We start from the raw sequence: 72,089 nt of genomic DNA, 5'->3' as shown, positions 1-72,089 counted from the left end.
TAGGAAAAGAGAGGTGCGCCTATTCAATGCTATTCTTGAAGTGAAAGTTATAATTATGATATTTTCTATTATTTCCTGTAAAGAATATAGAACAAAAATACAACACTAAAATTATATATATATATAGAAAAAATGATCAACAAATGAAATATAATAAATACTTATTGGATTCCTCGGTATTGATATACAGAAAAAGAAAAGTCCATGTATATTCAGTGTACTGAAAAGTCCCACAATTCTTAAGAAATTATATAGTGTAGATAGCCCCAGGAATCAGCAGCTCTCTCCAAAGTATACGTAGAAATGAAGCTTGGTCCTGGGAATGACAAAAGAGGGAAGAGGCGCTCTGGTGCAGATAAACCCAATAATGAGTGAGATTTCCAATAAAAGAGAAATACTAATACTCACAAAGGTGATTGCACTTCCAGTGCAATAATCCACAAGCCGAAACTTCTGAGCCGTTCGGCTGACTCTTTCTCTCCCGGTATGCTCCCGGCAACAATCAGGCCCCGGTATGCTCCCGGCGACAATCTGGCCCCTAAGAGAAATAAAGCATAGAACACCTTTGGTGCAGATAACCCTGACCAATATGGAACTACTATCAGAGGGTAGATGTGAATACTCACAAACGTGTGTGCACAATCAGTGCAATATCGAGCGGACCGAAACTTTATAAAGCCGTTCGGCTGACTTCCGAAAGAAATGTGGCTATTGCTCTCACAAGTCCAGAGGAAAAGAACAGTTCAAAGCAAGGTAGAACAATATAAAAACTTTTATTAAAATACTTAAAACTTCGCTACGCGTTTCTCGGCTGCTCGCCGTTTCATCAGGCTCATAAATTTAGTGAACTACCTTGCTGTCTTAAAAAGGCTGAATTAACCAATGGGGATAGTTTGTGTATTACACACCCACCGTAACTCCCCCACCAATGGAGATGGTTTAAATGTTGCACACCCACCATAACATGTGCATTGATTGATTAGGTGCTACACCTCTTGCAAAAACTTTATAACTAACAAAGTTGTATCTCAGCTGTCGATAACATACTATTACAGATATCAATATATACATATTCGTGACAACATCGAACAACATATTGCGGGTAAACATAAAGACTCAACTTATATCTGATGCACAACGTGTGCGCAATGATCTAAATTTTATACATAATATGTACAAATAAATGTCCTATAAATTCTAGGTTTCAGGGGATTAACCCTTCCTTATATAAGTATATGATCTGTGTACATAATACCCTCGCTGTGTTATTGATATGACACTTACATACATGATGCCGTATATCATGCATCATACATGTATAGTTACTGCTTGTTAACATAATACATAAAGATAGTGATTAAATATTATGACATTCGTTGTAAATGCAATGAATCCCAATGTGTTTCTAAGTATTTTGGATATTGTCCAATTTGGTTTAAGAGATAATAACATTCTATTATTTGAATCTAAACATTCTATATAATCCCAAATTACGGTTTCGAACCCTTAGTGTTTTTAAATAAATTTATAGTGGCATTAGTAACCTTGTAATAATATAGTTCCTATAATACCTATACCATATGTGTTTCCTCTACGTGATGATATATCGAGGAGGATATATCCCAGATGTAGTGCTAATGTGAATCATGGTTATAGGGATATTAGTGTATGTGCCCTTAATGTTATAGGGATATTGGTGTATGTGCCCTTAATGTGGTGAATCTATAGGTAGCATTTATCTAAGGGGAATACTGATTAATTCGAATATAAAGATGCTACTGGTGATAATTATAACTAGAAATGGGTAGTGTTGAGAAACTGTAAATTGTAATGCAACAATTAATTAGTGTAGCTGTGCTTGTAAATGTCTAAAATTTTAGAGTGAAGAGTGAAATGTCTGTGTGGTCTAACGTTGTGTTAAATAGAAAAAATTGGTAGAACAAGGTTTGTATAAACACCTATTATAGAGTGTGAAAAAGTGTGTGTACGAGGATTGTGAAATCTAAAGCGGAATCTTTTATATACCTTTGTTTTATTACTGTTGTAGATAGATCCCATTATGATTGGGATAATTCCTATTTCTATAACTTGAGTATTGGAATTCAAATTCCTTGGTCTTAACCCAAATCGTGTGTAGTGATGTTTTTATATTTATATTTATATTAACTCTTCTGAGCCATATTGGCTTTGGAAAAGACTACATATATTTGGTATATATATATGTGATTCAGAATATATATGTGTATTTGAGGATACCAGTTCCAAGCATTCTAAACAAACATCTGGGATAGAAGACAGAGTATAATATGATATATGATAATACTACCTGCAGGATGAGGCAGAGAGAGACACACTCGTGGATTATGGATAAATGGATCTTAAAATGCTGCTAGATCCACATTTAGATTAAGACCCAGAGGATGCATGGTCTTCAGTTTATGAATCCAGTATGTCTCTCTCTGCCTCAGCCTCAGGAATCTGCTGTATAAGTTGGAGGGTTCAATCTCCTCTATCGGCACTATCGTGTAACAGTTGGGGTTTCCTCCATGTTTTTTATGGCAGTGTTTAATAACACTATGGGATTTCTTATTTCTAATGATACTACAATAGTGTTCGGACCAACGATGACTCAGACGTCTGATTGTGCGACCAATATATTGAACCCCACATTCACAGGATATTAAATATATAACATAATTGGAAGCACAGGTCATCCTACTTTTAATTCTATAGGTTTTAGTATCTACATGAGAACGAAAATAGAGTGTGCCATGACCGATGTGGTCACACATTTTACATCTAGGGATCCTACATTTGTAAGCACCCCTATTCATAATTGAACAACTATTGTTTTGGCTCTTGTTCCATTTGTGCGTGGTTTTGCAAACCTTATTGGTTTGATGTCTAACAACCTTACTAGGTGCTAAAATATTTTTCAGAGTAGGTGCCCTTTTATATACTATAGATGGATTATCTCCAATCAAATCATTAAGAACGGGGTCTCTCTTTAAAATTCTCCAGTGCTTCTGGAATATGTTTTTAATTTCCTTATGATTACTATTAAATTGTGTAATGAATCTAATTTCCATTGGTTTGTCAGCTCCTAATCTTGTTTGTTTATTGTCTTTTAACTGGACAAAATAATTTTCCCTTATTTCATTTCTTGCTCTTTGATAACTGGACTCAATAAGTTCCATCGGATAGTGTTTTTCCTTAAATCTCTCTTTAAGAATGAGACTTTGTTTGTCGTAATCTGTTAGTAAACTACAATTTCTCCTTATTCTTTTAAATTGCCCATATGGGACATTCCTTTTCCAAGGATGGTAGTGATTACTGGAATAATCTAAGTAACTGTTACTGTCCACAGTTTTGAAGTGGGTAGAACTATCGATTCCACCGTTGCCATTAAAACACAAACTCAAGTCCAAAAAGACTACACTCTCTGAATGAATGCAGCTTGTAAATCTAAGTCCCCTATCATTGTTATTTAGATGGTTAATAAATTCTACTGCTTTGTCTTTAGAGCCATTCCACAAAAATATAAGGTCGTCTATGAACCTACCATAGAACACCAGGTTCGCCCCGAATTCAGATTGGTAAATATATTGATTCTCAAAACTACCCATATACAAATTTGCAAAACTAGGGGCGAACCTGGTGCCCATGGCGGTTCCTTTGGTCTGTAAAAAATATTTATCTTGGAACAGAAAATAATTGTGTTGTAAAACAAATAAAATTAATTGTAAAATAAATTGTTTTTGCAATGGTGGAATGTATAGATCATCTTCCAAATAATTGGAGATTGCTATTACACCTTGATTATGAGGGATGTTAGAATAGAGCGCTTCTACATCACAGGTTATCCATAATAGATCATCTGTGATGGAAATATGTGTAAGTTTCTCTAGAAGGTCAGATGAATCTCTAATGTATGATTCGAGGTTAGTGACATATTTCTGGAGGAAGAAGTCTATGTATGCTGAAACGTTTTCTGTGAGGCTGCCTATGCCCGCTATTATAGGTCTTCCCGGGGGGTTCGCCGTATCCTTATGGATTTTCGGCAAATGGTAATAGAATGCACAGGCAGGCTCCTTTGGGATCAAGAATTCCCTTTCTCTTTTGGATACAATACCCTCCTGATGGGCGAAATTAATTAGGCCAGTAAGGGTCTGTAAATACCTAGGTGTAGGGTCTTCTTTAAGGAGTGAATAGTAGGTCTTATCCTCCAAAATACGGTTGGCTTCTTTTATATAATCACAACGATTCTGTAGGACTATACCGCCCCCTTTGTCGGCCTGGCGGATTATTAGTTCAGTATTATTTTTTAATGTATCTAAGGCTTTTAATTCATTTGGAAATAAATTTCGATTAGAAATATTTTTGGGAAGCTGTTCTAACTCTTCTAGGACCAGTTCCTTAAAAATTTCAATGTAAGAGTCGTTAGAAATCTGTGGATTAAAGTTTGACTTGTTTCTAAAACCTGTCTGTATAAAACCCTCATTTAGTTGTTCCAGAAGAGTGTCAGGTTCATACGTTGGAAAACCAGAAGTAATTCTGGCTTCCATAGTATCTGTCAGGATAGGTAAAGCATTAGATTCTTTCAAACTCTTCTCAGCAAAATACTTTTGCATTGTGAGTTTCTGTATGTATCTATTTAAGTCCACAAACAGATTAAAAGGGTTATGCAAGTTTGAAGGACTGTAAGATAATCCCTTTCCCAATACTCGTATCTCATCGTCAGTCAAGTTATGAGTTGATAAATTGTATATACCCTTACTTAATTTTTGTAGTCTTGTTTTTTTGTGGGTGGTCCCACTCCCTCTGCACCCCCGTCTGTGTAAGGTCGCTTTCCTTTTTGGAATTGAGTCTGTGTAGTAATTGGCTCTAAATAGCTTGCAATTTTTCTCTGCGACCAAGATTGTGGTCTCTGTCTTTGTTCTAAAAAAACAGTATTCTCTACTTCAGTTTGATGGGTCCTCTCATTAAAAGTCTCATTATTCGCTGGTATAATTTGTCTTCCCATATCAGCCCTTAAAGGGGCCATGGGCTCACTTAATATTTCAAATCTATTAGATATTGGAATATTAGGGCATGTGGGGTGGTCATATGACTCTCTTCTATTAAACTCTCGTCTGTTATCAGTGTCGCTCCTGAAATTTGAGTTGTGCCAGACAGGTCTATTATAACTATCGTTATTTGTTCTCGTAGAATGCATAGAATGTTGTGGAGAGTAATAGGAAGATGTGTTTCCTTGATGGTGCAGATTTGTAGAGTTAGCATAAGAGTTGGAATATTGATGTGTCCGGTTATGTTGTACTGTATGTTTGATCCTATTGTGATTGTTATTATTTCTATAATGGTTTCCTCTGTCTACAACAGTCCATTCACTGTTACCAAAGTTGTTACCACTATTAGGCAGAATATTCGGCTGAATGTTCGACTGTTGCATATCAGACAGATTCACTAGGGGTTGGGTACTTACTCCAATTTCTCCCACCAATGGAGATGGTTTAAATGTTGCACACCCACCATAACATGTGCATTGATTGATTAGGTGCTACACCTCTTGCAAAAACTTTATAACTAACAAAGTTGTATCTCAGCTGTAGATAACATACTATTACAGATATCAATATATACATATTCGTGACAACATCGAACAACATATTGCGGGTAAACAATACATTCATCCTTTTCCAAACTTGAGGAACTTATAAATACTGAGTGCAGACATTGGTGGGATGCCGAGATGCTGAGGAAATATATAGAAAAGAAACAAATCCCTAGGGGGTTGAGAATTTTTAAAAATTGTTCCTTCAAAGATGACACTGAATTATTATCCAAATGGGAAGAGGCCCTAGGGGATTGCTCCATACGTCTAATGAAAATCTTAATATCACATAGAGAATCCTTAGTCGCCAAAGTTACATTAGAAATTGAGAAATTACAACTACACTTAGAACAATTCAAAACATCCACTGAATATGAAGAACTTAATAAATTAACATTACAGAAAATAGATAACTATCAAAAAGAACTTCTAGAGAATAAAAATAGGAAACTATTACGAGATGAGGGCGATTATAATAGAGGCGAAATTCACACTTACAATCATGGAAGATCTAGAAATAGAAACAGACAACATAACAGATATAATACTCAATCTTTTAATAGAATTAATCAAGAAATTGGAGTAAGTACCCAACCCCTAGTGAATCTGTCTGATATGCAACAGTCGAACATTCAGCCGAATATTCTGCCTAATAGTGGTAACAACTTTGGTAACAGTGAATGGACTGTTGTAGACAGAGGAAACCATTATAGAAATAATAACAATCACAATAGGATCAAACATACAGTACAACATAACCGGACACATCAATATTCCAACTCTTATGCTAACTCTACAAATCTGCACCATCAAGGAAACACATCTTCCTATTACTCTCCACAACATTCTATGCATTCTACGAGAACAAATAACGATAGTTATAATAGACCTGTCTGGCACAACTCAAATTTCAGGAGCGACACTGATAACAGACGAGAGTTTAATAGAAGAGAGTCATATGACCACCCCACATGCCCTAATATTCCAATATCTAATAGATTTGAAATATTAAGTGAGCCCATGGCCCCTTTAAGGGCTGATATGGGAAGACAAATTATACCAGCGAATAATGAGACTTTTAATGAGAGGACCCATCAAACTGAAGTAGAGAATACTGTTTTTTTAGAACAAAGACAGAGACCACAATCTTGGTCGCAGAGAAAAATTGCAAGCTATTTAGAGCCAATTACTACACAGACTCAATTCCAAAAAGGAAAGCGACCTTACACAGACGGGGGTGCAGAGGGCGTGGGACCACCCACAAAAAAACAAGACTACAAAAATTAAGTAAGGGTATATACAATTTATCAACTCATAACTTGACTGACGATGAGATACGAGTATTGGGAAAGGGATTATCTTACAGTCCTTCAAACTTGCATAACCCTTTTAATCTGTTTGTGGACTTAAATAGATACATACAGAAACTCACAATGCAAAAGTATTTTGCTGAGAAGAGTTTGAAAGAATCTAATGCTTTACCTATCCTGACAGATACTATGGAAGCCAGAATTACTTCTGGTTTTCCAACGTATGAACCTGACACTCTTCTGGAACAACTAAATGAGGGTTTTATACAGACAGGTTTTAGAAACAAGTCAAACTTTAATCCACAGATTTCTAACGACTCTTACATTGAAATTTTTAAGGAACTGGTCCTAGAAGAGTTAGAACAGCTTCCCAAAAATATTTCTAATCGAAATTTATTTCCAAATGAATTAAAAGCCTTAGATACATTAAAAAATAATACTGAACTAATAATCCGCCAGGCCGACAAAGGGGGCGGTATAGTCCTACAGAATCGTTGTGATTATATAAAAGAAGCCAACCGTATTTTGGAGGATAAGACCTACTATTCACTCCTTAAAGAAGACCCTACACCTAGGTATTTACAGACCCTTACTGGCCTAATTAATTTCGCCCATCAGGAGGGTATTGTATCCAAAAGAGAAAGGGAATTCTTGATCCCAAAGGAGCCTGCCTGTGCATTCTATTACCATTTGCCGAAAATCCATAAGGATACGGCGAACCCCCCGGGAAGACCTATAATAGCGGGCATAGGCAGCCTCACAGAAAACGTTTCAGCATACATAGACTTCTTCCTCCAGAAATATGTCACTAACCTCGAATCATACATTAGAGATTCATCTGACCTTCTAGAGAAACTTACACATATTTCCATCACAGATGATCTATTATGGATAACCTGTGATGTAGAAGCGCTCTATTCTAACATCCCTCATAATCAAGGTGTAATAGCAATCTCCAATTATTTGGAAGATGATCTATACATTCCACCATTGCAAAAACAATTTATTTTACAATTAATTTTATTTGTTTTACAACACAATTATTTTCTGTTCCAAGATAAATATTTTTTACAGACCAAAGGAACCGCCATGGGCACCAGGTTCGCCCCTAGTTTTGCAAATTTGTATATGGGTAGTTTTGAGAATCAATATATTTACCAATCTGAATTCGGGGCGAACCTGGTGTTCTATGGTAGGTTCATAGACGACCTTATATTTTTGTGGAATGGCTCTAAAGACAAAGCAGTAGAATTTATTAACCATCTAAATAACAATGATAGGGGACTTAGATTTACAAGCTGCATTCATTCAGAGAGTGTAGTCTTTTTGGACTTGAGTTTGTGTTTTAATGGCAACGGTGGAATCGATAGTTCTACCCACTTCAAAACTGTGGACAGTAACAGTTACTTAGATTATTCCAGTAATCACTACCATCCTTGGAAAAGGAATGTCCCATATGGGCAATTTAAAAGAATAAGGAGAAATTGTAGTTTACTAACAGATTACGACAAACAAAGTCTCATTCTTAAAGAGAGATTTAAGGAAAAACACTATCCGATGGAACTTATTGAGTCCAGTTATCAAAGAGCAAGAAATGAAATAAGGGAAAATTATTTTGTCCAGTTAAAAGACAATAAACAAACAAGATTAGGAGCTGACAAACCAATGGAAATTAGATTCATTACACAATTTAATAGTAATCATAAGGAAATTAAAAACATATTCCAGAAGCACTGGAGAATTTTAAAGAGAGACCCCGTTCTTAATGATTTGATTGGAGATAATCCATCTATAGTATATAAAAGGGCACCTACTCTGAAAAATATTTTAGCACCTAGTAAGGTTGTTAGACATCAAACCAATAAGGTTTGCAAAACCACGCACAAATGGAACAAGAGCCAAAACAATAGTTGTTCAATTATGAATAGGGGTGCTTACAAATGTAGGATCCCTAGATGTAAAATGTGTGACCACATCGGTCATGGCACACTCTATTTTCGTTCTCATGTAGATACTAAAACCTATAGAATTAAAAGTAGGATGACCTGTGCTTCCAATTATGTTATATATTTAATATCCTGTGAATGTGGGGTTCAATATATTGGTCGCACAATCAGACGTCTGAGTCATCGTTGGTCCGAACACTATTGTAGTATCATTAGAAATAAGAAATCCCATAGTGTTATTAAACACTGCCATAAAAAACATGGAGGAAACCCCAACTGTTACACGATAGTGCCGATAGAGGAGATTGAACCCTCCAACTTATACAGCAGATTCCTGAGGCTGAGGCAGAGAGAGACATACTGGATTCATAAACTGAAGACCATGCATCCTCTGGGACTTAATCTAAATGTGGATCTAGCAGCATTTTAAGATCCATTTATCCATAATCCACGAGTGTGTCTCTCTCTGCCTCATCCTGCAGGTAGTATTATCATATATCATATTATACTCTGTCTTCTATCCCAGATGTTTGTTTAGAATGCTTGGAACTGGTATCCTCAAATACACATATATATTCTGAATCACATATATATATACCAAATATATGTAGTCTTTTCCAAAGCCAATACGGCTCAGAAGAGTTAATATAAATATAAATATAAAAACATCACTACACACGATTTGGGTTAAGACCAAGGAATTTGAATTCCAATACTCAAGTTATAGAAATAGGAATTATCCCAATCATAATGGGATCTATCTACAACAGTAATAAAACAAAGGTATATAAAAGATTCCGCTTTAGATTTCACAATCCTCGTACACACACTTTTTCACACTCTATAATAGGTGTTTATACAAACCTTGTTCTACCAATTTTTTCTATTTAACACAACGTTAGACCACACAGACATTTCACTCTTCACTCTAAAATTTTAGACATTTACAAGCACAGCTACACTAATTAATTGTTGCATTACAATTTACAGTTTCTCAACACTACCCATTTCTAGTTATAATTATCACCAGTAGCATCTTTATATTCGAATTAATCAGTATTCCCCTTAGATAAATGCTACCTATAGATTCACCACATTAAGGGCACATACACCAATATCCCTATAACATTAAGGGCACATACACTAATATCCCTATAACCATGATTCACATTAGCACTACATCTGGGATATATCCTCCTCGATATATCATCACGTAGAGGAAACACATATGGTATAGGTATTATAGGAACTATATTATTACAAGGTTACTAATGCCACTATAAATTTATTTAAAAACACTAAGGGTTCGAAACCGTAATTTGGGATTATATAGAATGTTTAGATTCAAATAATAGAATGTTATTATCTCTTAAACCAAATTGGACAATATCCAAAATACTTAGAAACACATTGGGATTCATTGCATTTACAACGAATGTCATAATATTTAATCACTATCTTTATGTATTATGTTAACAAGCAGTAACTATACATGTATGATGCATGATATACGGCATCATGTATGTAAGTGTCATATCAATAACACAGCGAGGGTATTATGTACACAGATCATATACTTATATAAGGAAGGGTTAATCCCCTGAAACCTAGAATTTATAGGACATTTATTTGTACATATTATGTATAAAATTTAGATCATTGCGCACACGTTGTGCATCAGATATAAGTTGAATCTTTATGTTTACCCGCAATATGTTGTTCGATGTTGTCACGAATATGTATATATTGATATCTGTAATAGTATGTTATCGACAGCTGAGATACAACTTTGTTAGTTATAAAGTTTTTGCAAGAGGTGTAGCACCTAATCAATCAATGCACATGTTATGGTGGGTGTGCAACATTTAAACCATCTCCATTGGTGGGGGAGTTACGGTGGGTGTGTAATACACAAACTATCCCCATTGGTTAATTCAGCCTTTTTAAGACAGCAAGGTAGTTCACTAAATTTATGAGCCTGATGAAACGGCGAGCAGCCGAGAAACGCGTAGCGAAGTTTTAAGTATTTTAATAAAAGTTTTTATATTGTTCTACCTTGCTTTGAACTGTTCTTTTCCTCTGGACTTGTGAGAGCAATAGCCACATTTCTTTCGGAAGTCAGCCGAACGGCTTTATAAAGTTTCGGTCCGCTCGATATTGCACTGATTGTGCACACACGTTTGTGAGTATTCACATCTACCCTCTGATAGTAGTTCCATATTGGTCAGGGTTATCTGCACCAAAGGTGTTCTATGCTTTATTTCTCTTAGGGGCCAGATTGTCGCCGGGAGCATACCGGGGCCTGATTGTTGCCGGGAGCATACCGGGAGAGAAAGAGTCAGCCGAACGGCTCAGAAGTTTCGGCTTGTGGATTATTGCACTGGAAGTGCAATCACCTTTGTGAGTATTAGTATTTCTCTTTTATTGGAAATCTCACTCATTATTGGGTTTATCTGCACCAGAGCGCCTCTTCCCTCTTTTGTCATTCCCAGGACCAAGCTTCATTTCAGGCAAAATAAGCACAAGTATTATTTAAATGCATTTAATAGGGGAGTCTGGGTATGTATAACATTTACACTTTGCTTAAATAGTAAATACAAATTGTAAGCTGTAATAGCTCTTACCGTTGTTAAATGTTATTATTTCTTTCTGTTGGATTCCTCTTGTCTGGCAAATCCTGCCACTGCAGAGAGTCCTGTGTGAAGAGATCTGTTAGGTGAGGTCAGCTGATGATTGGCTTTAACAGGTGTCACAGAATGTGCAAGAGGTTGTTACTGGTTGCAAAGGATGATTGGCAGCAAACAGTTGTCCAATGAGATTGTGTAAAACCCGGGATGAAGAGAGCTGAGTGTTTGTAATGAAAAAAGTTTGATATAAATTGAATTCCTGGTTTGGTTCTTAGATTATATGTTCATGCAGATAAATAGAGTTAAATTGTCTCCAGGTAGAGAACAAAAGTATTAGGAAATGAAGCTCTATGGAGAAATGTATAGAGAGCTATTTGACATAAATGGCTTGCTTGATCAAGCAAAGTAATGAAATGAGAGCAGGTTTAAATAAGATGATGATGTCACTTAGGAGGTGGATCTGTATTAGTTAAGGTGGAATAATATAGTTTGGATACAGCATATGTTACAGATACCCCCGCAAAGAAGCCTGGATATTATCTATGGAAAGCCTTTACCAAACATGGTGCATGGATATTCCCAGCAGGTACCTAGGAATCCTCCTCAGATCCATACCCCTTACAGTGGATCAGATATTGCAGTTTCCTATAATGTAATCTTGAGTCCAGTATTTTCTCCCCTTCATATTCTGGTTCATCGTTGACATATATAGGAGCAGGGGGTGCGAACTGTCTATCAAGAAAGGAGTTAGGTTTGAAAGGTTTGAGGATGTATCTTATAGTTTGCAGGCAACTCCAAGTGTACTGCACTCTCATTTATAAGCTGACTGATCTGGAAGGGTGTAACAAGCAATTTACAAATGTTTTTGCAGGAATGGGTAGGTTTAGGAAATTAGTTGCCAACCAACACTTATATCCAACTTTATATTAGGGTGCTGTACAATGCCTTTGATCGTAGTACAGTTTTTGTCTATCTTAGGCTGCTTGGATGTTTCTTTTAATGACTTGTTAACTATTGAGTATCTTATCTGTGTAGTCATTGAGATGAGGGATAACTGAGTTAATAGGATTCAGTGTACAAATGGGGTGATAAGCATAGTTAGAAGAAAGGGGTCTGTTTTGTGGATGAACCTACTGTATTATTATAAGCAAATTCTCCAATAGGTAAGAGAGAGTATCAGTCATCTTGGAGATGCGTAGAATAACATTGGAGAAACTGCTCTAACCATTGATTTATACGTTCTACTTGACCATTGGTCTGGGGATGATGTGGACTAGTTAGTTTCCTTGTGATTTTAAGTTTTTCACAACTCTTTCTAGAATTTTTATGTAAATTGGGTATCTCTATCAGTTAATATAGTATCTAAAATTCCATGTAATTTTACTATTTTATGTATAAATATTGTTGCTGTTTGTGACGCTGTAGGTAAATATTTAAAGGGATAGTAAACACTAAAAATGTTATTGTTTAAAAAGATAGATAATCCTTTTATTTAGGCCACCAAAATTTTTTAGAAAAGTAAGCTACTGGATGTAGAGGGTCAGTAAGTTTAGGCAATTGTGAAAGAATCTCACCAGTTCCAACATCTAAGGCATCAATCTCCAGAACGTATTGTATGGTGGGATCAGGAGTCAGTGGTTAGATATTTGAGGTATTTTGTCCTGAAATGTTAGAAATTTAATATCTGCTTTAAGGAAAAACATATCCCTGGTGTTAGGAACATAGTGGAGGATGGATTGTCATGCTTTAAGTTGGAGGTATTCAGGTGAATAGCACCAGAGGCAAGACAGGAAGGTGAATGCTTTGGCAGATTGGGAGCGGCTACATTAAATCAGAAAGTTGGTGTGGAAATTGGTCGCTCCTTGCACTTGGGTGGCATACAATATGTATTGAGATCAATGGCAGGAATTTAAAGTCGATAAGGGAAAGGGTTGAAGGGAGAAAGTTTTGGAAATGGTTATGGAGTCTGAAAGAAAAAGGGATAATGAAGGTATGAGTGATGTGTGATGTTCGTCTGAATGAGGATGGACTGTTAGTTTTTAGAGCAGCTTTTTCTTTCACTTTTCACAGAGCATTGAGGATAGGGTAGTTGGAGGATAGGAAGAATGGTTTAGAATGATGTGAGAGTAGGTGAAAAAACAGTTTTGATAATGGTCAGGAGATTGAAGACAGATACAGATGGGAAAATAAAGTAGATATTAATGGGGCAACAAAGGGGTTGGTGTGCCCAGTGGCAAGTGCTAAAGAGTACTTCATGGCAAATAAGAAAGAGGGGAGACTCTTCTTGAGGCATCAGGATGGAACAAGTGAGCTGCGTTTTCAGTCTAAAAGGGTGTTAGAAAAGACAGTGAACAGGTTGGGCTGGAATAGCTATTTTACTTGCACCTATTTAGGATAGAGGCCGCTACTAGTGTGGCTGGTAAAGGATGTTCAGTGGATAAGATTAAGAACTTGGAAGATGGAATTCACATGCATATAAGTCAAACATAAGATCGAAAGGGGGGATTGAAAAGTATAAAGAAAGAAAATGTTGTTCAATCTTTCTGCATCACATTTTAACATGTTAACATTTTGTGTTTATTTATTTTTTGCAGGCAGAACATTAAGAGTATGGATTGTGGGGCACTCGTACTAGTATTAGGCACATGCAGGAGCTGCAGTATCATTACTCTGGGCTCATCTAGGTTTTCCAATAAAGAGGCTAGCTTGAGGGGGATTGGTAAAAGGGGTATGAAGTGGGATGAGTTAGTGGTAGTCATTCAGCAGGCAATGCACAGATGGACATCCATGGTTATTCACCTGGGTGGGACTGGGAATGATATAAGCACTGCCCCTTTGTTAGAGCTACAAGAGAAAAACAGTAATTGGTTGGCTCAAGCTAGCATGGCATTACATTATTTCAAGTTTGTTTTGGAGAAATACGGACACACAGAGGGCAGTTTACAGATCCAGGAGACGGATTAATCAGGTAGCAGCAAAAACAGTTAGGCAAATAGGGGGAGTCATCCTAGAACACCCATTGATCACCTCAAGAAGAAGAGCTCTTCAGACTGGACAAGGTGCACCTCACTGATAGGGGTAATGATAAGTTCTGTCGGAAGTCAGAAAGATGCTGTAAATAAAGAAAGAAAAAGACAGAAAAGACATTGACGCAGCAGTGAAGGGATGAGAGGATCCTGGCATTCCATGGCCTGGAGTCATGGTACCGGTAGTCAAGCCACTGGGCTTTCTATGCCATGGGTTCTCCTCCTTTATTGCCACATCACAAGGGTTTTGTGGCCATCCCCTGACATGTAATGTCATGGTTAATGCTGGTGCATTATTGTGTGTCATTTGGTTGTCATGATTTAGATGATTTTATTGAGTTGCTCTTTGACATTTCTGCTATAAAAGTGATTTGTGCTATTTTGATATTAAATCATGATGTTTCCATTTTATCGCCAACAACTGTGTACATATTTTCATTTCAGGGAAGAAGAATGTTTGTTTTTTATGGGTGTGGGTGGTTTATTGGAAGCGTCTAAGACCTTAATGGACAACTGACCATGCCCTTCTCATGTTTAATGTCAACAAAGTAAAAATGCTTATATTTGGAATGTACTTTATATTGCATTGCACGTATCTGTGTTTGTTTTAATGCAGTGTATAACTAAAACTTCAATTTAAAAAAAAAATACTTAAAGGGACATTACAGATATTTTTTATTTATCCACCAGAAATTTTGTTAGTGACAATTGCATTGATTTGCAATCGTTTGATACATTCCTTGAAAAGCCTTTTGAATGTTGTTTATCATAACTTCTGTGTAGTAGTCAATTAGGGACAGATATAAATGAGCTCCATGAATCAAACAATTACTGTGCAACATGTAGGGCCAGGGTTCTGCATTCCATGAAATGTCCTTTAGTCATTCTGAGAAGGTGGGAGTGGAAAAACTAGAATGTTCATGGTTAAAGGGACAGTCTATTAGAAAATTGTTATTGTTTCAAAAGATGGATAATCTGTTTATTACCCATTCCCGAGTTTTGCATAACCAACTTTGTTATATTAATATACTTTTTTTTATCGCTGTGATTACCTTGTTTCTAAGCCTCTGTAGACTGCCCCTTATCTCAGTTCTTTTGACAGACTTGCACTTTAGCCAACCAGTGCTGACTCATAAATAACTCCACGGGAGTGAGCACAATGTTATCTATATGGCACACATGAACCTGCACTGTTTAACTGTCAAAAACTGTGAAAATGCACTGAGATAAGAGATGGCCTTCAAGGGCTTAGAAATTAGCATATGAGCCTACCTAGGTTTAGCTTTCAACAATGAATACCAAAAGAACAAAGCAAATGTAATAATAAAAGTAAATTGAAAATGTTGTTTAATTTTGACTTTACTGTCACATTAAATTACAGGAAAAACAGGTAAAATAAATAATGAAAGTGAACTGATTTTTTTAACTATGCATAATAAAACATTAAATGAGGAATTAAATTGTGAGTTTAATGTCATTTTAAATAATATGTTTTTTTAATGATGATAAGTCTACACAAAGGAACTGGATGACATGATATCACTAATACATAAAATAATAAAGTTATTTAAAAAACAGCTTAGTACTTTTAATACATAGAAATGTTGCGTGCATCAAACTAATTAAGGAGTTTTGAATATGTAATCTTAGCCACACATAATTACAGAATTATTGTTTTACTAGTAGAATGTTTGTACAGTGTGGCTTTTAGACAGGAAATACAAGCTTTCTAGTGAATATCTGTGACCTGTCACCACCATATTTCTGACAATCATTAACTCAATTCTGTGTTTTTGCTCTTTTTAGCTAAATGATAGATCTTACAAGGCTTCACATGAAGGATATTTCTGTTAAAGGAACATAAAACATTTTTTTAAGTGCACAAAAATGGAGTGTAAACACAATTAGAAGCATTTTTGCAATATGCATGTGTGCACAAATACTTCTGTTATCAGCACTAGAATGACAACTTTAACCTTGTACACTACTCATTGGTCATAAATCTGCACTTTTAAATGCCTTTACATACTTGTGATGCTACAACATTTTATGTCCCCTTTTTATATCCTAAATAGGGATTTTTATCATTTATTTTTATTTTAATGTATGTTCAAATGTTGAATTAAAACCATTTGTGGAGTTGAATTTATGTCCACCAATATAACTATTGGAGTTTTCCCTAAAGAGACAATTGTTTTTTATATTTCAACAAATGGAAACAAGCAACGTCCAAACAATAGTGCACATGAAGACAATAACCCTCTGCTAAGCTCACTTCTAAATCCACCAAACAATCTGTCCACAGCACTCATTTTATATTTCATTTATTGAGGAATCATATCCAGAATACAAAATGCAACGTTTCGGGTAGAACACCCTTAATCATGCCATACAGGTGTTCACACATACTCTATATATAGCAACCCTAACCTCATCATAATCACAGTGTAGCTACACCTGACAGCAATTAAGCTACTTACATTGTAAACCAAACACTTACATCACCTAGTGGTTAATCATAGGTTGCTTACTTCACCATAAATGCCACCTCGTAACACTAGGGGGCACTATAAATTCACATAATATACTGAGAAAAATTATATTCATATACAACTTTATACAAATACTGAAACATCATAAACTTTGTTCATTTCATAAGGAGGGCCAACTTTGAGGATGTCTGCCATAAGGTTTCAATGCATTTAAAGTGGATATCCAATATAGCTCTCTTCTTTTTAATAATAGTTCCTTATTCCCCCCTCTTCTAGGTAATCTGACCGGATCTATTACTTGCCACCTAAATTGGCTGATTGAAAGCCCTGCTTCCAGGAAATGTGAGGAAACCATGGCTTCAACATAACCACATCTAATATTTGATTTATGCTCACTGATACGATCACATACCTTTCTGGTAGTTTCCCTGATATAAATCCTGGAACACAGGCATTTAATGAGATAGGCTACATAACTAGAATCACTGGTAAACAAATTTAATTATTTCATGATCTAGATAGAACATACAATTTAAAAAAAGTTTCCAATTTACTTCTATTATGAAATGTGATTTGTTCTCATGTTATTCTTTGTTGAAGAGATAGATAGGTAGCGTGCACATGTCTGAAGCACTACATGACAGGAAACAGTGCTGCCATCTAGTGCGCTTGCTAATGTATAACATTCTTTCAAAACTGCTGCCATTTAGTGCTGTAGACATGTGCACGCTCCTGAGCTTATCTCAATGCTTTTCAAACAGAACAAACAAAAGTATAGGAGAGCGCTCTAAAAATAGCCTGTCGCTAGTTAAAGTGCAGATTGAGAGGGTGAAAAAGTCTATAACTATAATTTTAGGAGGAATTAATGTAATCACAAGTGTAAAGAATAATAAAATAAGATTCAAAAAGAAGATGATATGTTAATAAAAATGAATTTTACTAGAAAGGTATTCACGTATAACAATTAAAACTCAGTACATACATATGCAATAAAAACAAATACAAGTAAAAAAAGGTACCATAAAAAAAAATGATGTGGGGGGCGGAGCCGGCATCCGTGGGAATGGCCGCACTTTAGGTGAGCTCTGAGGTCTGATTCTCCGGATCTTGCAAACGGGGACTAAATCCATAGCCAAACTAACACAAAAGCTGAATGAACTACCCCTGACCACAAGTTATTTGTGTCGTTGCAGAGAAGGGTCTACTAAAAGAAACCGCCATATTGAAGCCCTGACAGGCTGTAAATACACAGAGCCTTGCACGCCACAAGCCGATAAAGAGCCTAGGATAAATAACTGTGAGGAATACACGTAGAACAAACCCAAAAGCTCCCCTCAATGCTGTTATGTCCTATATAACCCCAAATCTAATGCATACCTGAAAGGGGAGAACTTATAACAGAACCGTAACACACAGACTCTACAACTACACCACAAAATGGGGCCTACTCAATTGCTGCTATTTTTGAATCCCTGATAGGCAGTACATAATTTGCAACACACGAGGCACTTTACAACATTACTCTGAATGAGGAACACCTAAGATAAAAGGCTGGACATACTAATAACTGCTACCACAGATACTTATGACCTGAAACGGCACACACATTTCACAAAAAGTGATCTATAAGGAACATCCTAAAACACACTGCAAAATCTCTCATCTTGTCAAGGATGTTCCGGTTAGTTTATAACACGCTTTTTTGGAAACAGAAAGTATAAGAGCGAGATATCTGGGGCATCATATCTGGCACTGGGCCCTGTGTTGTGACTATTTAATAAAACAACTTAGGTCAGGCATCTGGTAGTGACATTAAAGGCACAAGACCATAGTTGCTACTCCTCATTATCAGATACAGTTATTGCTAAACACTTCACGGAGAACCTCCTAACCACAAATTGTCAGCATCGGCATTATATATCATAACACATGACCACAGGGACCCGTACTGAATTCAGTTAACACCTATCCCTGCTGAAGAACGACAATGTCTCCTAGAAAGCAGAATAAACCAGACAAACCAAACAAAGCTCAAAACACTCCACACCAAACTGTGAATGCATTTTTTAAATTGCCTGATCAGACTCCACTAACTAAGCAGTCAACATCGAAGGCCCAGAAGCAGGTCTCTTCGTCTTCACAAGATGAAGAGGTAGATCTGATGGATACCACTCAAATATCTACGGAACTACTCCGCTCAATGCCATCCAAACAAGATTTCAATAACCTGGTAACACAAGTGCGTCAATGCATTAAAGAGGAAATTGCTGGTATCAGAAAAGTAGTCACTGAAATGGGCCAAAGGGTAGAAGCTTTGGAGGAGGACAATGACCTTAACCAGTCAGAGATATCTAATTTGCAAACAACAGCAAATATGCACGATCTACAAATCCTCGAACTTCAAGACAAAATTGAAGATTTGGAAAATAGAGAGAGACAACAGAATCTGCGAATCAGATGAATCTCTGAGACTGTGTTGCCCAATACACTATCTGAATTCCTAACAGGTTTATTCTCACACCTATTAGGCTCATCTGCAACATTTGATACTACCATGGATAGAGCACACAGAGCCCTTCGACCAAAGCCACCAGACCAAGCCCCACCAAGAGATGTGATTCTCAAACTAAAAGACTTCCAAGCAAAGGAGGAAATCTTAAAGGCAGCTAGACAACAAAAATACATCACATATCAGAACTGCAGGATCCAAATCTACACAGACTTGGCGCCTCGCACACTACAAATGAGAAAATAATTTCAACCAACCCCTAACCATGATTCTGAGAGAAAAAGGAATTCTTTACCACTGGGGTTTTCCATGCTCCCTTATGGTAAATCACCAAGGTTAGAAATTAATCTGCAAATCGATGTTGGAAGCTCAATCCTTCTGTGAAACACTTGGCATATCGCCACCAAAGGGCCTACCTTCTCCAGAGGAACAACCACACTCAGGACAGCCTATGCCATCTCGACCTCCTAGAGTCCTGTGGCAAATAGTCCCAGCTAAAAAATCAAAGAAGCAACCCACGATCTCACCAGAGGAACTATCTTGACAATTTGGACATGATATAAGTTGGTAAAGTACCGGTGTTCCACATTACCTGATGTGCCTTTAAATCTTATATAGATCTTTTTGGGTAACAGAGTCTCACTTTAACTGTAACTGATAGGCCAAGGCCCATTTATAGCTAAATACATTCTGTGTTAGTATAATTGGTGCGAATTATATATCCCCTGCATAATGTTTTTTCTTATTTCCAATACATTGTAAAAGGAGAGACAGACAGCTCTCCCCAAGTTTATTTTCCATGCGACAATTGTCGTTAATGTTGTTATTTGTTATGTTTGTTTGTTGTTTGTATATTATTGACAGAAAGTAGATAAGTGAGAGTAGACTAAGCGCCCTGGATGTGACCTCTGGCTTTGTACAAAGGCCTCCTAGCCGGTCGGAAGAGGAATATAGTGTAGTGTGCAAAGCGCCTAAACAAAGGCTGAGGTGGCTAAGGTCCCTGATCTAGATGTAGTGACTCTCTGAGGGAGCTAATAGGGTCTAGTTAAAGATGTTTAATACAATAAAAATCACAATGAAATCACAATAAAATCAAATAAAATCAGTAAAAACAGATAATAAACACAGCTAATTCACAATTAGTTACAATTATGGATCCATAATCTCTAAGTGCAGAGGTTAGACAAAAAAGGGTAATGCAGCGAATGATGCAATGGATTATACTTTATGTGTGTAAATGAAGTAATGATGGTGGTAACAGAGTCCAACACTAGTATCCAGGGGACAAAAAGGTGAATAAGTGTCCAAATGAGTCTATCAAAGAAATTAGAAAAAAAATCTATATATATATATATATATATATATATATATATATATATGTATATTCCAGTGTGTGTACACAGTGAAAAATAAAAATTGTGATGAAAAAATATGTGATGAAAAAATCAAAAAAGTCTGAAACTGTGTACACACACTGGAATACATATATATATATATATATATACATATATATATATATATATATATATATATATATATATATATATATACATACATACAGTATATAGATTTTTTCTTATTTCTTTGATTGACTCATTTGGACACTTATTCACATTTTTCCCCTAGATACTAGTGTTGGACTCTGTTACCACCATCATTACTTCATTTACACACATAAAGTATAATCCATTGAATCATTCACTGCATTACCCTTTTTTTGTCTAACCTCTGCACTTAGAGATTATGGATCCATAATTGTCACTAATTGTGAATTATATGTGTTAATTATCTGTTTTTACTGCTTTTATTTGATTTTATTGTGATTTCATTGTGATTTTTATTGTATTAAACATCTTTAGCTAGACCCTATCAGCTCCCTCAGAGAGTCACTACATCCCGATCAGGGACCTTAGCCACCTCGGCCTTTGTTTAGGCACTTTGCACACTACACTACCACCATATTATTGACAGAAAGTACCTTATACTGAATCACCACCGAAAGTATGTCACACTGAACGAGTATAATGACATATACAAAGCTGTTATTCTAACAGGCCCCATGTTAACCATACATCCACACTTGACTTATGAAAGAAAAATCCTATCCCTGAAGCATTTACACTAGAATCCTTAGAAAGCCGCTACATTTCCTTACACTAAATGTCAAAGGGATTAATGAGCCTCATAAAGGATGTATGGCCTTCAAAGATCTTAACCACAAACACATTGATATCCTGTTTTTACATGAAACTCATTTTGTGTCAGGGAAAGAGCCTCCTTTCTTCGCTACTGCATATTCTACACACTATCATTGTAGCCATAAATCTAAAAAGATATCGGGAGTTAGCATATTAACACACAAATCTACGCCTTTTCAGACACAACGAATAGACAGTGATGAAGAGGGGAGATATTTGGCAATATCCAGACTCTTATTACACAGACCGGTGACGCTGGTAAATGTTTATGTCTCTAACACACTACAAGCTTTCTTTTTCTGTAAGACCACCAACTCTATTCTATCCTTTACTAAAGGTCCATAAGTTATAAGAGGAGACCTTAACGTCCCCCTTAACAACTCGACTAGCCACTCACATATCTCTAAAAAGCTCTCAAAACTATACATGAAGACTTGCAATTACTTGGAGTTCATGATTCTTGGAGACAGCTTTCACCCACTACAAGAGATTACACTTATTTTTCGGCACCTAACCAAACACACACCCGCATAGACTACATCCTAGTAGATCACATTACAATATCTTTATTGACTGATGCTAGGATCCTCCCAATCGTATGGTCAGACCATTTGGCAGTTCTCTGCAAACTAACATGGGCACTAACTCCTCTGAAACCATTTCAGTGGCGTTTAGACGAGACTCTACTGAAAAATAAGCTCTTCACAGACCAAGCAGAAAGTCTCTTGATGGAATACTTCCAGATCAATGACACTCCAGGTACAAACCCCTTAATTTTATGGGAATCACATAAATGCTTCATTAGGGGAGAATTGATCAAACATAAATCTGCACTAACCAAAGAGAATAGAATAGTTTATAATGACCTGATGACCCAACTGACATTCTGGGGCAGACAACATAAACTATTCCTGAAAGATACCCTAATTAAGACTAAACTGGCCCAAATAACAGACAAATTAACAGACAGATTATGAGTTTTGTGTTAGGAGCTATGCGGTGCTAACAAGCAGTTTTTTCTTACCGCTCACTTACCTGCAGCACTGGTATTACGGATTTTTACAAACCCGGCGTTAAAAGGCAAGAAGTGAGCGTAGAGCAGAATTGAGCTCCTTACCGCACTCCAATACCAGCGCTGCTTAAATCAGCGGTGAGCTGGTCGTACGTACTCGTGCACGATTTCCCCATAGGAATCAATGGGGAGAGCCGGCTGAGAAAAAGTCTAACACCTGCTAAAAAGCAGCGTAAAACTCAGTAACGCAGCCCCATTGATTCCTATGGGGAAATAAAAGTTATGTTTACACCTAAGACCCTAACATGAACCCCAAGTCTAAACAACCCTAATCTTACACTTATTAACCCCTAATCTGCCGCCATCGACATCGTCCCCACCTATATTATACTTATTAACCCCTAATCTGCCGCTCCAGACACCGCCGCCACCTACATTATACTTATGAACAACTAATCTGCTGCCCCAACATCACCGACACCTACATTATATTTATTAACCCCTAATCTCCCTCCCCCAATGTCACTGCAACCTAACTACACTTATTAACCCCTAATCTGCCGCCCCCAACGTCGCCGCCACTATAATAAACATATTAACCCCTAAACCGCCGCACTCCCGCCTTGCAAACATTACTTAAATATTATTAACTCCTAATTTGCCATCCCTAACATTGTCGCCACCTACCTACATTTATTAACCCCTAATCTGCAGCCCCCAACGTTGCTGCCACTATACTAAATGTATTAACCCCTAAACCTAAGTCTAACCCTAACCCTAACACCCCCTAACTTAAATATAATTACAATAAATCTAAATAAAAATTAATATTATTACCTAAATAATTCCTATTTAAAAATAAATACTTACCTATAAAATAAACCCTAAGCTAGCTACAATATAACTAATAGTTACATTGTAGCTATCTTAGGATTTATTTTTATTTTACAGGCAAGTTTGTATTTAATTTAACTAGGTAGAATAGTTACTAAATAGTTATTAACTATTTAATAACTACCTAGCTAAAATAAATACAAAAGTACCCTTAAAAGCTAACCTAAGTTACACTAACACCTAACACTACACTACAATTAAATAACTTACCTAAATTAAATACAATTAAATAAATTACATACAATTAGCTAAAGTACAAAATAAAACAAACACTAAATTACAGAAAATAATAAAAAAATTACAAGATATTTAAACTAATTACACCTAATCTAATAGTCCTATCAAAATAAAAAAAAACAAAAAAAACCCTAGCCTAAATTAAACTATCAATAGCCCTTAAAAGGGCCTTTTGAGGGGCATTGCCCCAAAGTAATCAGCTCTTTTACCTATAAAAAAAAATACAACCCCCCAACAGTAAAACCCACCACCCACACAACCAACCCCCCAAATAAAATACTAACTAAAAAAACTCAATAGGATTGAGCTCGCATTCTATTGGTTGTTCCAGTCAACCAATAGAATGCAAGCTCAATCCTATTGGCTGATTAGATCAGCCAATAGGATTGAACTTCAATCCTATTGGCTGATTGCATCAGCCAATAGGATTTTTCCTACCTTAATTCCGATTGGCTGATAGAATTCTATCAGCCAATCGAAATCTAAGGGACGCCATCTTGGATGATGTCACTTAAAGGTACCTTCATTCAGTAAGAAGACTCCGGATGAAGAGGATGCTCCGCGTCGGATGTCTTTAAGATGGACCCGCTTCGCGTCGGCTGGATGAAGATAGAAGATGCCGTCTGGATGAAGACTTCTGCCCGTCTGGAGGACCACTTCGCCCGGCTTGGATGAAGACTGTTAGTGTTGTGGGGTTGATTGTATTTTTTTTTACAGGTAAAAGAGCTGATTTATTTGGGGCAATGCCCCGCAAAAGGCCCTTTTAAGGGATATTGGTAGTTTAGTTTAGACAAGGGTTTTCTTATTTTTTTTGGGGGGGGGGCTTTTTATTTTGATAGGGCTATTAGATTAGGTGTAATTAGTTTTTGTAATTTAGGTACAGTAATTGTATTTAATTAATATAATTGATGTAATTGTAGTGTAAGGTTAGGTGTTAGTGTAACTATTTTACAGGTAAATTTGTATTTATTTTAGCTAGGTAGTTAGTAAATAGTTAATAACTATTTACTAACTATTCTACCTAAAAATAACACCTGTAACTATTAGTTATATTGTAGCTATTTTAGGATTTATTTTATAGGTAAGTATTTAGTTTTAAATAGGAATTATTTAGGTAATAATAGTAGGTTTTTTTTGGATTTATTTGAATTATATTTAAGTTAGGGGGTGTTAGGGTGTAGGGGTTAATAAATTTAGTATAGTGGCAGCGAAGTTTGGGACGGCATATTAGGGGTTAATAAATGTAGATAGGTGGTGGCGATGTTAGGGACAGCAGATTAGGGGTTAAAAATATTTAACTAGTGTTTGCGATGCAGGAGTGCGGCGGTTTAGGGGTTAATATGTTTATTCTAGTGGCGGCGATGTTCGGTGCGGCAGATTAGGGGTTAATAATTTTATTTTAGTGTTTGTAATGCGGGAGGGCCTCGGTTTAGGGGTTAATAGGTAGTTTATGGGTGTTAGTGTACTTTTTAGCACTTTAGTTATGAGCTTTATGCTACAGCTTTGTAGCGTAAAACTCATAACTACTGACTTTAGATTGCGTTACGAATCTTGCGGGATAGGCTGTACCGCTCACTTTTTGGCCTCCCAGAAAAAGCTTGTAATATCGGCGCTATGGAAGTCCCATTGAAAAAAGACTTTATGCAAATTGCGTAAGTTAATTTGCGTTACGGCCAAAAAAGTGTGCGGTACATCTTTTTTGACAAGACTCGTAATAGCAACGGTAGTGAAAAAGCAGCGTTATAACCCATAACGCTGCTTTTTCACTCATAACGCAAAACTCATAATCTAGCCGATAGTTATCATAACAGTACATAATACTGGGGTTTACTGTAATCCATCAGAAAAGTCGTGAGGTATTTTGCAGGGCTTTTTTAAGATAACTTCAACTGGAGAACCACCAATCTTAGCCAACTTAGCTACAAAAATAGATGTTTGATACGCTCAGTGGACATTTTTGAGTGTATATTACATACGCCAACTTTGAGTCTATAAAGCATTTTTTTCATCATTAAATACAATTTTAGTATTTTAGCATGTTATATAATAAACTCTATTTTGAATATATTATCTCCATGGTTAAATGTAGCTTTTTTATATTTGTCAATAAGTTTGTGGAGTGTATTTGAATCCTGATTTTAGAGTTCAGGCTCCTCATCTGACTCTGCCCTACTTGGACATTTTTAAAATACATTTCTTAGGTACATTGTTAGGGTTTTTTTACTTCTTTTTTTTGAGGTTCACTCTCATTAATGTTTTCTCTCCTACCCCACTAGTGACTACTCCTACTCAATTGTCTGTTCAAACACGCCCCTTTCACCCATACTCCTTTGTCTCTGCATGTTACTCACAGATTAAAGGACCATTCAATACAGTAAAATTGCATACTCAGCAGATGCATACTAAAAAGACAATGCAAGAACACTTACTCTGAGTTTTAGTAGCTTTTTTCATAACAAATTGTATAGTTTCCTTACATTTCTCTGCCCCCTGTTTCAGACAGCCAATCACAAAAGCATATACGCATATGCTATGAACTCTTGCACATGCTCAGTAGGAGCAGGTGCTTCACAAAGTGTGCGTATAAAAATATTGTGCACAATTTTGGTAATGTAAATTTGAAAGTTTTTTTTAAAATGGTATGCTGTATCTGAATCATGAAAGTTTAATTTTGACTTTACTGTCCCCTTAAAGATGGTTGAATTTATATTTTTACTCTGGAGGTGACAAAGACCCTACAGGTATTTTTTTTTCTTTTCATTCTGAAACTCATCCCCTTAATCTAGTGCTTCACAGTACTTTTTGTAATTTGACTTATCATATGTAGGGTACAGTCTATCATTCTCATTCTTGGGTTGGGTTTGGGTTTAAATTAATATACTGTATGTTATAGGTCTACAACCTACTTGTTATGGAGACACCCCTGATCAGTTTAGTTTTACCTTTTTAGGTCATCAATCAGGAGTTTATTGAAGTGAGTCACTGGCTATTGATTTAAGCTAGTGTCCTCAGGACAAATGTATTTCTTCCAGAATATACTTTAATAGTAATTAACATATTAGTATTAATGTTTATATTGATGTATTTTAAATGTTTAAATTATCCCACATTGTGTAACTGGCTTGACCATCCTGCGACCCACAGGCTAGAATCACTCATGGCAATGGACCCACATACAGTATATGTTTTTTAACAGTAACACTATTAATGATGCATTACTGATTCATTTGTGCCTATTTTGTCCATTAGAATAAAGGTATAAAAACATGCCCTGTAGTACTATCAATCAGTGAAACAGAAGTGCAGTTCTACTGACTAATTCCCAGCATATACAAACTTTGTACACATACAATTTTGTTTGCTGCTTGTGCATGATCTCACGATCCTTCATATACCTTGTTTTAACTCTTGCTTAAACCTAGCCCCATTAGTGCAATATAATTCCCCTCTGTTTGCTAAAATGAGTGGGGTATCTTTTTTGTAGAAAGAAAGTCTGGCTTCATAATGTATCTAGATTTACTAGGCCTCCTTCAAGAGTTTGTGGGCGCAGTCTCCAATAGGAAACAATGCTGACTAGATCAGTGATTTTTAACCTTTTTTTGCCGTGCAACACTTTTTTTACATAAAAAAATCCTGTGGCACACCACCATCCCAAAATTTTAAAAAAATCACACATTGTAGCCTAATACAGCATATATATATATATATATATATATATATATATATATATATATATATATATATATATATATATATATATATATATATATATATATATATATATATAATATATATATATATATATATATATATATATATATATATATATATATATATAAACACACACATACTGTATGTATTGTGCTGTTATGCCATGCCTCCTACAAACTAACTCTGCACTGGGAGTAAAAAACAAACAAAGTTTAAAAAATATGTCACACTGTTGTCAGTCTGCCGTGGCACACCTTAGGATCTCTCACGGCACACTGGTTGAAAAACACTGGACTAGATGATACTGTAATTTAGTCCCTTTTAATGTCTCTTTATTTCCTCACTCTCACCCTCTCTCTTCTCTATCACTCCTTCTATTGTACTTCAATTCTCCTCCTCTCTCCCTCTTCTAGTCTCTCACCTTCTCACTACCCCAATGATGCCTTCTCCCTCTCCCTGCCATTCTCCCTCTCATTCCAACATCACTGCCCTTTAGTCTTCTCAAACTCCCCCTGTTATGGCCCTCTCTCCACACCGTATTAAAAAGTGTCTGTCTGACATGTATTGATGTATGTGTACTAGATATGTGTATTTTATTTTAAAGACAAATGTAAAAAAATCTATTTTTTTCAATATTAGTGACAATGATCCCAAGAAGCTGAATACATTAGAATATACAGGGAGTGCAGAATTATTAGGCAAATTAGTATTTTGACCACATCATCCTCTTTATGCATGTTGTCTTACTCCAAGCTGTATAGGCTCGAAAGCCTACTACCAATTAAGCATATTAGGTGATGTGCATCTCTGTAATGAGAAGGGGTGTGGTCTAATGACATCAACACCCTATATCAGGTGTGCATAATTATTGGGCAACTTCCTTTCCTTTGGCAAAATGGGTCAAAAGAAGGACTTGACAGGCTCAGAAAAGTCAAAAATAGTGAGATATCTTGCAGAGGGATGCAGCACTCTTAAAATTGCAAAGCTTCTGAAGCGTGATCATCGAACAATCAAGTGTTTCATTCAAAATAGTCAACAGGGTCGCAAGAAGCATGTGGAAAAACCAAGGAGCAAAATAACTGCCCATGAACTGAGAAAAGTCAAGCGTGCAGCTGCCAAGATGCCACTTGCCACCAGTTTGGCCATATTTCAGAGCTGCAACATCACTGGAGTGCCCAAAAGCACAAGGTGTGCAATACTCAGAGACATGGCCAAGGTAAGAAAGGCTGAAAGACGACCACCACTGAACAAGACACTTAAGCTGAAACGTCAAGACTGGGCCAAGAAATATCTCAAGACTGATTTTTCTAAGGTTTTTTGGACTGATGAAATGAGAGTGAGTCTTGATGGGCCAGATGGATGGGCCCGTGGCTGGATTGGTAAAGGGCAGAGAGCTCCAGTCTGACTCAGACGCCAGCAAGGTGGAGGTGGAGTACTGGTTTGGGCTGGTATCATCAAAGATGAGCTTGTGGGGCCTTTTCGGGTTGAGGATGGAGTCAAGCTCAACTCCCAGTCCTACTGCCAGTTTCTGGAAGACACCTTCTTCAAGCAGTGGTACAGGAAGAAGTCTGCATCCTTCAAGAAAAACATGATTTTCATGCAGGACAATGCTCCATCACACACGTCCAAGTACTCCACAGCGTGGCTGGCAAGAAAGGGTATAAAAGAAGAAAATCTAATGACATGGCCTCCTTGTTCACCTGATCTGAACCCCATTGAGAACCTGTGGTCCATCATCAAATGTGAGATTTACAAGGAGGGAAAACAGTACACCTCTCTGAACAGTGTCTGGGAGGCTGTGGTTATTGCTGCACGCAATGTTGATGGTGAACAGATCAAAACACTGACAGAATCCATAGATGGCAGGCTTTTGAGTGTCCTTGCAAAGAAAGGTGGCTATATTGGTCACTGATTTGTTTTTATTTTGTTTTTGAATGTCAGAAATGTATATTTGTGAATGTTGAGATGTTATATTGGTTTCACTGGTAAAAATAAATCATTGAAATGGGTATATATTTGTTTTTTGTTAAGTTGCCTAATAATTATGCACAGTAATAGTTACCTGCACACACAGATATCCCCCTAAAATAGCTATAACTAAAAACAAACTAAAAACTACTTCCAAAACTATTCAGCTTTGATATTAATGAGTTTTTTGGGTTCATTGAGAACATGGTTGTTGTTCAATAATAATCCTCAAAAATACAACTTGCCTAATAATTCTGCACTCCCTGTACAATTTAGTTGATTTGTTTGTGCAGTTAAAACCGTTACTGGGAAAGGTGGGAAGGGCTAAAAAAAAGTTTTTACAAATTTACACTAATCAGTATATGTCTAATATGTGTAAAACAGGCTTTATTAAATCCTGCATTTCAGTGACCAATATTAGAAACAAAATCCTATCAGTAAGTGTTCACTTTGAAATGCTCAATTCATTTTTTACCTGTTGTACTTCCAGGGGCTTTGGTATTCACATTTAAATGCTGAAAGGGTATTTGGTACATTTTCTAAGCTACCCCTTTAACAACTTTGGTACATTTTGACTTCCCTGGATTTTTCCTTGGCTTGATTATTAATCTTTGTCATATTTCAGTTGCGTCTATAATCTTAAATGGTATGTTTCAATTCTTCTTTATTTTAGGTAGGGGAACTCCTTTTTCATGATTATGCCCCTGTGCACAAGGTAAGGTCCATGAAAAATGATTTGAGGAGTTTGGTGGGGTGGAACTCAAGTGGCCTACATATAGGGGCCTATCTATCAAGCTCCAAAAGGAGCTTGATGGCCCGTGTTTCACAAAGACCGCTGCTCCATAACCTGTCCGCCTGCTCTAAGCAGGCAGACAGACATCGCCGGAAATCAACCCGATCGAGTACGATCGGGTTGATTGACACCTTCCTGCAGGCGGCCCATTGGCCGTGAGTTTGCAGGGGGCGGCGTTGCACCAGCAGCTCTTGTGAGCTGCTGGTGCAATGCTGAATACGTAGAGTGTATTGCTCTCCGTATTCAGTGAGGTCTGGCGGACCTGATCCGCAGTTTCGGATCAGGTCCGCCAGACTTTGATAATTAGGGGCCATAGAGTCCTGACTTCAAGAGCTAGACCTTCCCATCGAAACTTCAATACCTGACCTCACAAATGTTCTTTGGCTGAATGGGCACAAATTCCCTAAAAACACACTCCAAAACCTCATGAAAAACCATCCCAGAAGTGTGGCTTCTTTTATAGTTGTGTGTGTGTGGGGGGGGGGTTGCAACTCCATATTAATGAGTTATAGTGGGGCTTTCAGAATATTTGTAATGGGTTCAAATTTGAAAAACTCACTAAAACCCATGCAATGTTATTTACAAAGAAATTATCATTTAATTAAATTGGCTCCTTTGGAGTAGATGATGGTAGACTGTTTTTCTAAATCTCATTATTACAAAGCTAAAAAAAAATTAGCATTATTTTAAAGGGACACTGAAGTCAAAACTTTTAATAAATCAGATAGAACATGCAATTTTAAACAACTATCCAATTTACTTCCACTAACAAAATGTGCACAGTCTTTTATATTTACACTTTTTGAGTCACCAGCTCCTACTGAGCATGTGCAAGAATTCAAAGAATAACGTATATATGAATTTGTGATTGGCTGTTGGCTGTCACATGATACAGGGGAAATAGATATAACTTTGAAATTTGGCAGAATAATATCTACTAATTTGAAGTTCAGACAAAGTGCTACTGCATTGTCTTGTTATCATGCATTTGTTGATAATGCAAATTACTGTATTTACTGCTCCTTTAAATTTAGTTATAATCAGGCAATTTGCTTGTCTTGATTGTAAAATTTTAAGTCAATTTCTAGCTAATTAAACATGTATTAAAAGTTGGATCTCTGATATCTACAGTATATATCAATGATCAATAAATATTTAAATAATATTTAAATAAAATAAACCTGGCCCTCTTTTAATCAGTACAAATAACCTCATTTTGGTTTTAAATATTTTTTATATTTAGTTTTAAACTTGTATACAAAATATGAAAACAATGGGGCCGATTTAACAAGGTCAGTATCGGCCCCAATGTTTCTGTTTCCGTGCAAGCCTTCAGACTCGCCAGAAACAGAAGTTAAGAAACAGCCTCTGAGGCTGCGGACATCAATCCACCCGATTGCATATGATCGGGTTGGTTGACAACCCCTGCTAGAGGCCAGAACTGCTTGTGCGTATGCTGTCGGCATTCAGCGATGTCTGGCGGACATGATACGCTACAGTGTATAATATCCGTCAGACATTGATAAATCAGCCCTATAGTGTTTTGACAGTGTAGACAGGGCCGGACTGGGAATAAAAACCAGCCCTGGAAAAATATGAAGACCAGCCTTGTTTTTCGATGAGTCAGTAGATTGCACATGCTCCATTTTTTCAATGGGTATTACTGGGATACTCCTTCCTCAAAATTTTCTTCAGAATTACATTATATTACTTTGCATTAAATAAAAATGCCAAATTGATGTTATATAGGCACCCTACAACCCAATTGTATCCATTAAGCACTCCTTTGAATTGTAGCTTTTCAGCCCCAGCTGCTGCAGCCCACCGGGAAATTTCCTGGTATCCTGGTAGGCCAATCCGGCCCTGAGTGTAGACTAGCATCCAATCAGATATACAAACTCATGAATTTCAGCCTTAAAGGGATACTAAACCCAATTTTTTTCTTTCATGATTCGGATATAGCATGCAATTTAAAAGTAACTTTCTAATACTTCTGTTATCAATTTTTCTTTGTTCTCTTGCTATCTTTATTTAAAAAGCAGGAATATAAAGCTTAGGAGCCACCCCATTTTAGGTTCAGCACCCTGAAGAGTCCTTGCTTATTGGTGGCTACATTTAGTCACCAATAAACAAGCATAACCCAGGTTCTAAACAATAAATGGACCGGCTCCTAAGCTGTACATTCCTGCTTTTTAAATAATGATAGCAAGATAGAAAGTTGTTTAAAATTGCATGCTCTATCTGAATCATTAAAGAAAAAATGTGGGTTTAGTATCCCTTTAATATGTGTGCATTTTAGTTACCTTCCTTATTCTCAGTCCATAACATATCCATACTTAAAAGAGCTATGAACAGCTCTGTCTATAAAGATCACAGGACGAGCTCTCAAACATATGCTTTTCTCCCAAAAATCACCACCTGGAATTCCATGTGTAAGCAAGTATTTTTATTAAAATTACATAAAACAAATTCAAAACACGACTCACTACAGTGAATTACGTATATCCTTGGTTTAGCTGTACCACATTGTAATTGAATGGTTTTTATTTTCCTTTTCTAACATGCTTCTAACTTAATTTTCATTAACCATTTTCATGTTGCAGGTCTTTTTGCCAACAACTCCCACCACACCTCGTGATGCACATTCTGGTTCAATCAATCCAACATGTGTTAACCTTGTGGCTGATCCTTGGCAACATTCAATACTTAATTTGATTCACTTTGTGCTTGGTGTAAACTCTGCAAATTCTTGAAACTATGTTATGTAGTTTCTCAATTTTTCTCTTTAAAGAGCTGTCATACATTTGTAGTAGGCTTCTCTTCTTTTCAAGATGTGGGGACTCTAGGCACAACACATTTTTAATGTCCAAAATAAAATAATATTATCATTTAGATCTTTACATCAAATATACTATGCACTGTCTTCATACGATTTTTCTTACTTTTCATATATACTGTATATAGTATGGTATATAGTATAGTATATAGCAGATATTAATTTTTTCTGGCAAGGCAGATTTTCTCAGTTTTAATTTCTAGTGAAGGATAAAATAGTATGACAGTAGCAAAATGTAAATTGTTCACATTTTGAGTATTGAGAGAGTGTGGCAAGGTTGACTGCCATTATAAAATCTCATATACATTTTTTGTATAATCCATAAATTAACAGTAGGAAGTTTATTCTCATACAACAGAATATTCCTGGTCCTTGCTACACATAAATCTTCTCTAGGATCTGAAATTCCAAGCCACAGTAGTTTTCTACTAAATTCAAGCCACATCTTTTCTCACATTTGTTTGACTGTGTACATAAAATCATCATATAACAGCTTGGGTGTCTTGTTTTGTTTTTATTTCAAAACTATTTCAATCAATACAATGAGCCACCACTGAACAAAGAATACACTTAAAGGGACATTAAACCCAAATGTTTTCTTTCATGATTCAGATAGAGAATACAATTTTAAACAACATTCCAATTTACTTCTATTATTTAATTTGCTTCATTTGTTAGATATCCTTTGTTTAAGAAATAGCAATGCACATGGGTGAGCCAATCACAAGAGGCATCTATGTGCAGCCACCAATCAGCAGCTTCTGAGCCTATCTAGATATGCTTTTCAGCAAAGGATATCAAGAAAATGAAGCAAATTAAATAATAGAAGTACATTAGAAAGTTATTTAAAATTGCATGCTCTTTCTAAATCATGAAAGAAAAAAAGGGGGTTTAATGTCCCTTTAAATTAGAAAACAATACAAGAAAAATACAAGAAAAACTAATGAAAAAACTAGATGAAAAATGTTCATCGCAAGATTTTCAATTTGGTCATGGAAGCAAAAGCTATATTACCAAAGCAAAAGTAAAATTTCTATTAATTCAATATTGATGATTCTGATATATTTAATTTGTTGTTTTACTGTTAATATGGTGATGGGTGGAATTTCATTGTAAATAGCATTATAGTTATTTTATAAGTAAAACTCTTAAATTGTAATTTTTAGAAGTTTAGCCAAATAGAGGTAAAGTGGGTAGGGACAAGCCTGTGGAGAGATTTTATTTGACATCTACAAGTCTTCTTGGCTTGCATTTACTGTTAAGAATGAATTGGATCCAATATATCAGGCTAACTTGGCTGTACATGAGTCAGCAACAATGTTGAACTTTATTCAGGTATCTGTTCTCAGTCAGTTTTATTTCAGTTGAATGGACCAGCCAACTTTTTTCAAGGTTTTAGGCAATTTCCTAGGTGCTCTGAGGGTGCAAAGTCTTCTGTCTACTAGTGAGGGATGAAGCATTGTGAATAGGGTCATTGTGAAGAGGGAGTTTTTATGTGCAGAGACAAATGTTCATTGTCATAAGAACTATAGCTTGCAGCCATGTAGAACTTTGTTCACCCCAAGAGCAAGAGGCCATGCTACTTGTCTATGGACAAATATTTTATAGTCTTTCCATGATCTTTGTTAATGTTTATGAAGTGTTCCCTGGAATCTCTTGTGACTTGTTTATCCTTCTTTACCCTTCGCAATTTAATAGGTAGACAAATCCCTAGAAAGACAGATGTTTGGTAAGTGCCTTATTGTCATATTTACCTAATACACTCACTCCTCTGCTTTCATGGCCAATAACAGGTCTGTTGTCATCAAGTGGAGGAGTAAGATGAAACCAAAGGGAAAAGCGTAAAGTCAGAAGGCTAAGTTCCGATGCTCGTTAAAGAAAATAGGAACTCCCCAATTTCAAAGTCAAACAGTCCAAGTAGGCAACAGTCAAGCAGAGGAAAGACAAAATCAGCAGGCAAAAGATTCATCCAAGAAACAGCCAGAAGTTAGTCGATACATGAAATGGCAAATAACTCTTCTGCCCAGTAACACTGTAGACCCTGGTTCAATCTCCACTTTCGATGTCAGACCTTATAGTAAAGGAAAAATCATGACAGCAACATGACACCTTGTAAGAGAATGTTTGCCAATTGCCATTTTTGCAAACGTGTGTGGTTCAAAAGTGACAGCAATGCATATACCGTGTTGCTACTGCCATGCAGAGATAAATACAATTTACACAATTGACAATCTTTACTTTAACACAGCAAAAATGTGGTCATATGTGTAGCAAATACTAATAGCACCAAAATATATGAACAGAAATAAAAACCTACATCCATTTTGAACAAACAATGGGGCCTAGTTATCAAGCCGTCAACCTCAAATACGCTGGAATTCCGCAGCGTATTTGTGGCGAGGCTGATTCGCCTTAGTTATCAAAGGCTTCAGACCGGCAAAAGTAGAATTTTGTGACGTAAGCTTAGATCCGCCGGACTCCGTCCGACACAGATCGATTCTTACGTCACTCCAGATGTTCCGCACACAAGTGCGGCACAATCTCACTACTTTTGCTAGTTATCAAAAAACTAGCAGGTACGCTCGGCACTTTTACGGCCCAGCGTACCTGGTTTTCAATCCGCCAGCCTGGAGGCGGCGGATCCCATAGGAATCAATGGGAGTCTGACCATAGCGAAAGTACAAGTTCGCTGCCCCTAAACCGCCGCTCCCGGAGCCCACTGCCACCTACATTATACCTATTAACCCCTATCCTGCCCCCCCTATACTGCCGCCCTCTGTAATAAAGTTATTAACCCCTATCCTGCTGATCCCGCACCTCGCCGCAAATAAATAAATAGTTTAACCCCTAAACCGCCGCTCCCTGAACCCGCCGCAACCTATCTTAAATTTATTAACCCCTATCCTGCCCCCCCTACACCGTCGGCACCTATAATAAATTTATTAACCCCTATCCTGCCCCCCACTACACCGCCGCCACTGTAATAAAATTATTAACCCCTAAACCTAAGTCTAACACTAACCCTAACACCCCCCTAACTTAAATATTAATTAAATACATCTAAATCATATTTATATTATTAACTAAGTTAATCCTATTTAAAACTAAATACTTACCTATAAAATAAACCCTAATATAGCTACAATATAAATAATAATTATATTGTAGCTATCTTAGGATTTATTTTTATTTTACAGGTACCTTTCAATTTATTTTAACTAGGTACAATAGCTATTAAATAGTTATTAACTATTTAATAGCTTACCTAGCTAAAATAAAGAGAAATTAACCTGTAAAATAAAAACTAACCTAAGTTACAATTACACCTAACACTACACTATACTTTAATAAATTATTCCTATTTAAAACTAAATACTTACCTGTAAAATAAACCCTAATATAGCTACAATATAATTAAAAATTATATTGTAGCTATCTTAGGATTTATATTTATTTTACAGGTAACGTTGTATTTATTTTAGCTAGTTAGAATAGTTATTAAATAGTTATTAACTATTTAATAACTACCTAGCTAAAAGAAATACAAAATTACCTGTAAAATAAATCCTAACCTAAGTTAAAATTAAACCTAACACTACACTATCATTAAATTAATTAATTAAACTACCTACAAATAACCACAATTAAATACAATTACATAAAATAACTAAAGTACAAAAAATAAAAAAAGCTAAGTTACAAAAAATAAAAAATAAAAGTTACAAACATTTAAAAACATATTACAACAATTTTAAGCTACTTACACCTAATCTAAGCCCCCTAATAAAATAACAAACCCCCCCAAAATAAAAAAATGCCCTACCCTATTCTACATTAAAAAGTAAACAGCTCTTTTGCCTTACCAGCCCTTAAAAGGGCCTTTTGTGGGGGCATGCCCCAAAGTTCAGCTCTTTTGCCTGTAAAAGAAAAATACACCCCCCCAACATTAAAACCCACCACCCACATACCCCTAATCTAACCCAAACCCCCCTTAAAATAACCTAACACTAATCCCCTGAAGATCATCCTACCTTTAGTTGTCTTCACTCAGCCGAGCCACCGATGGAACTGAAGAGGACATCCGGACCGGCAGAAGTTATCCTCCAAGGGGCGCTGAAGAAATCTTCCATCCGATGAAGTGATCCTCCAAGCGGCGCTGAAGAAATCTTCCATCCGGGCGAGGTCATCTTCCAAGAGGTGCTGAAGAAGTCTTCTATCCGGGCGAGGTCATCGTCGAAGCCGGGTCTTGAATCTTCATCCCGCCGACGCGGAACATCCTCCTTTCCCGACGAACTACCGACGAATGAAGGCTCCTTTAAGGGACGTCATCCAAGATGGCGTCCCTTCAATTCCGATTGGCTGATAGGATTCTATCAGCCAATCGGAATTAAGGTAGGAAAAATCTGATTGGCTGATGGAATTAGCCAATCAGATTCAAGTTCAATCCGATTGGCTGATCCAATCAGCCAATCAGATTGAGCTCGCATTCTATTGGCTGATCGGAACAGCCAATAGAATGCGAGCTCAATCTGATTGGCTGATTGGATCAGCCAATCGGATTGAACTTGAATCTGATTGGCTGATTCCATCAGCCAATCAGATTTTTCCTACCTTAATTCCGATTGGCTTCGACGATGACCTCGCTCGGAGAGAAGACTTCTTCAGCGCCTCTTGGAAGATGACCTTGCCCGGATGGAAGATTTCTTCAGCGCCGCTTGGAGGATCACTTCATCGGATGGAAGATTTCTTCAGCGCCCCTTGGAGGATAACTTCTGCCGGTCCGGATGTCCTCTTCAGTTCCATCGGTGGCTCGGCTGAGTGAAGACAACTAAAGGTAGGATGATCTTCAGGGGATTAGTGTTAGGTTATTTTAAGGGGGTTTTGGGTTAGATTAGGGGTATGTGGGTGGTGGGTTTTAATGTTGGGGGGGGTTATATTTTTCTTTTACAGGCAAAAGAGCTGAACTTTGGGGCATGCCCCCACAAAAGGCCCTTTTAAGGGCTGGTAAGGCAAAAGAGCTGTTTACTTTTTAATGTAGAATAGGGCAGGGCATTTTTTTATTTTGGGGGGTTTGTTATTTTATTAGGGGGCTTAGATTAGGTGTAAGTAGCTTAAAATTGTTGTAATATGTTTTTAAATGTTTGTAACATTTATTTTTTATTTTTTGTAACTTAGCTTTTTTTATTTTTTGTACTTTAGTTAGTTTATGTAATTGTATTTAATTGTAGTTATTTGTAGGTAGTTTAATTAATTAATTTAATGATAGTGTAGTGTTAGGTTTAATTGTAACTTAGGTTAGGATTTATTTTACAGGTAATTTTGTATTTCTTTTAGCTAGGTAGTTATTAAATAGTTAATAACTATTTAATAACTATTCTAACTAGCTAAAATAAATACAAAGTTACCTGTAAAATAAATATAAATCCTAAGATAGCTACAATGTAATTATTAATTATATTGTAGCTATATTAGGGTTTATTTTACAGGTAAGTATTTAGTTTTAAATAGGAATAATTTATTAAAGTATAGTGTAGTGTTAGGTGTAATTGTAACTTAGGTTAGTTTTTATTTTACAGGTTAATTTCTCTTTATTTTAGCTAGGTAAGCTATTAAATAGTTAATAACTATTTAATAGCTATTGTACCTAGTTAAAATAAATTGAAAGGTACCTGTAAAATAAATTAAATCCTAAGATAGCTACAATATAATTATTATTTATATTGTAGCTATATTAGGGTTTATTTTATAGGTAAGTATTTAGTTTTAAATAGGATTAACTTAGTTAATAATATAAATATGATTTAGATGTATTTAATTAATATTTAAGTTAGGGGGGTGTTAGGGTTAGTGTTAGACTTAGGTTTAGGGGTTAATAATTTTATTACAGTGGCGGCGGTGTAGTGGGGGGCAGGATAGGGGTTAATAAATTTATTATAGGTGCCGACGGTGTAGGGGGGGCAGGATAGGGGTTAATAATTTAAGATAGGTTGCGGCGGGTTCAGGGAGCGGCGGTTTAGGGGTTAAACTATTTATTTATTTGCGGCGAGGTGCGGGATCAGCAGGATAGGGGTTAATAACTTTATTACAGAGGGCGGCAGTATAGGGGGGGTAGGATAGGGGTTACTAGGTATAATGTAGGTGGCAGCGGTGTCCGGGAGCGGCTGTTTAGGGGTTAATACATTTATAAGACTTGCGGCGGGGTCTAGGAGCGGCGGTTTAGGGGTTAATACATTTTTAATAGTTGCGGCAGGGTCTAGGAGCGGCGGTTTAGGGGTTAATACATTTTTAATAGTTGCGGCGGGGTCTAGGAGTGGCAGTTTAGGGGTTAGTAACTTTATTTAGTTGCGGGGGGCTCCGGGGGCGCCGGTATAGGGGGTAGAACAGTGCAGTTTAGTGTGGGTGCTTAGTGACAGGCTAGCAAGAAAGCTGTCAAACAGCCGAAGAGCAGCGAGATCGGATGAGTGATAACTCTCACAGTCTGCTGCTCATCGCCCCGCGGCTTTTTGACAGCTTTTTTTGATAACTTAGGCGTATTTTTTCAGGTCCGCGGCGGCGATGTGAGGCGAGCTTAGGCGGGCGTATTGGGCCGGCGAAGGCAGAAAAGTTGACGGCTTGATAACTACCCCCCAATATATGGACACATATTAAAAATAATAATATCAAAAAGAAAATATTTTTTACCAAATCATGGTATTGATCACAATGTCTTATTGATTTGCTCACCAAATTTTTTTTTACTTCCCATTCGAACTCGTTAGCATATTTTTCGAGTGATCAGTATATTAAAAATTTAAAACTCAGTAGCTGCAAACACACTATCAATAGTAAAATTCATAAAAAAAACTTTTAGTTTAAGTACTTGTTATTGTTATCATAATATAAACTGTTAATTTGCCCCAAACTGAATTACAATAGTTCTTTCACACCTCTTAAGGTTACAGTTAAGTATTTTTGAATTAACCTCTTTGATCACTGTGTAAGTGAAATCCTTGTGTGAGATTAACCTATTGCAATCTGATTCCATCCTCACTACTGCTAAACCATCTGAATGCCAACTGCATGTTTGCTCAATCACTATATTGAAAACAGATTCCAGCTGCATGATTGCTCAATCACTATATTGAAAATAGATTCAGACCATGGGGCCGATTTATCAAGCCATTAATCGGCCCCAATGCATCTGTTTCCACGCAAGCCTTCAGGATCGCTGGAATCAGGAGTTAAGAAGCAGCGGTCTTAAGACTTCTGTTTCTTAACTCGTCCGCCACCTCTGAGGCGGCGGACAGCAAGCAACCCAATTGTATACGATCGGGTTGATTCACACCCCTGAATCTGCAGGGGGCGGCATTGCACAAGAATTTCTTGTGAAATGCTTTTGCAATGATAAATGCAGACAGCGTATGCTGTCGGCATTTATCGATGTGAGGCGGACATGATCCGGTACAGCAGATCATGTCTGCTTGCACTTTGATAATTCGGCCCCCATAAGTGTAGTAAAACACAAAAGTCTCTTTCTATGGCACTGAAAGCTAAATATAAGTGGTATCAGGCTACAAATTTAAAATTCACCATTTAATAAATGTTAAAAAATATACACCTAGATTACGAGTCATGTGCGATATAGGGAAATTAACGAATTCAACAAAAGTTGCGTTATTTAACCCCCTATAGCGCAGCCATTACAAGTTTTCAAACAGCCGGCTTGTGCGTGCGATATGGTGCTTTTAAGCTCCATACCACACAAAATGCAAGCGCTGCTTTGACGTGCTTGTGCACGCTTTCCCCATAGACATCAATGGGGAGAGCGGGTCAGAAAAAAGGTCTAACACCTGTGATCGTGGAATGAAAAGCACCGAAAAGCCCTATTGATGTCTACAGGGAAAAAAAATACAGAAAGAAAGAAATCCAGCAAACCTCCCAGGCGTATGTTTAACTTGAAAGTTTATTAGAAAACCGTGCAAAATAAAAAAAGGGTAAAACACAAAATTACATTGTCCCAGCAACCTGGAGCAAAATAGAAGTACGTCCTACGCATTTCAGCAAATATCAGCCTTATTCATGGACATGATTTGTTCAACATTTACATGCCTATTTATAACACACCCTTGTCATCAGGTGTATGAGCCCCAGGAGGTTAATTATTAAAGGGACAGACCTTTAGAATCACTGTATTAGAAATCGGACCGGTTAAGCCATAGTGGGTCATTAAATTAAATGGATAACATTTTTATCATTCCAAATTTAAACATATACATTGCAAAGAATAAGATTAATTAATTAATATATATATGTTGATTCTCATTGTTATATGACATATTATGTTCGATTTGTAAATAGTCATCTATCGGCATTACATATAAAGTAAAAAGGAAATTCCTGTGCTTGAATGCTGCCTTCAATTGTACACTGCAATAATACAAGAGAATATTAATAATACATTATGCCAAAGTATAGATAAATAATATAGGAGATATATGATATTAATATGCATCCCCTAATGGAATATGGTCAGAAAAAATGCACTATACATTGTATGCTTTAGGTAGGCTCATACATAGAAAAACTATTAATTATTTAACAATAAGGTATGGTGCATGAAGCGATTGATATGCATATATGCTTATTATACGAGTCAGAATACATATTTGTTAATTCTAACATCCAGATTTCCTTAAAGCAAAAATAATGAATAATCTAATGCACTCTACTAGCACTTTACAAGAAGGAATGACTATAAACCTATCTGAGCAGTGCTTTCATGTATCTATCTCTATTGTATGGCCAAAACCCTCTTAAATTAAAGGGCACAATTTCTGCAGAACAATAGACATTTAAAGTATCATATGTATAGTTCCTGTATATTTAATGCCTCCAAAAATTAATGACATCACCTACTATGTTAAAGCCATCTGGGATCCTGGTTTTCATTTTGAAAATCCAGAAAGCCTCTTTGTGTGAGAGTTTAGATATTCTGTCTCCGCCACGTATGGCAGGTTTGATAAAGTCAATGATTTGCCATTTCAGACTGTTCACCATCTTATTGTGGACATGTATAAAATGTCTAGCAAGGTCAGAGCATTCAATACCATGCTCAATATTTTTTAGATGCTCCCTAATCCTGTTTCTACATTCCCTGGAGGTGCACCCTATATACTGTTTCTTAGGGAAAACAGTATATAGGGTGCACCTCGTAGGGAAAAAAAATAACAACGTTTAAACCTAACATAAACCCCGAATCTAAACACCCCTAATCTGCCGGTCCCGATATCGCCACCACCTAAATTAATCCCTAAACCTCTGGCCTCCCACATCACTACCACTAAATAAACCTATTAACCCCTAAACTGCCAGCCTCCCACATTGCAACAACCTAAATTAAATTATATTAACCCCTGAACCTAACCCTAACGTAACCCTAACCCTAACCCTAAACCTAACCCTAACATCCCCTAACATTAACATAATTAAAATAGAGCTAAAGTAAAGTTACAAGTATTAACTAAATAATACCTATTTAAAACTAAATACAAACTTACCTGTGAAATAAAACCTAAGCTAGCTACAATATAACTAAAAGTTACAGTATATTGTAGCTAGCTTAGGTTTTATTTTTATTTCACAGGTAAGTTTGTATTTATTTTAACTAGGTAGACTAGTTAGTAAATAGTTATTAACTATTTACTAACTACTTAGTTAAAATAAATACAAACTTACCTGTCAAATAAAACATAAGCTGCCTTACACTAAAACCTAACATTACAAAAAATAAAAAAACAATAAAATTACAAAAAATAAAAAAACATACTATTACAAAAATATAACAAACAAAATTATACTAAACAATAAAAATTATTCCTATTCTAATACCCTTTAAAAAAAAACACCCCAAAATAAAAAACCCTAATCTATAATAAACTACCAAGGGCCCTTAAAAAGGGCCTTTTGTAGGGCATTGCCCTAAAGTTAACAGCTCTTTTGCTACAAAAAACAAAACAAAAAACCCCTAACAGTATACAACCCTCCACCCCCCCAAACCCACAAAATAAAAATAAAGTAAAACGTAATGTAGCCATTGCCCTGAAAAGGGCATTTGTATGGGCATTGCCCTTGGGCATTGACCTTAAAAGGGCATTTAGCTTTTTTGCTGCCTAAGCCCTAATCTAAAAATAAAAACCCACCCCAAAACGAAAAAAATAGATTACACAAAATAACAAATTATCAAAAATAATAAAAATTATTCCTATTCTAATACCCATATAAAAAAAAAACACCCCAAAATAAAAAAACTAATATAGAATAAACTACCAATACTAAAAAGTAATAAATAAAAAGAGAGAAGCGCTCAACCTGGGAACGAACAATAGCATAATAGCTTGTTCTATGGCTAGTTACCACCTTAGAAGCAGCCTCTTTTTGTTCAATATGTGCCTTTCTCAGAGAAGAACTTTCCTGTAGCATATCAGTCTGATCCTAACTTCACAGTGCAGTCCAGCCCCGAAATACCAGGCAATCCCTCTCTGAACAAGAGAAACAGCAAAACCCCAGACGTACGTTTCGGCCTATTGTGGGCCTCGTCAGTGAGGTGCAGCCATATCCCTCTAGGCACACTGAGCAACGGGTCCACGTCTGGATTCCCGCATCACACTTAGGGAGACTTCCCCAAGTGTCATAATTTGCATAAATAAAAAGAGAGAAGCGCTCAACCTGGGAACGAACAATAGCATAATAGCTTGTTCTATGGCTAGTTACCACCCTAGAAGCAGCCTCTTTTTGCTCAATATGTGCCTTTCTCAGAGAAGAACGTTCCTGTAGCATATCAGTCTGATCCTGACTTCACAGTACAGTCCAGCCCCGAAATACCAGGCAATCCCTCTCTGAACAAGAGAAACAGCAAAACCCCAAATAAAAAACAATAAAATTACAAAAAATAAAAAAAAAACTACTATTACAAAAATATAACAAACGAAATTATACTAAACAATAAAAATTATTCCTATTCTAATACCCTTTAAAAAAAAACACCCCAAAATAAAAAACCCTAATCTATAATAAACTACCAAGGGCCCTTAAAAGGGCCTTTTGTAGGGCATTGCCCTAAAGTTAACAGCTCTTTTGCTACAAAAAAAAAACAAAAAACCCCTAACAGTATACAACCCTCCACCCCCCAAACCCACAAAATAAAAATAAAGTAAAACGTAATGTAGCCATTGCCCTGAAAAGGGCATTTGTATGGGCATTGCCCTTGGGCATTGACCTTAAAAGGGCATTTAGCGTTTTTGCTGCCCAAGCCCTAATCTAAAAATAAAAACCCACCCCAAAACGAAAAAAATAGATTACACAAAATAACAAATTATCAAAAATAATAAAAATTATTCCTATTCTAATACCCATTTAAAAAAAAAAAACACCCCAAAATAAAAAAACTAATATAGAATAAACTACCAATACTTAAAAGTGCCTTTTGTAGGGCATTGCCCTAAGTTAAACAGCTCTTTTACCTGAAAAAAAGATTACAAAGACCCACTAACATTACAAACCCCCACCCCCCCCAAACACACAAAATTAAAAAAGCTATCTAAAAAACCTAAGCTACCCATTGCTCTGAAAAAAGCATTTGTATGGGCATTGCCCTTAAAAGGGCATTAAGCTTGATTAGGAATAGCCCAAACCCATTTTTGAAGTCCCGCTTGAACGATCTTCATCCAGGCTAAGAAGTCCTCATCCAGGCGGCAAGAAGTCTTCATCTAGGCGGCTTCTTCTATCTTCATCCAGGCGGCAAAGTCCACATCCAGGGGATGAGAAGTCTTCATCCAGGCGGCCTCTCCTATCTTCATCCAGGCGGCCTCTTCTATCTTCATCTAGGCGGCATCTTCTATCTTGATCCCGGCGGCACGGAGCGGGTCCATTCTGAAGACACCCGGCGCGGAGCATCTTCTTCATACGGTCGCTGCCGTACACCAATAGAATGAGAGCTGCTGAAATCATATTGGCTGATTTGAACACCCAAAAGGATTTTAGCAGCTCTAATTCCTATTGTCTGATTCAAAATTTTCAGTCAATAGGAATGCAAGGGGTGCCATTTTGAAACGGCTCCCTTGCATTGAAGATTCAGTGTATGGTGGCGACCGTATGAAGAGGATGCTCAGCACCGGATGTCTTCAGGATGGACTCGCTCCGCGCCGCCAGGATCAAGATAGAAGATGCCGCCTGGATGAAGATAGAAGAGGCCGCCTGGATGAAGACTTCTTGCCGCCTGGATGAGGACTTTGCCGTCTGGATGAAGATAGAATAGGTCGCCTGAATGAAGACTTTTCACCGCCTGGATGAAGATCGTTCAAGCGGGACTTCAAAAACTGTAAGTGGATCATCGGGGGTTAGTGTTAGGTTTTTTTTAAGGGTTTTTTGGGTGGTTTTTTTTTTAGATTATGGTTTGGGCAGCAAAAGAGCTAAATGCCCTTTTAAGGGCAATGCCCATACAAATGCCCTTTTCAGGGCAATGAGTAAATTAGGTTTTTTTAGAATTAGGTTTTTTATTTTAGGAGGTTGGTTGGGTGGTGGGTTTTACTGTTGGGGGGGTCTTTGCATTTTTTTTTCAGGGAAAAGAGCTGATATCTTTGGGGCAATGCCCCACAAAAGACCCTTTTAAGGGCTATTGGTAGTTTATTGTAGGCTAGGTTTTTTTTTTTATTTTGGCTGGGCTTTTTTATTTTTATAGGGCTATTAGATTAGGTGTAAATCTTTTTTATTTTGGATAATTTAGGTTTTTTCCCCCCGTAAGATACTTTGTAATTTTCAGAGTAGTGTTAGGATTTTTTTTTTAACGTGTATTTTAGTTTTATTTAATTGGTAGTTAGTTTAATTTTAGTTTAATAATTATATTAGTTTAATTGTTAGTTTAAACTTAGTTCTTTTAATTTGACAGGTAAGTCTTAATTTAATTTAAGATAGGGAAATTGTAATTTTAATATAAAGTTAGGGGGGCGTTAGGTTTAGGGGTTACTAGTTTAATTTAGTTTATTGCGATGTGGGGGCTTTCGGTTTAGGGGTTAATAGTTTACTTTAGTATATTTCGTTGTGGGGGGCTTGCGGTTTAGGGATTAATAGGTTTATTATAGTGGCGGCGGTGTAGGGCTTAATAACTTTAGTATAGTAGGGGCGATGTGGGTGGATGGCAGATTTGGGGTTAATAATTAAATAGTGTTTGCGATGCGGGAGGGCGGCGGTTTAGGGGTTAATAACTTTAGTATAGTGGTGACAATGTCGGGGAGCGTCGGAATAGGGGTAAATAAATTTTATTAGTGGCGGCGATGTCGGGAGCGGCAGATTAAGGGTTAATAACTTTAATATAGTATTTGCGATGCGGGAGGGACTTGGTTTAGGGTTAAAAGGTAGTTTATGGGTGTTTAGTGTACTTTGTAGCAGTTTAGTTATGAGCTTTATGTTACAGATTAGAGTAAAACTACTTCTCTCAGATGGAGGTACGGATCTTGTCGGTATAGGCTGGAACGCAAGTCTTTTAGCCTCACCGCAAAGGTCGTACTCGCAGCGATCTGGAAGTCCCATGAAAAAACGTAATTTTTATGCGTGCGGAACTGACGTTGCGGTTTAGGCTAAAAGGCTTGTGGTACAGCTATACCGACAAGACTGGGAATGGCTGCAGTGCTGTTCTAACGCTGAAATGGCCATTTTTTCAGCGTTAAAACACGAACGCACAACTCGTAATCTAGGTAACATTAAAAACATGAAAAAGACAATCAATATACAATTTGTTTTGTTTTTTCAACTTGCAGCTGGACATCAGCTGAAATTTAACTGCACAGCACTTACTCTGGGTAGTTAAAAGAAATTTTGAGTTCTTATGACAGACTTACAGTTTTGGGACCACACTATATAGAAGGATTTGTCGAGTGAGGACTGCTTTCCAATATATGGTGTAAGTACCTATTTGCACCTTAATTTGAACTTTCTATTATACTGTTGACTAGGATTCCCTGTCTCAGTACAGGATTCCTGGATAATCTCTGGCCATCTCGCATCAGGATTCTGGAGTTGTTTTAAACAAACTGTTTGCCATATATATCCATTGCCTTTGGTTGATAACCATTTCTACTTGTATTGTGTGTAATATTTCTGTATATTGATTGTCTTTTTCATGTTTTTAATATATTTTTTAACATAGCCACCAATCAGCAAGCGATACCTAGGCGCTGAACCAAATAGAGGCTGGCTGCTATGCTTAAATTACTGATTTCCAAATAAAGATAGCAAGAGAACGAAGAAAAATGATAATAGTAGTAAATTAGAAAACTGCTTAAAATTGCATGCTCTGTCTGAATCATGAAAGAAAAAATGTGGGTTTAGTATCCCTTTAAGTGCATATTTTCAAAACAATAACAGGTGTAGTATTCTTTAGTCATAGATTGTGATGGTTGCAGTTATATTTTTGTTCCCATATTACCTTTATTATGGCATATTACTTTATGAGCAATATTGAGCATAAGATTAAGGTCATTACATTGTTAAAGGGACATGAGACACTTTTAAATTGGCATATAAAAATTTTAATTTGTTTTTTAACAAACTTTGGTCTGTATATTTATTATTTATTTTGCCCCTCTCCTGCAATTTAACTTTAATTTTTTTTCTAATTATAACAATTAGATATGCACATTGCAGAATTTATAAGCTTGTATACATATCTGTATAAACAAAAGGTAAGGCCGCACAACAGTTCCAATAGAAAAAACAAAGGTTTATTGTTAAAATACAACCCGGACAGACATTGATAGGTAGGTAGTCTGATGCGTTTCACGCCCCCTAGTGGCGCTTCATCAGAGACTCAATTGCTGTATACAACATCCGTCCTTATATAGGGCTCAGCTGCCCTAACATCAGCCTATAGATAACCCAATTCGAATTACATACAGACAATTTTAAAAACAAAAATTAGTACACAACATAAACAGTGTTACCATATCAGTCATACACATTTATATTATGCTGAAAACCATACTTGGTATACCTTTCTGTATACACAGCAAGTTATAGCATTCTAACTGTCTAGTTCAAACATATACATATATAGTCATGCTCTTCTCTAAATAACCTGCTTGTGTATCTTAGTGTGAATTATAGGGTCCATCTAGTAATGTAATACATTATTAACCCTAAATGGGAAAAGGGAGTCCATCTATCAGTTTGTCAATAGCCCTAAACATATAGACCCATATCCCTGATTATAGTTCACTCTTTGAACAACAATTATATTACATATCACAAAATCAAATTTTTAAATACTAGTCATCCTGTTTCTATACTTAATACCAATGTGTCCTATATCTAAGAAGACTAAGGGGTATTGATTTATTTATTTGTAATCTCCCTAAAGGTTAGTGTGAAAACACATACTAATAGGAAACTACAAGAGATAGAATTTAGATCCTCAGTGGATAACCATGTCTATAGTACTGTAACATATCTCAGCCTAATGTCACTATCCCTTTAAGACTTCCTTCTCTGACTGCTGCTTTTGGGCAGTATTCACATTCAGCTTGCTTGCCTGCCTGATTAATCATTCATGCACCTGATTACCTCAGCCTCTTTTTAAGCCTTCTCAGGTCTAATGTGCTTTGCATTAACATTGAAGTTGTGATCCTGAACAACAGAGGTCTGTGACTGTTTCCTGCATGAACTTAGCAACTATTCCAAGATACAGCATTTTCTATTACCTATGCAAAATATCATCAAACCGCAAGTATCAAAAATATCTCCATTCTGTTTCCTGGACACAGCTACTTAACAATCTCTGAGGAAAGCCTATTCATATCTCTAGGACTGGCTGCCTTTTCATTGGCTATGTACATGGTCATCTATCATGAAGAACATCCGCCTATCTACCCTCAGGATGATTCTGTGGTAGGAACCTCATTGTATGTTACGTTCATGCATTCTCACGATGACTACAAAAAAGTTGACTTCAAGTTTTGCTCTCATCATTTTCAAGATCTTTTGATACCTGAATTACATGGCCTTTACTTCGTCATTCAACTTTTTCAAGAGATCTCCAACCCTCCTTTCTTGATTTCCGATTGGACTCACTACCTCCATACACCTACTACCGGTTCTCCATATCATTTTTGTTCTCTCTCCTTTTGGATTGTATTGGGAGCCTGGAGGTCGCCTTTAAGGAGGGCGATCTGTAACATATCTCAGCCTAATGTCACTATCCCTTTAAGACTTCCTTCTCTGACTGCTGCATTTGGGCAGTATTCACATTCAGCTTGCTTGCCTGCCTGATTAATCATTCATGCACCTGATAACCTCAGCCTCTTTTTAAGCCTTCTCAGGTCTAATGTGCTTTGCATTAACATTAAAGTTGTGATCCTGAACAACAGAGGTCTGTGACTGTTTTCTGCATGAACTTAGCAACTATTCCAAGATACAGCATTTTCTATTACCTATGCAAAATATCATCAAACCGCAAGTATCAAAAATATCTCCATTCTGTTTCCTGGACACAGCTACTTAACAATCTCTGAACTTTATTATAAATCAACTATGCTTTTGCTTACCATCACTCTCTAATTACAACAGCATCTTACTCAGAACTTACCTATATACCTATTTCTCTGCTACAAGTTGTCATTGCTGAAATATCCTGCTGCTATTCAGAACTCTGCATCTTTATGTTCAGTTAAAAGCTTTCATGCGATTCTTAAATATATGCACAAAACAGTAATTAATGCCTAAGACTTGCAACCTGTTTATCACCTGTGCTGCTCTGCTAATTACTGACATACAGCTCTTTATAATATTATGTACTGTGAACCTGCAACAAACCAAGTTTGCATTTATAAGCACAAACAATGCCTAAACTTTCAGCTTGTCTAACTACCTGTGCAGCTGTGCTTAACTCTGACATACAGCTTTATATAATATTATGTACTGTGAACCTGCAACAAACCTAGTTTGCATCTAAGTTTCAATCTTTTACCAGTTTACTCTGAAACCTGAACATTCCACATTGCTATATTTTTCTCTCATTGAATCCTGCAGCTACTTCTATTAACTAACTATAAGTCACAGTGAAGCCAGAATATATTGTAAACAAATATTGCACCCTCCATTAATTCTTCAATAACTTCTAGCAACTATGAATCACAGAATATCATCTATCCACGTCCAGGATACTCTTCCCCGGGTCAGGGGTTGGTGTCTTCAAATCCCTACCACTGCCCCGAGGGTCTGTTTCCTGAGCGCATGTACACCGGATCATGACAGAATGTTAATGCCTAAAAAAGGGATCCGCAGTGGTAGTGGATGCACCGACCCTCAAAGGAAAATAAAAAATTACAACGTAACTCAGACCCAAGCAATCCCTAAAGGAAAAACAGAAGATTTTCAAACTTTAAAAAATTTAAAGACACAGTACTCCCATTCTAGACAATCCTCTACTCATGTTCGTGGTTACCATTTTGGTGAAACTGATCCTGAATCTGACTATGAAAATGAAGAGGATTTAACCATAGCTTCAGCAGAAAAAAATCAGGCTTTCAAAGATTTAAAGAGACAGAACCACTTTTCTAAAATGTCATCTGTTCCTCATGTTCGTGATTACCATTTTGGTGAAACTGATTCTGAATCTGACTATGAAAATGAAGAGAATGTATCCATCGATTCAGCAGAAAAAATTCAGATCTTTAAAGATTTAAAGAGACAGAACCACTTTTCTAGAATTACCATCTACTCCTCCTGTTTGTGATTCCTATGCTGATGATACTGATTCTGAGTCTGTATATGTCAACAAGGAGGATGACTTCACAGATCCAGCTGAATTGGCATTAGACTGGTATGAGCGCAACTTTAATTCGTCACAAACTCAGACAAAACCTTAACCTATTTGCTATAATGACATCCTTGGTTGTTATATTTACAACATGGATGATACAGACAGCTCCCATCATGAAACCTCTCATGGAAATACTGATCTTCCTATTTCTGATATTACCATGGATTCGTTAGATTGGACATATTCAGAGCTGGAAGAAAAGACATCTGGTTTACAGACTGCTGTTTGGAGAAAAGGTCCCCTCAACTACTATGCTGATTTATCACATCAGAATTATGCATCCAGTGATGAAGAGGATTTCTGTTCTCAACCTTACTACAAGCCACAATGGCAGCAACCTAAGAAGCCTCATACTGGGAAGAAATATCAGTTATCTAAGCACTCTAAGGAAAAGAAGAAGAAGAAGAAGAAGAAGAAGAAGAAGAAGAAGAAGAAGAAGAAGAAGAAGAAAGTCTTTCTGCCCACAGAAAATCAGAAGTGCAAAGAGGAAACTCAGCCTGATTCCCCTGTTTTAGTTTCTGTTGTACCAGACCCTCTCTTGCCTCATGACACTGTCAACACCAAGCTGGATGTTGTCTCTAGTCACCATCTGTCTGTTCTTAAAGCATCTAATGGTATCTCTTCTCAGACTCTACAACAACTACAAAAACTGTTTCCAACTATTGATTTCTTGCATCCCACTCATGCTACCTCAATGTCTATAAATCCTGTGCTAGAAACAAAAGATAATTTTGTTCCAGATATACAATCTAACAGTTTACCAGAGATAGTCCCTGGAGAATTTAGCTCTGATATTCAAACTCAAATAAGTATGCCTGCTGAACCCCAGACAACTTCTCAGTCAGAATCTTGTGTCACAATTCCTTCGCATCTACCTGAGTGTGGCTATTTCAGTACACTTCACCTTCTCAAAATTCTTCTGTTACTGCATCTAAGGAATTGTTTCCCTTGGGAGATACTTTGCACCAACCTACATTTTCTACTACATCAGTTTCCTGTACAGGAATTCCTGATACTCAATCCTGTGAGGACAACTTTGAACCAAGTTCGCAAGTGGACATTCTTGAACCTGAAACTTGTACAAAAGTTCTTCATGAAGATTCCCCTGTGCCCATTCCTGTTCCTGTTTTCCATGATTATACTACTAAACCTGACATCAAGGTGGACTCTCCTGTTTTTGACCCTGGTATGGGTATTCCTTTGTTTAACCCAGAAATGGGTGTAATAATACTTGATCCTGAAGATAGCCATGCCCTCTACTCAGAAGCGAGTATGGTTCTTGGCTGTAAAGTGGGTCTTGTTAATTCTTCGTTTAAGAACCCTGAAGAAAGCCTTGCCCTCTGCTCAGAAGAGAGTATGGTTCCTGGCTCTAAAGTGGGTTCTTTTCCTTTCTCTATAGTTGAACCTTGCCCTGGCATGGGCATTCCTACACTTGATCCTATTGAGGATATTCCTGAACCTTGCCCAGATGTGGGTATTCCTGAACCTTGCCCTGGTGTGGGCATTCATATACCTGTTCTTAGTGAGGACACTTTTGATTCTGAATCCAGTAAGGAGACATTTCATATTGAATTAGAAGATGGCAAGAACTGGACAAATCTTGCACTCTACACTCCTATCTCCTACTTTGAAGAAAGCCCTGCTATTGCGTTAGAAGTGGCTATAGCTTTTCCTTTTGGAGTATATCTAATCCTCAGCCAAGAGGTTAATTCTGAGGATACTCAAATCTCTGACCCAAAGGTGGTTAATCTGGTTATCAATCCAGAATACTGCATCTCTATTTCTGAAGATGAGGAAAGCTTATTCATATCTCTAGGACTGGCTGCCTTTTCATTGGCTATGTACATGGTCATCTATCATGAAGAACATCCGCCTATCTACCCTCAGGATGATTCTGTGGTAGGAACCTCATTGTATGTTACGTTCATGCATTCTCACGATGACTACAAAAAGGTTGACTTCAAGTTTTGCTCTCATCATTTTCAAGATCTTTTGATACCTGAATTACATGGCCTTTACTTCGTCATTCAACTTTTTCAAGAGATCTCCAACCCTCCTTTCTTGATTTCCGATTGGACTCACTACCTCCATACACCTACTACCGGTTCTCCATATCATTTTTTTTCTCTCTCCTTTTGGATTGTATTGGGAGCCCGGATGTCGCCTTTAAGGAGGGCGATCTGTAACATATCTCAGCCTAATGTCACTATCCCTTTAAGACTTCATTCTCTGACTGCTGCATTTGGGCAGTATTCACATTCAGCTTGCTTGCCTGCCTGATTAATCATTCATGCACCTGATTACCTCAGCCTCTTTTTAAGCCTTCTCAGGTCTAATGTGCTTTGCATTAACATTGAAGTTGTGATCCTGAACAACAGAGGTCTGTGACTGTTTTCTGCATGAACTTAGCAACTATTCCAAGATACAGCATTTTCTATTACCTATGCAAAATATCATCAAACCGCAAGTATCAAAAATATCTCCATTCTGTTTCCTGGACACAGCTACTTAACAATCTCTGAACTTTATTATAAATCAACTATGCTTTTGCTTACCATCACTCTCTAATTACAACAGCATCTTACTCAGAACTTTATACCTATTTCTCTGTTACAAGTTGTCATTGCTGAAATATCCTGCTGCTATTCAGAACTCTGCATCTTTATGTTCAGTTAAAAGCTTTCATGTGATTCTTCAATATATGCACAAAACAGTAATTAATGCCTAAGACTTGCAACCTGTTTATCACCTGTGCTGCTCTGCTAATTACTGACATACAGCTCTTTATAATATTATGTACTGTGAACCTGCAACAAACCAAGTTTGCATTTATAAGCACAAACAATGCCTAAACTTTCAGCTTGTCTAACTACCTGTGCAGCTGTGCTTAACTCTGACATACAGCTTTATATAATATTATGTACTGTGAACCTGCAACAAACCTAGTTTGCATCTAAGTGTCAATCTTTTACCAGTTTACTCTGAAACCTGAACATTCCACATTGCTATATTTTTCTCTCATTGAATCCTGCAGCTACTTCTATTAACTAACTATAAGTCACAGTGAAGCCAGAATATATTGTAAACAAATATTGCACCCTCCATTAATTCTTCAATAACTTCTAGCAACTATGAATCACAGAATATCATCTATCCACATCCAGGATACTCTTCCCCGGGTCAGGGGTCGGTGTCTTCAAATCCCTACCACTGCCCAGAGGGTCTGTTTCCTGAGCGCATGTACACCGGATCATGACAAGTACTGACTTTTATGCAAATTGCAAAACCACATTTGTGGTGTACTTATTGGAGTGCTCGATTTGCCACAGTCAATATGTTGGCAAAACAACGAATTGGGCACTAGAGCACGCAAACATTTTAATGATGTTAAACATTTTAACAAAGATTCGAGTGTTGCCCAACACTTCAATGGTGTACACTTCACGAATGTGGGTAAATTTCTGATTAAAGCTATAGACGTAGCAAAGTTGTCGATTAGAGGGGGCAATAAATACAAGATATTAGACAAGAAAGAACTTTATTGGATTTTTAAATTAAAAACAAGGGTCCCACTGGGTTTAAACAAAGAGTGGGACATTAGTTATTTTGTCTAAGATCTGTATGGCCATATTGTATCTGAAAATATGTGTAACTATCTATCTCTTGTAGTTTCCTATTAGTATGTTTTCACACTAACCTTTAGGGAGATTACAAATAAATAAATCAATACCCCTTAGTCTTCTTAGATATAGGACACATTGGTATTAAGTATAGAAACAGGATGACTAGTATTTAAAAATTTGATTTTGTGATATGTAATATTATTGTTGTTCAAAGAGTGAATTATAATCAGGGATATGGGTTTATATGTTTAGGGCTATTGACAAACTGAGAGATGGCTCCGTTTTCCCATTTAGGGTTATCGTAATCTATGTGACATTAAAAACCTGAAAAAGACAATCAATATACAATTTGTTTAGTTTTTTCAACTTGCAGCTGGACATCAGCTGAAATTTAACTGCACAGCACTTACTCTGGGTAGTTACAGAAATTTTGAGTTCTTATGACAGACTTACAGTTTTGGGACCACACTATCTAGAAGGATTTGTCGAGTGAGGACTGCTTTCCAATATATGGTGTAAGTACCTATTTGCACCTTAATTTGAACTTTCTATTATACTGTTTACTAGGATTCCCTGTCTCAGTACAGGATTCCTGGATAATCTCTGGCCATCTCGCATCAGGATTCTGGAGTTGTTTTAAACAAACTGTTTGCCACATATATCAATTGCCTTTGGTAGATAACCATTTCTACTGGTATTGCTTGTAATAGCTCTGTATATTCATTGTCTTTTTCATGTTTTTAATATATTTTTTAACATTTATTAAATGGTGAATTTTAAATTTAGCCACCAATCAGCAAGCGATACCTAGGTGCTGAACCAAATAGTGGCTGGCTGCTATGCTTAAATTACTGATTTCCAAATAAAGATAGCAAGAGAATGAAGAAAAATGATAATAGTAGTAAATTAGAAAATTGCTTAAAATTGCATGCTCTGTCTGAATCATGAAAGAAAAAATGTGGGTTTAGTAGTATCCCTTTAAGTGCATATTTTCAAAACAATAACAGGTGTAGTATTCTTTAGTCATAGATTGTGATGGTAGCAGTTATAGTTTTGTTCCCGTATTACCTTTATTATGGCATATTACTTTATGAGCAATATTGAGCATAATATTAAGGTCATTACATTGTTAAAGGGACATGAGACACTTTTAAATTGGCATATAAAATTTTTAATTTGTTTTTTAACAAAGTTTGCTCTGTATATTTATTATTTATTTTGCCCCTCTCCTGCAATTTAACTTTAATTTTTTTTTTCTAATTATAACAATTAGATATGCACATTGCAGAATTTATAAGCTGGTATACATATCTGTATAAACAAAAGTTAAGGCCGCACAACGGTTCCAATAGAAAAACAAAGGTTTATTGTTAAAATACAACCCAGACAGACATTGATAGGTAGGTAGTCTGACACATTTCACGCCCCCTAGTGGCGCTTCATCAGAGACTCAATTGCTGTATACAACATCCGTCCTTATATAGGGCTCAGCTGCCCTAACATCAGCCTATAGATAACACAATTCGAATTACATACAGACAAATTAAAAACAAAAATTAGTACACAACATAAACAGTGTTACCATATCAGTCATATACATTTATATTATGCTGAAAACCATACTTGGTATACCTTTCTGTATACACAGCAAGTTATAGCATGCTAACTGTCTAGTTCAAACATATACATATATAGTCATGCTCTTCTCTAAATAACCTGCTTGTGTATCTTAGTGTGAATTATAGGGTCCATCTGGTAATGTAATACATTATTAACCCTAAACGGGAAAACAGAGTCCATCTATCAGTTTGTCAATAGCCCTAAACATATAGACCCATATCCCTGATTATAGTTCACTCTTTGAACAACAATGATATTACATATCACAAAATCAAATTTTTAAATACTAGTCATCCTGTTTCTATACTCTACTTAATACCAACGTATACTATGTCTAAGAAGACTAAGGGGTATTGATTTATTTATTTGTAATCTCCCTAAAGGTTAGTGTGAAAACACATACTAATAGGAAACTACAAGAGATAGAATTTAGATCCTCAGTGGATAACCATGTCTATAGTACTGACTTTTATGCAAATTGCAAAACCACATTTGTGGTGTACTTATTGGAGTGCTCGATTTGCCACAGTCAATATGTTGGCAAAACAACAAATTGGGCACTAGAGCACGGATTTAAAAACAAGGGTCCCACTGGGTTTAAACAAAGAGTGGGACATTAGTTATTTTGTCTAAGATCTGTATGGCCATATTGTATCTGAAAATATGTGTAACTATCTATCTGTTGTAGTTTCCTATTAGTATGTGTTTTCACACTAACCTTTAGGGAGATTACAAATAAATAAATCAATACCCCTTAGTCTTCTTAGATATAGGACACATTGGTATTAAGTATAGAAACAGGATGACTAGTATTTAAAAAAATTGATTTTGTGATATGTAATATTATTGTTGTTCAAAGAGTGAACTATAATCAGGGATATGGGTCTATATGTTTAGGGCTATTGACAAACTGATAGATGGACTCCGTTTTCCCATTTAGGGTTATCGTAATCTAGGTGACATTAAAAACATGAAAAAGACAATCAATATACAATTTGTTTAGTTTTTTCAACTTGCAGCTGGACATCAGCTGAAATTTAACTGCACAGCACTTACTCTGGGTAGTTAAAGAAATTTTGAGTTCTTATGACAGACTTACAGTTTTGGGACCACACTATATAGAAGGATTTGTCGAGTGAGGACTGCTTTCCAATATATGGTGTAAGTACCTATTTGCACCTTAATTTGAACTTTCTATTATACTGTTGACTAGGATTCCCTGTCTCAGTACAGGATTCCTGGATAATCTCTGGCCAATCTCGCATCAGGATTCTGGAGTTGTTTTAAACAAACTGTTTGCCATATATATCCATTGCCTTTGGTTGATAACCATTTCTACTGGTATTGCTTGTAATATCTCTGTATATTCATTGTCTTTTTCATGTTTTTAATATATTTTTTAACATTTATTAAATGGTGAATTTTAAATTTAGCCAACAATCAGCAAGTGATACCTAGGTGCTGAACCAAATAGTGGCTAGCTGCTATGCTTAAATTACTGATTTCCAAATAAAGATAGCAAGAGAACGAAGAAAAATGATAATAGTAGTAAATTAGAAAATTGCTTAAAATTGCATGCTCTATCTGAATCATGAAAGAAAAAATGTGGGTTTAGTAGTATCCCTTTAAGTGCATATTTTCAAAACAATAACAGGTGTAGTATTCTTTAGTCATAGATTGTGATGGTAGCAGTTATAGTTTTGTTCCCGTATTACCTTTATTATGGCATATTACTTTATGAGCAATATTGAGCATAAGATTAAGGTCATTACATTGTTAAAGGGACATGAGACACTTTTAAATTGGCATATAAAAATTTTAATTTGTTTTTTAACAAAGTTTACTATGTATATTTATTATTTATTTTGCCCCCTCTCCTGCAAATTAACTTTAATTTTTTTTTCTAATTATAACAATTAGATATGCACATTGCAGAATTTATAAGCTTGTATACATATCTGTATAAACAAAAGGTAAGGCCACACAACGATTTCAATAGAAAAAACAAAAGGGCGAGAGAGAGTTCCGGTTGGAGGAGGTGCGTGTAAACTAGCTGCAGCTCCGGAGCGTGTCTGCCTCGTGTGCGAGAGACGCTAAAATTACAGCCCTCCTAACGGACCATAGGATCCAGCAGTGGAAGCCGGGTCAGGATCAGGAAATCCTGGTCCTGGAAGACATCTAAAGTCCTCTACATTCAAGAGGTGAAGGAAAGGCTTGGCCCTGAGGTCTCGAAGGATTCGTGAGCAGAGTCACATATTCGGTGTGCGGAGGGGATAGCCAAAGAAGCAGCAGGCAGGTTTGAGTGAGAGGCCTGGATTGGAGTTCCTGAGAAGCCTGGATCTTCCGGGAGCTGAACCTGTGGGCAATTGATACCCGCACATCAGATAAAGGAGTAAGTCCCCTCTTTAACAGGGGGTGCAGAGGAGGAGAATAGCTGCTCTCCAGGACGCTGCAATAGAGAGAAAGCTTCAGGCAATTGCAGCGAGAGAGCGGCTGTTAACCAAGGCTGGTTGTTTTCTGCAGAACAAGCTGGAATACAGGCTTATTGGTGGTAAGGGAGCAAATGCCACCCAGGTAACTTTTTTTGTTTCTTTTAGTTTCTCTCATCATTTGCCTTGAGGGTACCGTATAACAGGGAGACTGTTTTATTACTCCGGTATGTCTGACTGATAAGAAAACACCAAAGGATTGCCAAGAGAAAGGTTACGAATCCAGATTTAACTCTCTCTGGATAAACAAATATTTTGCTTGAAGGAGCTGGACCAAGTTATAACTATTTCCTGGTGACTTTCCCCTGTTTTCTATGTCTTCTTTCCCCTTTAATTAGAGCATAATAACAGACATAATCACATGTATATAGGTAACTGATCACAGTGTACACACTTTTTTCTTGTGATTTGTTCAAAATCGCTTAAAGATAAGAAAGCAGGCCAATATACATGGCTAAGAGCATTTGATAAAAAATGACACACGCTGTTTAGGCTTTTGCTACTCCCTAAGTATTATGCACAAAATAATGTTATGGGTAGCCTGTCATAAATGTAAATGTTGTTGTAAAGGTAGCATTTTTTGAAAAAGATTGCAAGGAGATTTCTAAGGGAAAATAAGGCTATGCAATATATTCCTGCAAAGTTAAAAAAAAAAAGGGGGAAGGGAAAGAAAAAGAGAGGAAAGAAGGAAGGGAAAAAAAAGAAAGCACAAGGGGGAGAAGAAAAATCTAAAGGGAAACTGTGGCTGGAGGCCACAAGGTATCAAGATTCAATACTTAAAGCTATATAGGCACTGCCTTGATAGACCTTCGATAATGTACAAGGGTAATATAGGTTGAATAGATTTGGATTAATAGTAATTAAATTATACAGAGTGATATGTAATATACTACTTCTTTAGATGTAATAGCAAACGGTGTATTGTATAAAGCCTACTGTCATACTGTTTCGTATACACTTGATCCTGTCTGATCTCGGTAGTTAAGCAGGGTTGGTTTAACCCCTTAAAGAATATTTGTCTTTTCATCTTTTAAGTGTATCTAACGCTCAGAGTAACATGGTATTTTTTTTTGAGGTATATTAGCAAGGTGTGCACTATATATAGCTCACTGTTACATTGTTTTATATGCACCTGATTCTATTTGATCTCAATAGCTAGGTAGGGCCGGTTTAACTATGTGAGAATATATTAGAGTTAAAGGGTGACTGTTAAAAAAAAAAATAAAAAAAAATATACACTCTGCCTAGCTCTAGAATAACTAATAGCTGAAACAAGTAGGATAGAGATTAATAGACCCTTTACAAATTGTGTGAAGATCACACATGGACAAATTTATATCACAGCATAAAAGCAAATCCCCAGCTATGGCAGCTAGGAGTAGGGAAAAATAAAAATAAAGGAGGCAGTGAAACTGTCTCTGAAACTTTTAATGAGAGTATCAATCAGTTAGATACACAGGGCTTAACCAAAATGATGTCAGATATTTTTCTGCCACAGTTTGAATTAATTAAATCTGAGATATCAGGATTGGCAAATGAAGTGAGACAATACTCTCAAAGATTAAAGGAAGCTGAACAACGCATATCAGATTTGGAGGATAGAGTGGAAGGTCAAGACTTAAATAACTCTGAGATAAGAAAGGATGTGGATAGATTACAGCAGAAAGTAGATGATTTAGAAAACCGTGCACGTAGAAACAATATAAAGATAATAGGACTACCAGAAAGCACACAGTATAAGGATTTAAAATGTATTCATGTCTGATACTTTACCTAAAATATTGGAGATACCTTCTACAGAGTTACCTTTAACAGTAGAGAAAGCACATAGAATAGGGTACAGAAGAGAAGATATTAATACTGATAGACCTAGGCCAATAATTGCTAGGTACCTCAATTTCCAAGATAAAGCAAAATTATTACAGTATTTTAGGAAAAAGAGAGACATAGTAATAGAAGGGAAAAAGATCCTTATCTTCCAGGATTTCTCGGCGGAGGTATCCAGCAAGAGGAAATTGATGGCGCCCGTATGCACTCAATTAATTAACAAAGGTTAAAATGCTACACTAATTTACCCAGCTAGAATACGCATACAAGGGACTGAAGGGAACAGGTTATTAGAAAATCCTAGAGAAGCTGAAGCTTCTCTAGGATTTTCTAATAACCTGTTCCCTTTGGTCCCTTGTGGAAAATGTACAAATAGAATGTAGAGCTCTATGGGGAATGGGGGGGGGGGGTATGTGTATTGGGGTTTTTTCTTTTTTCTTTTTTTGTTTTCCTCCCTATGTTATTCACACTTTTGTAAATAAAGTTATTAGAGTTTAAATGATCAATCAAGTTAGATGTGTCTCCTGGAATGTGGGTGGTATCACTTCGCCGATAAAGAGGAAAGCAATCCTGAGACAACTTAAGAACTTGAAGGTTGATATAGCCCTCATCCAGGAGACACACCTGAGAGAAGAAGAATTTTTTAAGTTGAAATCTGGCTGGGTGGGAGAAGTAGTTGGAACCCCATGCTGTAAAAGAAAGAAAGGGGTTGCAATTCTTCTGAATAAAAAACTTCAATATACAATTTTGTCTTCAGAGCTAGACCCAGAAGCAAGGTACATGATTTTAAAACTAGAAGTGGAGAGAACATTTTTTACCATATGTAATGTTTATGGTCCCAATGATCATACTCCAACGTTTTGGTCAGAATTACAATCTCAGTTATTGGAAAAGGCAGATGGGGCTCTCATAATAGGGGGGGATTTTAATATGGTGTTTCAAATTCCCTTAGACAGAGTAAGGAAAGGAGCTGACGGGAAGAAAACTAGAAGAGATAAGCTTGAGGCTAAGTTACTGGGCAGATTTATATAAAATCTTAAGGTAAAAGATATATGGAGAGAGAGGAACCCGATTGGTAGACATGTTTCTGATCACGGAGAAATTGTTTGGCTTGGAGGCAGAGGTAGAAATAAAAGACATAATACTCTCAGACCATGCCCCAATAATTCTTAAAATTCAAATGAATAACGGTTATTCCCCCATGAGAAGATTTCAGTTTCCTAACTTTCTGATTAAGGATATAGATTTTAAAAATATGTTGATGAAAAAAATGGCAGGACTTTTATACAAATAACTTAGAATATCTGGAAAAACCAGAGATATTTTGGGAAGCGTCAAAAGCGGTACTTCGAGGTGAAGTTATCGCTTTTATAAGTAAAAAAAAGAAAAAACAAAAAACGAAAGAAAATGAAATGATAAAGAGGCTATCCTCAGCATATAACAAATACCTAGATGAACGAAATAATTTGAATTGGCAACAGTTTGTAGAGGCAAAGGAGGCCAGAGATATTTGGCTTCTTAATAAAAGTACCCAACAAGAACTCAGACTGAGTGCAAAATTTTATAGACATGGAAACCAAACAGGGAAATTTTTAGCCAAGTTAGCAAAAAGAGCGAAAGGACATAATTACATTAGTTCTATAATTATGAATGGGAAGATTGAAAACAGAACAGAATATATTTTAAAATTGTTTAAAGATTACTATCAGAAGGTTTATAGTTCGGGAAGTCTGAACCCTGAAAAAAAGAGTGAATTTTGGGCTTAAATGAAAAATCCAAAGCTTAAGGAAGGGGAAAGAAACAAACTCACTAGACCGATTTTAGAAGAAGAGGTCAGTAATGATATCAAGAAACTGAAAAATAATAAAGCTCCTGGGCCAGACCTATTACCGAATGAATATTATAAATTACTATCAGGATGTATAGTTCCAAGTCTAACTTCGCTATTTAATCAATATTTAATAAAGGGGAAGGAAATGTCATCCCATTTTACGGCATCATGGACCACTTTAATATTAAAACCACATAAAGACTCAACACTGATGGAATCATACAGACCCATTTCTTTGTTAAACTCAGATTACAAAATTTTAACAGGCATTGTGGCAAATAGATTTCAGGTAGTTTTAAAATCCATAATTCACATTGATCAGACGGGCTTCATGGTAGGCAGAAATTCTGCTTCCAACTTACGTAAGTTATTTCTAGTGTTAGATCATATGAAAAATGAAAAATAAAAACAGAAAAATAAAAATAAAAAAGGGGATAGATCAAGCTTAGCCATACTCTCTCTAGACACACAGAAAGCTTTTGATTCTGTGAAATGGGACCATTTATTCACCTCATTACTAGAATTTGGGTTCCCAGAAATAATAATACAATTAGTCAAAAATATCTATAGAAATCCCTGTACTGCAATATTAGTGAATGGCCAGGCATCAGAAAATGTTCTTCTAGGTAGAGGTACCAGACAGGCATGTCCTCTTTCACCGTTATTATTCAATGTAGTGATAGAGTCCCTAGCCATAATGCTTAGATAAAGAATACAGGGTATAATGGTGGGCAATTATGAGTGCAAAGTCTCCCCCTATGCAGATGACCTATTATTATATGTTCGCAATTTAAAGGAAAATATTCCGTTAGTACTAGAAATAATAGCAGACTTTAGCTCCTTCTCAGGCTACAATATCAACATAGGTAAATCTGAATTGATGATAATTAGGGAGGATGAAACCTTAAGCCCAGGAAATTATTTTAAGCTAGCTAAAGAGGGCATAAGGTAATTAAGAATTTCAATCTCAACCCAAGAGGATACATGGTATACCTCAAATTATACACCTTTACTTAGAAAAATAAAAGAAGATTTAAAAGCTTGGATTAAATTACCTTTATCAATCACCGGTAGAGTTAACATATTTAAAATGATAATGTTTCCAAAAATGTTGTATTTCATTCAAAATATTCCTATCCTGATGTCTAAGAAAGACATAAGAGAGATTTCGATGGCTTTAAGGCAATTCATATGGAACAACAAGAAACCTAGAATATATTTTAATAAACTATATCTGCAAAGAGAGATGGGTGGACTAGCTCTCCCAAATCTTGAACACTATAATTGGGTAATGTTAGGTAGAATAATGGTGGAATGGATAACAGGGTCCTCGTATTTTACGATCCCAGAAATCGAAAAGAATATCTGTGCACTGCATAACTTATTAAATCGTATACATAGCCAGTGGCAAAGGTTTCTAACGACTATCAAAAATATAAAAACTATTATCAACCCCATAATAGCTTGGCAAAAGTTGTGCAAGAACCTAGGAATAGAATACGGGTTGTCTAAATATTTATCAATACAAGATAACCTGTCTTTTCCAATGGGCTTTAACTCTACCCTATTTAAAACTGGGAGGCCAAAGGGTTGAAATGTATATTTCAGATATTAGATATGGAAAGGAAGACTGTCAAATCATTTGATTCTTTGAAAACTGACTTCCTGATAGATAATACAGATTTTTATGCTTACCTTCAGGTTAGGCACTATGCTTAACAACTTACTAGGGATAATGGCTGGAATTGGGGATGGGAGAAAATAGAACCTTGGTTAAAAATGGCTACGCAGGGTATATATTGAATCTCACCTTGGTATAAACTTATTGCTGCTCATGAAGTCCAAAATAATTTAGATAATTTAATGAATAAATGGAGACCTCTCATTACAGAAATAAATGAGTCTAACAAAAAGATAAGGGAATCAATCTCTCAAGTGTTCAAAATAACGATATCTGAAACATGGAGAGAGGCTCATTTAAAATTATTATACAGTACTTATTATACTCCAGAGAAGGGCGCAAAGTGGGGTAATTCACAGTTTAATAAATGCCCAAAATGCAGCAAAATAGCAGCTAATCTAATACATATGAGCTGGGAGTGTCCCATAATCAGACAATTCTGGTTTAAAATTGAATTTTGGCTAGATAAAATACTAAGGAAACCTAGTGATATCAAATTAGAACATATAGTGTTCCTTTCAGGGTTCAAAAAAAGGGGGAGACTGGAAATGTATAAATATATCAGTATTGACAGCTAGGAGCATAATTCTAAGAAACTGGAAGAACAGTAAAAAACTCAACTTTGTAGAATGGAAAAAATACTTGATAAGACAAGCAATTATAGAACAATATGATATACAAGATCTGAATGAGTACACAAGCAATGAATACAGGAAGAAATGGGGAAAATGTATATACTCACTCCCAGGTACTACTCAGGAACAATTCTGGCATCCTTTCAGGAAGTCAATAAAATAAATAAAGTTCTTTCTTGTCTAATATCTTGTATTTATTGCCCCCTCTAATCGACAACTTTGCTACGTCTATAGCTTTAATCAGAAATGTACCCACATTCATGAAGTGTACACCATTGAAGTGTTGGGCAACACTTGAATCTTTGTTAAATTTTTTAACATCATTAAAATGTTCACATGCTCTAGTGCCCAATTGTCTTGTCGTTTTGCCAACATATTGACTATGGCAAATCGAGCACTCCAATAAGTACACTACAAATGTGGTTTTGCAATTTGCATAAAAGTCAGTACTATAGACATGGTTATCCACTGAGGATCTAAATTCATTGCTCACATCTATCAGACCACAAGTTAAACAACCTCTGCCACCACATTTGTAATTACCTATACTTAGCCAGGTCCTTTCACTTCTTGATCTTGATATCATGCTGAGTGATAATGTAGTGGCCAATGTTGCTGTTTTTTTAGATACAAACTTGCATGAGCCTATTGTTTCTTTTAATATATCATCAGTAGATAAAATTGATAGATTATTCTTAAGTATTTGTACTATCAGTGGGAACTGTTTAGTATATTCCGTAGTGAATAGTATATCTCCTTGCTGTACCCCCTTACTCTTGGGTGTGTTCAGTGTCAAATCTTGTGACTGACCAATTTCAATTCTTGCCTTGTTCAGCAGTTCTGAGTCATAGCCTCTGGCTTCTAGTCTCTTACATAATTCTAACGACTGTTCCATGTATACATCAAGGTTCTTGGTGTTCCTCCTCAACCTTATGAGTTGACCTCTGGGTATGTCACGGATAAGGTGACATGTATGACACGACTTTGCAAGTAGGATTGTGTTTCCTGCACAACCCCCTGATTATTCTGTACTCCTACAAATTTAAGTTTCATATCATTACCATTTAAGTGTGCTAAGAGTCTCTCAAAACCCTCCTCACCAAGTGGTCCATTGAATACAAAAATAACACCATCAATGAACCTCTTATAGAGTAAAATGTCAGCCATAAAGGGATTATAGGTATCATAGATGTTCTTGAGTTCCCAAAAACCTACATACAGGTTCGCAAAAGAGGGCGCGTACTTCGCCCCCATTGCCGTACCACAACACTGTAAGTAAAATAAATCATCAAACACAAAAAAATTATGTGTAAGAAGAAATTCCAGGGTTAGGCAGCTAAAAGAAAAAAACATTTGTGCTAAAGTTAGTAAACTTGTTGAGAAAGTACCTAACTGCTGCAATTGCCCTTAGTATGAGAAATGACCGTGTACAGTGATACAATATCCGTCACCACCCAAGTGTGCCCCTGCTCCCATGTTATCCCATCCAGACATTCCAATAGATGATGTGAATCTCTGATATAAGAATGTAAACCTTTAACTATTGGCTGCAATATATCATCCATAAAGGGATTATAGGTATCATAGATGTTCTTGAGTTCCCAAAAACCTACATACAGGTTCGCAAAAGAGGGGGCGTACTTCGCCCCCATTGCCGTACCACAACACTGTAAGTAAAATAAATCATTAAACACAAAAAAATTATGTGTAAGAAGAAATTCCAGGGTTAGGCATATAAAATAAAAAACATTTGTGCTAAAGTTAGTAAACTTGTTGAGAAAGTACCTAACTGCTGCAATTGCCCTTAGTATGAGAAATGACTGTGTATAGTGATACAATATCCGCCACCACCCAAGTGTGCCCCTGCTCCCATGTTATCCCATCCAGACATTCCAATAGATGATGTGAATCTCTGAGATAAGAATGTAAACCTTTAACTATTGGCTGCAATATATCATCCATCCACTCGGACATTGGCTCAAAGTGAGCCAATGACCGATACTATTGGCCTTCCCAGGGGATTCATGGGATCCTTAAGAATCTTAGGCAAGTAATGGAACAGGGGCACAACTGGGTGGTCCAGAACTAAATGACGTAGATCCTCCTCACTAAACACACACAATCCAACTCCATCATCCAATAGGTTAATCAACTCCCTCCTAAACATACTAGTGGGATTAGACTTAGTTGTTTATATACATTGGTATCTTTTAGCTGGTGTTGTGCCTCTGCAAAGTAATCCACCTTATTCATTACTACGATGTTACCTCCCTTGTCAGAGTTTCTAATTACTATGTCATTGTTACTTTGCAAGAGGCTCAAGGCTTTCCTCTCCTAAGGAGTTAGATTAGACCTTCGTGCCTTCAAATTCTTTTCATTGTTCTCATAAGTTAGCTGCATAATCTGCCTTTTAACACTCTTTTGATAGAGATTCAAAGACTGCCCCCTGTGCTGGATGGGATAAAAGTCAGATCCACTCCTGGTTTATGTGGCCTTGTGTTTTGTAACAAGGTATCGCTACCCACATTTAGTTCAACCAGAGTATTAAAAACACAAGCATCCTCAAACGTTATTCTATTATTAATTCCTTTAACTACTGGGTCAGTATTCAATTCAACAGAGTGAACATCAGAATTGAGGCTAAAAAGTCTTTTTAGGGTTCATTTCCTAACACATCTATTGACATCCAGCAAATTTGTAAAGGGTGAAACATTTCTAGAAGGGGAAAATCCTAATCCCTTACTCAATACATTTATCTGATCAACACTCAAATGGCATGAAGAAATATTTATCACATTAAGATCTAATATCCCATATTTTTCATTGTTTAGGCCTTCTTTTTTCTTGGTGCTTTTCCTTTTGGATCTCCTAATTCTCCTAAAGGGACTTTCTGCTCTTTTCTTGTGGTCTTTCGGTGTACTACCAACTCTTCACCTTCGGTGTCCTTGGCCGATGTAACCTGCAGAGAATGGGAATAAGAAGAGGAAACAGAAGAGAGAGGGGAAAGAGAAGAGGCTTCTGATGTTTTTAAGGACTCCTGATCGGTTGTTTCTTCTTCTGTGTAGGAGAATACCACTTTTTTGTTCTTTTTGTTCTTATAACTCTTCAAGATAGGCTTTGGAATAATCTCTGCCCCTTTATCTGTTTTATCCCCATCTTTCTTAAATTTGGACTGATTTTTTCTGTTAAATCTGTATCCTTTATTCCCTTGTTGGAAACTTGGCCAAGTACATACTTTATTAGACTCATAGTCCATCCTGTCTCTGCTGAATGTTACACCTTTTCTTTCTGCCAGAATATTATCTAATTTATCCACATGTTCTTGCATGGTTTTCTTATGTTCTAGAAATGTTTCCTGTTCTCCGAATTTCTTTAACTCCAATTCAATTTAATTAATGTGATCCTTTAGATTAATTCTCTGTTTATACTTACACTTAATTAAAATGCCTATCAATTTAATGGAGCATTCGGTTAAAGCTTAATTCCACTCTGAGACAATTTCTTGATCATCCACTTCAAAGGTGGGGTATTTGTTAAGTCTTAAACCCCTGGGCACTTGAATTAAATCAATATAGTGCTCAAAAGCTTCTATGTCCCATATTAACCTTAAGTCTGGGATTAATAACTTCTCCAAAGTTTTAAATAGAGGTTCCATTTTTGGTATGAAGCCATCCTGTCTCCCAGTGGAAAAGACCCTTTTAAATAATTCCTTTCTGGCCTCAGCATTATACAATGAACTGGATAACACTGCATTATCCATATCCATGTCTGTCATTCCTAATAGGAAACGGAACCATTTACACTTGCAAAATTTGTGGTTTAAGCATAATAAAAATACTTTACCACACTGTATTTAACTGACTGGCTGTGTGTTTCTTAGGCATAGATAAACATACAACACTGTGCTGTATAATCTTAGGACAACCCCTGTTAGGTGAGCGCTACGTCTCCTTATTCACAGTAATCAATTCCTCCTTATTGCCGACAAAGTGTGCTTGCAGACTTCTGATTATCATACAAATGTATTCTCAATATCTGCCTTACATTTCCAATTCAACTTCATCAATTCACACGAGAGTGAAAAAATAAAATAGGAGTTACTTATGGATCTTGTGAATCCGGGATAATTGGCCTGCAAATCTTGTCCTTATAAGATAATGACCATCTTTGTTGTGATCCGTCCGTGTAGTGACCGCACAGCATGACAGGCTGACAAAGGTTCAAAAGTAGAAAGGTGAGAATGCAGCCGCAACAGCCTGCGGAGACCTAGGAGCAAACGGTGTCTGAGATTGATGACGTCACCCGCCAACTAACAACGTGTGCTACAGCCCTCGATATACAGTATAACATCCATGCAAGGTGCAAGGCCTGGGAATGCGAGAACCAATCGCACATGTAAGCATAAACAAAAGGTAAGGCTGCACAAAGGTTCTTAATACTCTGGTTGAACTAAATGTGGGTAGCAATACCTTGTTACAAAACACAAGGCCACATAAACCAAAGAGGAGTGGATCTGACTTTTATCCCATCCAGCACAGGGGGCAGGCTTTGAATCTCTATCAAAAGAGTGTTGAAAGGCAGATTATGCAGCTAACTGATGAGAACAGTGAAAAGAATTTGAAGGCACAAAGGTCTAATCTAACTCCTCAGGAGAGGAAAGCCTTGAGCCTCTTGCAAAGTAACAATGACATATTAATTAGAAACTCCGAAACTAGAAACTTAGGTTCTCCACATATTGATGTGTATTGGCAGCGTTAAGTTTTGGTCTGATGTACGGTACAGTAGATGCTGAGATAGAACCATTCTTCTACCAGTCATCAGTTCAAAAGGTGACATCTTGGTAGCACTACTTGGAGTTGCTCTTAATGCCATTAGGACTAGAGGTAGTTTTACATCCCAGTCTTTACCCGTTTCACTCACAAACTTTTTGAGGATTTTCACAATGGATTGGTTGTAACGCTCTACACCACCACTTGAGGCAGCTCTATATGCAATATGGAGCTTTCTTTTAACCCCTAGTATTTTCCACATCTTGGTCATCACTAGTGAAATGGGTTCCCCGATCGGATTCGATTCTCTGGGGTAAACCAAATCTGGAAAACACGTGGTTGATGAGCAATGCTGCACATGTTTCAGCACTATTGTTAGGTTCACTGATGCACTCTACCCATTTAGTGAACAGGCATGTCATTGTTAACATGTATTTGTTATCTCTTGATGACCTAGTTACTGGATCAAAAAAATCAATTTGGATATCTGACCATGGCATTACCTTCCCCCTTTTCTGCAATGGCGCCCTATGCGTTGGTGCAGTGGGTTGGAACTGTGGACAGATTAAAACAACCTTGACAGTAAGTTTGAATATCTTTCAACATGTGTGGCCAGAAGGCATAATCACGCAATATTTTATATGTTATTTTGGAGCACGATGGCCAGATGTGGGAGCATCATGGGAATGTTGAAGCATTAGACCTCTGATCTTCGTAGGTACCACCCATTGCTGGATGCCAGTTTTGGAGGTTCTAATTAACAAACCATCCTGTAACTTGAATTGTCATCTGGACTTTATTAAGATTCTAAGATCTTCCTTGCCAATACAATCATCTTTTGAGAAGGGGTTGTTTTCAGGATCTTCTATGTGTTTATAAAAGATACCTACAATGGGGTCTTCTTTTTGACTAGTGATCAGGTCCTCACTAGGAGAATCCTGACACCATTGTACCAGGTTAGGCTCACTCTGTTGTTTAGCATGGTTTCTGGTAATGGCTTCTACCTGAATTGCACCCATTAAATGGTCAAAATTAAGGAGTTCTCCAGTTATGGCTCCTTGTTTGGCTAATGAATCCGCAAGATCATTTCCTTCCTTATAAGGACCTAGAACCCTGGAGTGACCCTTGGTCTTTTTCCAGTGTATGGTTAAATCACTGGACACCACCAGATTATCAATTTCGCAGAACAACTTGCCATGCTTGACTGGTTTGTTGTTACTTTTCTGCATGCTATTTCTTTTCCATGTTGGCAGGTATTCAACAAAACTGTTGCTCACATAATTTGAGTCAATAATGATCACAAATTCACGAATATCATGTTCAATAGCCATCTCAATGGTTTTTAGAACCGCAGTTAGTTCTGCAACTTGACTGGATCTTGGTCCAATGTTGAAACCTGTAGAAATATTTGGGAATCCATTGGCCCAAGTTATACCAATGCCAGCGACTAGTCTGGGCTCATTATCAATAGTGGCATGGTAAGAACAACCATCAACATATACCCAAGGTAATGTCTGACAATGGCCCTCATTTTATATTTTATATGGGGAAAGCAATTGTTCCTCCAGAAAATCCTCTTCCAATAATTGTTCCCCAGGATCCTTAGCAGTACAGTCGTGGAGCTCAGCAAGCCCTTGTGTGACTGGATTCCTTTTTTTTAGTTTATAGCAAATTTCTAAAGGCCAGCCTTGTAAGGAAAGAGTCCACACTGTTATGCGGCTATTAGACAAGTTCCCCTCTCCTATTCTCTCACTTTGCAGATATACAGTGGATATAAAAAGTCTACACACCCCTGTTAAAATGTCAGGTTTCTGTGATGTAAAAAAATTAGACAAAGATAAATAATTTCAGAACGTTTTCCACCTTTAATGTGACCTATAAACTGTACAACTCAATTGAAAAACAAACTGAAATCTTTTAGTAAAAGGGAAATAAAAATAAAAAACTAAAATAATATGGTTGCATAAGTGTGAACACCCTTTTATAACTGGGGATGTAGCTGTGTTCAGAATTAAGCAATCACATTCAAAATCATGTTAAATAGATGTCAGTACACACCTGTCATCATTTAAAGTGCCTCTGATTAACCCCAAATAAAGTTCAGCTGTTCTTGTAGGTCTTGACATTTTGTTAGTCGCATCCTACAGCTAAAGCCATGGTCCACAGAGAGCTTCTAAAGTATCAGAGGGCTCTCATTGTTAAAAGGTATCAGTCAGGAGAAGGGTACAAAAGAATTTCCAAGGCATTAGATGTACCATGGAACACAGTGAAGACAGTCATCCTCAAGTGAAGAAAATATGGTGCAACAGTGACATTACCAAGAACTGGATGTTCCTCCAAAATTGATGAAAAGACAAGAAGAAAACTGGTCTGGGAGGCTGCCAAGAGGCCTTCAGCAACATTAAAGGAGCTGCAGTAATATCTGGCAAGTACTGGCTGTGTGGTACATGAGACAACAATCGCCTGTATTCTTCATATGTCTGGGCTATGAGGTAGAGTGGCAAGACGGAAGCCTTTTCTTACAAAAAAAAAACATCCAAGCCTAACTAAATTTTGCAAAAACACATCTGAAGTTTCCCAAAAGCATGTTGCAAAA

Source organism: Bombina bombina, chromosome 5 (assembly GCF_027579735.1).
Source record: "Bombina bombina isolate aBomBom1 chromosome 5, aBomBom1.pri, whole genome shotgun sequence".
Taxonomy (NCBI): domain Eukaryota; kingdom Metazoa; phylum Chordata; class Amphibia; order Anura; family Bombinatoridae; genus Bombina; species Bombina bombina.
Note: the sequence above shows the minus strand (reverse complement) of the source record.